The sequence below is a fragment of the Nymphaea colorata genome, chromosome 5 (assembly GCF_008831285.2).
Source record: "Nymphaea colorata isolate Beijing-Zhang1983 chromosome 5, ASM883128v2, whole genome shotgun sequence".
Classification (NCBI taxonomy): domain Eukaryota; kingdom Viridiplantae; phylum Streptophyta; class Magnoliopsida; order Nymphaeales; family Nymphaeaceae; genus Nymphaea; species Nymphaea colorata.
In genome coordinates, this window is record NC_045142.1 from 10,200,236 (window position 1) to 10,271,558 (window position 71,323).

Sequence of the window (71,323 nt, forward strand, 5' to 3'; positions counted from 1 at the left end):
AGAGGTTGCAGATCGAACAACGAGTTCAATAATTTTGTGAGACAACTGTGATCTAATTTTGGTGATGGCAAAGAGAAATCTTATTGCATGTGTAGTTATTTCATCCAAATAGAATAGATTATTAGATTCCTTTTGTTGATCTTTGCACTTTGTAATCGATGCGATTCTTTGGTACAGCTAGAGGAGAAAGAGAACTGATGCTAGGGAAGCACTGGAAGCAGGAGAGGGCGATTTCATTTCTGGTCTCGTGAAGGTCGAAATGAGTTCGGACTTCGGCCCGTATCCAACCTCAAATTGTATGTAAGTGTAGTTATGCTCAAGTCAATGTGATAAGGATGTCGACAAATAGGATAGGGATAAATTAATGCCTGATCGGGCCACATTAAATTAGTCGGATATGGAAAATAGTTTTGAAATGCAATAGAATGCCGAAATTCAAATACATTGGTTGCTTAGTTATGTAGTATCAAAACTCGGCATCAATTGTCTAGTTGCCAATCAATTTTCTTTTGTTGTCTATTTGTTGGGTACATTTCTTCTGGGAACCTAATTGAACAAATCATGCACCCATGTTGGTGATTTTGAGTTTAGATTTTGTGCATTTAGACTCACCAAACGAACGACGCTAGGCTCCTTACAATTTGCAAAACCTTCAAGAAGTCATGACTTTGAACACAACCCCCAAGCTCAAGCAACTTGACTCAGAAGCAGTTCAGCTGCGTCAAGATTGGTTCATGGCAAACACAACTCCAAGCTCAAACAACATAATTCTCAATCTACCGTTCAGGAAAATTCCTACACATTGTCCCCAACAGTCTACATGTTTCTACGATTGTCGGGATGTACATTCATTGTCTCCTCTCCGCTTAGGGGGCCCACCAGGAGTGGGGGGGACCCGAAAAGAAACCGCAGCTATTAATGGAAAAGGAGAATCCTGGCATGTGCTATATCTCTCTCTGTCTCGCGTGACAAAGCAGCTAAAAGCAACAGCATCGCACGAACGATACGAGAGGCCTACGCTAGGCGTTTCAGGGAGAAAGAGAGGTTATAGATCGATATACGAGTTAAATAAATTTGTCAAATAATTATGATCTAATTTTGGTGATGGCAAAGAGAAATCCTATTGCGTGTATAGTTATTTAATCGAAATAGACTTTGAACACAACCCCCGAACTCAAGTGACTTGACTCAGTTGCAGCTCAGCTGTGTCGAGATTGGTTCATAACCTTTATTGTCAACTTGATTCATAAATTTAAATTATTTATTTGAAGAAAAACTAATAATTGGAAAGCTTTTTTTTGTTGTGAACAAGTAGTTTTACAAGGAACATCTTCTCTCCTTAAGAATAGTCCTTTATCAAAAATTTTAAGGAAAGAGTAATCTTTGAAATGGTAGAAGGGAAACGCTACATCAACTTTCCGGACACGGCAAGAAGTGCGCTGCTCACTTAAATTTTACGACTGAGAAAAGTCCCCGGACCACTTCTGCAGAAATTGCAGCCTTGGAACAAGGGACTGCCGTGTTGTTCCGTCGCCCTCCCTGTCCAGGGACAGGCAAAGACTTGTGTGGAGCCTGAGTTTGTGATGGATCCTCCCGGCAATATTTGGCCGTTCTTTCCATTCAAACTGTCGTAGCTTCATCCTTGCACACCGACGGTCTCTGAGAGTGGGGTATGGTGGGAGCAAGGGAGAGAGATGGGTCTCAGGCGACCCCGACTTTTGCGTTTTCTTTACCCCAAATTGTTGTATAACAAAGGCTATCCGACTTAAGCACATCGAATGGTCATATGCTTCGTCGTACCGGGTACAATGAAGTTGTAGGGTAAGGAGAGAGATTTTCACACACACACACACACGCTCACATATATATATATATATATAGAGAGAGAGAGAGAGAGAGAGCTCTAAAACTGTAGCAGTCATCGATGCCCAAAAGGAATTCCGTCAATCATTCTTTCAGCTCTCTTCAGGAAACAGTTCAAAAATTCAATGGTAAAAGGCAACAATGATGAACAACGAATAGAAGGTAATCCAACTGATGAGACATACCGCCAACATTACCAAATAAACATAAGTTATCAAGACAAATGAAAACAATTTCTAAACATATTCAATGATACATTCTCTTTGTTTTTACATTTGGTTGTTAGAAGTACTTGTGCACCCAAGGGAGCTCTGAACAGTCCTTAAGCGCAAACGCAACATCATCGCTGATACAGAAAGGCAGAAGAATATTAGATAGGGTGGCATCAGTAAACCAGCTACATGACACAACTAAACATTTTTGCATGCTCAAGTGACTTTCATTCTATGGCTCCAAAAGACTCTAAAATTTGTTACCAAGATTCCAACAGTTTAAAATTATTGCTTGATGATTTTTAACCACTGACTGATTGAAGTTGCAGCACTTTTGATGATTTTTAACTACTAACTGATTGAAGTTAGAGCACCTGGAGATGTTGACGCAAGCAGAATTCCAACCGTGAATGCTTTACTTCAATACATGCAAGCTCAAACTACTTAAACCTTGTTTATCTGAGAGAGAACAATTATCTCACCTTGGAAAATTTAGCTGCAGTTTCTGTAAACTATGTCGATAACCCACTTCACAAAGTATTATGCGACATTCGCCAAGCTTGCAACTGTAAACAGTAATGCAGACTATAAGTTGAGGAGTACTTATTCTGCTTTATGAAGACCAAATTTAAAGTTTGTTACTATGGTCAAGCCAATGACCAGGACATGCATGCTTTAGAACTTGAGACCTATCGAAGCAACTGGATAAGCTACAAAACTTTAAGCACATGCCGCCAGTTCCAGCTTATACTTAATATGGCGCAACTGAAAATGTTGAGAACATTAATCAGCGTTTCTGCTTAAGCACAATGCAACTTAGTGAACATCAGTCAGCAATCCTGGTTGAGTGGAAAATATTGTTTGTGTAGAGTATAGAAGTTCTAAAAATCATTTCAAACTAGAAACCATCAAGTACAAGCGTCAAATTTGGATTTCATGTCCCCAAACATTTTGGAGCCTCACAAATTCAAGAGAAAATATGTGCCTAAATCAAAAAGCAGAGGTAGCAATACAAGATTTAAGTTTAAAAGTAAAAGTTGGCAAAAGCAGGACATTGATTGTTTTGATGTGTGCAGTCAAAAGCTAGCGTAGGTGTATGCATGACCTCCATGGGTGAGCTAGGGAGATTGGATAACTGCATTCCATATATCGACAGCCATAACAACTAGCTTATATAGGCCTTCACTAGTGTACTCGGTACAGTCGGACCAAATAGTCGGCACATAAAATGCATTCCTTTTCCGTTTCCTTTTCTTTCTTTGACCTCTCAAATTTCTTGTTCTCCCCAGCCTAGACCCCACCACTAGTTTCCCTTTTATTTCACCAATTGCCATCATTGACATCATCACCATCATCGTCTTCCCTTTTCTTTCTTCTCCACCACCCAACCAGCAATAACACCCTTTTCTTCTTGTTTTGCTGCAATCCCCTTTTTATTTTCTAATGTTGCTAAAATTGATCTCACATTTTCTGGTGGATGTTGCATTTTTTTAATGTAGTTTCCTCTGTCAGATTATGCATGTCTCATAATTTGCTAACATCAGTTGTTTATACTTATTTGCTTGATTTAGTGCATCAGCCTAATCTTTTGCATGATGAATTCTTTCTTGATAGGCTGTTATTGTTAATTAACTTGAAGGCCTGTTGTATAAAGCTCCTCTGCTCTATACAGCTGTTGCGTCAATTAGTTTTGTAGTTCTTCCCGAATAATGAGAAGAAGGGTTGGGTGCGGGTGTGGTGGGGGGAACGGGGGAGGAGTAAGATCAAGTGCCTAAATGTTTTAAATTCTGTTTTAATGCTGTTAATGTATGTGATAGAATTAACAAATTGTCTGATATGCATTTTTCTTTTTCTGTAACAGGTTCTCTATATACATATTAGTTTTCAATCTCCATTACTTTCTTTTTCAGATTAGTCCACTGAGTGTTAAGTTGTTGCATTACTTAGATTTGTTGAATTATTTTGTATGGTGTGCATGGAATAATAATATATAATACATTATTATGTTTTTAATTGAAAATTACATGTAACCATCATGTTCCTTTCACCTTTTTTTGGTAGATTGAGTAGTCCCAACTAGTCCTGCCTAGTTCCTATGAGTGTCACTCACTACAAGGTGCCTAACACTTTTGGCTGCATATGTTTGACTGACTATAGCAGCACTAGTGAGAGAGAAAGGGGAATCCTTATGTTCTGGTTTACATTTTAACAATAAGAATGCGGAACATCTGATGAAATAGTTTAATGCATATTTATCCCAGAATAATAAACCAAATCCTTTCCATTATTTGATGCAAAATATACAGAAACATGACATGCACCAAGATTCAGTAATAAATATGTTGGCATGACATACAACTCCAACCAAGGTCGCTACAAAACAAAACAAAAAAAATTAAGCTAATCCAGAATAAGAGAAAACGTACCTGATTCTGAGAAGAGTATCCCAACCAGGGAATGGCTCTCCATTGCTTACACAAAGAGTAGAAACAATTGAAGCAAGCTGCAATGAAAGAGATGGATAATCTTAAAGAAGAATCCACAAATGGGCAGTATGAAGAACATATAATGAGCATTGTAAGCTTAGGAATCACAACGTAAGAAGGACCAGGATCAATCATTCCAAGCCACCCAAAATGGCTCAATAGGAAATTTTGCTTGTGAGACTTGACCTAAGTGCAGCTAAAGTTCCCATCTCAATTTTCCATAGTGAGGACATGTTGCTTGGATTTGAACAGGTTAATCTGAGACTATTCCTTTTGGCATGAGCTTTTTTTTTTCCTTTTAAGGAAAAATTGGGCGATCCAAAATGTGGATTCAAATTAAGAGTTTTGTTATGATGGTCTGATCTAACCATCCATATATGTAATTCAACCTTTATAATTTGTTAAAATTAATAGGTCTAATTCTGCTCATATTAGTCAAAGACTATTTATGTCCTCATTTTAATATATTTTAACTTAATTTACAGTTTTACCCCTTGTATGTGAGGTTCAGTCTTTTATTAACTAAGGGTGGTCTTGTATTTTACTATCTTTGGTAGAGTATTCATTAGGGTTTTGTTCCCTATTGCTGTAACTTTCTCTTTTACACAAGAAGAGAATGACGTGAAGAGTGCAGTGCTGCTGATGTACTCTAGTGTAGATTGAAATGACAGTGAAAGTATTAGTTAGGGTTTTGTTCCCTATTGCTGTAACTTTCTCTTTTACACAAGAAGAGAATGACGTGAAGAGTGCAGCTGCTATGTTTGGGTTTGTTGGACTTAACATGTTTTAATAACCTTAGCATATTTTACTACATAGGTTAGAGTAAGATTTCGCTAGTACCTAGGATAGGTTGACCATCAAATTCTAAAATCATCTTTTATCTATTTTTTAAGGGCAAACTGTAGATATGGGTTAAAAGTTTCAAACTCAGGGTCTTGCCTATGATAGTCTGACCTAACAACCACTCATCTTCAACCATATGTTGTGTAACGAGGTAAGAGCTAACCACGTACATCGAACCTAAATCCACTCTGAGTTAATCAAATGAAACCAGAATTCACTAGAAAAGAAGCAAAATCAATGCATGTGTAGGAGAAAAAGGCATTACATGATCAGTGCTTAAATACAAGTTATTAACCGTATCCAATTTCTTTACATGCTGGATAAAATGAATTCAGTAGCAGCATATGGTAGTCACACGCACTCATGCAGTCATTTTGTCAGATGATCTATGGATGGAAAGCAGTACTTTATTCTAGAGATATGTTGACCATCTCTGCATTACACAGAGTTGTCAATATCAGTATTAGTTTAGTCGCATAGACTGATAAGATCTCATTGGCTGCAAGCTGAAAAGATGTTCTGGCAAACACAGGGCTTAAATATTAGGATTTTTCTTGTGCTAAATATTTAAAGTGTGTGGAACTTTTCTTTTCCTTAAACTTGAACAAAGAAGGGGATTTCTAATCCCAAGGAACCTGGGTATGAAAATTCCTTATGGAGAGTTTGGTCATATAGGAACCTATAAGCTGATTTTTTTTTATTGATATTGGGACAAATCATCACCATTATTACGATTAAGTATAGGGAATTTACAACCTGACATCTACATGAATAAGAGAACCATTGCAACTCTTTCTCCCTCTTCAATGAATGCTAAAAGGAGCATTGAAACAAGAGACTAGATAGAAAAATTTGTCTGAGTTTTTGCAGTCGTAAGGACCTAGCTTTCCATATTTAAATGCATATGAATATATGTACAAATTACAAAAGCAAAAAATGGAAGAAGCAATTCAAAAGAGTATGGTACAAGATAAAAGGTGACTTGGGATTATGTGTGCATCCAAGGCCAAAGAACAAACATTTATTACAAAGATATAAAAAGAGTAACAAACCAAAGATATAGAAACAGTAACAATCCTATTACTTGATAAGGCAATAGCTTGTGAGAGTATTCTCAAGATTAAGAAGACAGTTAATGTTAAGGAAATGAAAGATTTATTGAAACAGAAAATGCCTAAATGAAAGAAAGAATCAAGAGGAGATCTATAGATCAGAGTGTGGTAACTGAACCACGTCAAACCTCTTGACTTCTCTTGCCTGTACATAAGAGGTCAGTTCTGTAACCAAACTATGTTACTCCTCTCAGATCCATCTGTTTATATATTCAGTATGGTAAAAAAGCAGGCTGATCTCCACATTTCAACATAAGATATAGTAGACATAGAAAGCATGAACCCTAAATTTGTAGCAAAGGCACAAGTCAGATTGGATTATGCAAGGATGGGCAACAGGAACCCTTGCTAAAGAAGATCTAAATTTTGTCGACGGACTACAGACGACCAAAGAGATTGCTGATTTTTTCACCACATTGACTTGATCCACTCAAAAATCTATGCAGCAAATACGACATAGCAATGTTCCCTCCAGTTTGAGGGAGGATAAAAACAGTAAAAATCATTTTACTGATAAGGCTACTCATGAGAATATTCTCAAGATGAAGAAGGCAGTTATTATCAAGGATTATTATCAAGGAAATCAAGGATAAGGTTGAAAACTTGAAACTGATAATGCTGAAATGAAAGAACGAACCAAGAGGAGATCTGATATAGATCACACTGTGAATTTGAAATCTCTTGGCTTTAATTGTAGTGAAAAACATTTGTAACAGCTATTTGACATAAGGTCGTAAGGAACAATATTTATTATCAAGACCAATATATAATGAATCTCAAGCTCTCGACGCTATCCCACCCATTAATTTAGAGATGTGTCTTCCATATGATTGTAGGCTCATCTCACCAAGATACACTTCTTTCTAAAGTTGAAAAAGTTTTTTCCAAAAAGGAAGGAAGAAGAAGAAATGTTAAAGTTTTCATTTCCAAAAGGATGCTGTATTTCTTTTCTTTTTCTAAATAAACCTCAAACTTGAGCTTTCTGAGAGTGGTCCATGCTGGGACTTTAAGAATTAAGCACTCCTCTGGCAGGCATCCAATATATATATATATATATATATATATATATATATATATATATATATATATGTATAGAGAGAGAGAGAAAGAGAGAAAGTTCTTAGATTTTCATCCATTTTTATCTGTTCTCTAAGAGATGTTCTATTGGTTCAGCTACCTTCCAGTTGCATTTTCTGTTCCAGGATATAGTTTTTTTTTTCCATTGCATTTGTTATTAATACTGCAGCAGGCATATTATTTGATTTTGTCCAATAGTTGGTAGTTTTTTATACATTTATTTTGGAAAAAATAGCTTAGTGAAAATGTTAGGGAACAAATTTTAATAGGTTTTTGTGTGTCGATGACACATAAATGCATACATATACAAAATGGAACACATGCACATGTAGAACCACAAACACAAAGGATGGATTTCATGCATTTTCACATAGCACAGATGATGAAATCCTACTATATGCAAAAGCAATTTATGGAAGTTGATGCTTAGATGAGAAGCCACATCCAGGGATTGACCTTTCCAAAGGTGATCTCAGCCACTCCAGACTTGTAAAGCTCAAGAACCATGGCCACCAGCATGATTTTGCTAAGTTTTGAACATCTCTTTATCATCTGCCACAAGGGAAAAGAAGCATATAAAAAGCTTCATAAGGTTACCATCAGAAGTATAATGCTACTCAAAGTCCAAAGCTTTATGTTTTAAAATGAAAGTTGCCAGACAAAAGACAAGGCTTTGACCAGCAGATGGAAACACAAAACATAAAAAAAGATAAGCCTCATAAAAGTCCTAAGCTATGTCTTCTGCTTGGGTGTTGTGCACGTCAACACGGCTAGACACCGGTGTGCAGCATTTACAATGATATGACACAAAACAAGCCTGAGTGTTTGGTGGCAGATAACAAAACCATCTTCTTAATTGGCTTTATTTTGTACCCAAAAGGCTACAAACTAGGATAAATGATTGCAGCGCATCTGAGAAGCTATCAAGATTTCTGAAAACCACCAATGTGTCAAACCATTCTCACGTCCTTCCACACACATGAAGTTTTATAATTCACCTCCTTTGAGGAATAAATGTTCTTGCATGTTAAATCTCCATTTTGAGTGAACGCATGTGAGGAAGATGAAGCCCTACAAATTTGTCAAGCTCTTCCACACACTCGATCCACCCCTCTTAAGAAACAATGCCCCTATAGGATCCCAGTTGCAAGTGTTGGTGGGCGTTGATGCTAACATGGTTTGAATTTCTCCACTCGTATCAGAACTGCTCTAAGTCACAAGTGCCATAGTACTCAAGCGAATTTGCTGAGTCACAACTCACTCGATGAGTTTTTACATTTTATAGTAGCCTTGAATTTGCTGAAATCTGACTCAAAATAACACAGTCGGCGATGATTATTTATGATTAACCTGATTGAAAGAAAATTTAAATTTTCAAATTTTAAAATAAAGGCAAAAGAAGTAGACTTGGGGGCAGGGCAGCAGGGCTTTTGACTTCTGCATTCTGAATCTTCATTCTTCCCCATCGCCATTGACCAATTGTGTTGCAAAATGAAGGATACTGAGTGTTGTCTGCTGCCCTTGCTTAAAATTTTTGGTAGCTTCACAGTTCGCATGTGATTTACAATTCCTCAGGCTCATGACAATTGCATCCATGGCTTCACCATTTGCTGTGAACCGCTTCATGCAAGCTTGCAATGACCCTCGGGTTTGGCTCTCTCTCTCTCTCTGCCAAACCATGGCATCCATGGCTATTTCACATGGGTGCTCCTAAACAGCTTCTGTACCCATGTCGACACTAGTGCTGATGTTGGTGCTTCTCTGACATAGCACATCCAGTGCTGTCAGCTGAATCAGGCCAAAACTAACCATTATAAATGAGTATCTGATTAAAGTAGCTCTAATACAAAAATTTTATATGTAAGTATAGATAAATAGGGCTACTAAACAATTGAATAACTATACAATAAATGTTATATATATATATATATACACACACACACACACATATATGTATATATCATCACCACACCCATACCTAATTTTTTTTGAAAAAATCCTGCATCAGCATCTGCACCTGCACCCAACACCTATGTGACATAGATCCATGGTTTGGCAGATCTTATGAATTTTCATTTAAATGTTTGTTCAGATCATGAGATGCCAAGAAAAAGGGTTGCCATGCTTTTTATGATTTTGCAGTTTTTTTTTCATTATTTGCGTTGTTTTCAGCACCATTGTTGTTATAGAATACCTTATGTAATATTGCTTTTGTGGACTGTAAATGGTTGCCATATAGTGAGATCTGGGTCTCAAAATTAAAGATAGACTAGCAATATTCAGAAGTGAAAAAGTATACTTTTGACAATTCATTTATCTCCAGCTTTTAGTTTTTATGTTACAATGTTTAAATATATACCTCTATCACTTGCTTCTACTAGATTATAAAAAAATGAGTCATCCAAGTCACCAAGTTGACTTGCCACAAACCACAATTTGGTGTCTGGCCAGTGTAATACTCAGTCACAAAAAATCCAACCATGGATACCAATGGCAATGAACTGGTCCATTACTGACCTGAGTGCCTAATCTGGCAAACCCCAACCCACCTCGTAACCATGCATTACTTCACACTCCAAAAGTCTAGGAACCAAGACAACTGGTAATGCACATAGGTATATGAAACCCTTGAAGATTTTTCAAAGTTAGTCTTTCACACACATGGGATGTTAAAACTTAAAAATAAATCCACCTGCTTAAGGAACAAGCATCCTCATGTCTAGTTCCCTCAAGTATTGAACTTAATTTTAATACAAATAATAATATTTTGGCCCAAAACTGACCTTATGTCTGGTGTGGCAAATATAAACTCGCTATGCAGTTGCTTTCAATTCATACCCAAACAAAGGTTATGAACAGGACAACTACTAGCAAGGAATATGAGTAATAAGCCCCTCAAGATTTTTGAAAATCTTTAATATAAGATTATTCTCAAGTCCTTCCACATATATAGGGTGTTACAGAGTTCATCCCCTTTAAAGAGCAGACGTTTTTGCATGTTTAGCCTCAATTTCAAATGTTGGACTTGCCTCTGATATCAATTGTGATGGCCTGGTTCAAAATTGACATGTCTCTTCAATACAAAGAATCCTGAACCACCTTGTAGTAACTAGTAAGCTACAAATCATGCCCAAAAAAGTTATGAAGCAACACAGCTAGTAAGCGCACATGAGTATATGAAACCCTGAAGATTTCTCAGAATCTTTGGCATAGGACTGTTTTGAAGTGCTTCCACACACTTGAGGTGATGCACTCCAACTCCGTGTTGGACATCCAATTCAAATGCAGAGTTTGGTACTGACATCAATTATTTCCCTCAACTCAACTCTTGCACCCCAAAAAGGTTAAAGAAAACCAAAACAGTATGGCACATTGACACATAAACGGTAAACCATTTAGGATTTTTCGAGATATTTGATATAAAGCTATTTTCAAGTGATTCGACACACATGAGGTGTTACAGCCCTAGGCACAGTCAAGGAAGTGTCAGGTATTGCTATCTATATCTATGTCGGTCCAAGTTTGGGATTGGTCAAGTTTAGCCAAGTCAAATTTTGTAGAAAAATTCAAAACCTTTTTCTTTTGAGGTCATTTGCTATGCTTTTTTAGTTCACAAGTAGAGCTTTTGCATTAGTCATTAAATCTATATCAATACAAATCCATTATGGCCTTATGTGTTGTTTACCTTTATTCTTTTGTAAAAGTGTTTGGAGTTGTGAAATGTGAACAATGGGGTTTCTCATTCAATTTAATGAACTAAGTATGATATTTATTGAGCAATAATTAGTAAAGTCAAAATTAACAAATTTTCAACATTTTTGAGAATCTATTGACAATTATTATGTATATATATAGCCATGCCCTGTACCCAACTTTTGAAGTTACTTCATAACCGTATTTTCACCAACACATCTCCATGTGACATAGGTCCTGGAAAAGACCAAATGGTATACGTACTCATTCTGTTCCTTCTTTTTCCCTCAAATTTGTTTGTCCATTTTATAAAAGAAAAAAGAACATAAAAAAGATATGCCAATGAGCAATTCATACTTGATAATGTCAAAGAGTATTCCCTAATTATGAAGGAGAAGAAGGTAGCAAAATGAGATTGACCTTCTGAAATTAAGGGACATTAAGAAAATCAGATTTTTGTTATTACGGATGTATGTGTGTGTGCATTAATATGTACTGCAGGAAGAACTGGACATTGTACTTAAAGTGAACTTGACTTAGAAAGTTTAACAATTTTTGTGATAAATAAATTTACTTGTGGATGAAAGCCCCAGCAGTCAAGAAAAAGATTATGCTCAAATTACTTGATAATCTTCTTAATATGTTGATCTGGCACAGGCATCTTTACAACCTGGTCAAGGATCTCCAGCTTTTACAGGCCAAGGATAAACGAGTGTTTAATAATCCATTCCATCATTGATGATTTAGGAAATATTTCTGCTCCCTATAGAAAATACTGTAGTTCAGCATTTGAAAATACTAGAAATAAGTGGTACTAGAATTTCCCACACCTGAATATGTGGTGCCTGGAACATTTCATGTATAGCTGCTTCAACTTCAGACATGCCAATAAGCACTTTTCCTGCAGATTCAAGAAAATGACTGAGAAAACACCAAGGCCAATTCATTTAATATATTATTCATTCCTTTACCACATACAAATCTTGTATGGACAATATGAAATTTGAACTTCCAAACTACTGGAAACCAAGTATTGATCGACTAAAGGCATTTGAGTATGTTAATGTTGATATACCACTGACATTTTGCCAGTGCATAAATCGCATACTTTGCATAAACCCGAATTCATTTTAATTCCTATGCTTTAAAAATATATAATCATGGCTGCACAAGTTTTGCAATAGTTTGTGAGATAAATACTTTCCACCTTCCAGTCAAGAAGAAAAACCACCCTACACAGACAAAGTTACATGCCTGAATCTTGTTCTTTTCTGTTCCACAGAATTTATGGTAACTGACCATCATTGCATACTTTTTCCTCATAAACAATTGGGAAGATCAGGTATGTCATAAAGTTCCATTAAGAAATCATTGTGGTCAAAACAAAGTCATTGACCATTAAGAAGCAAGAAAAAAAAAATCATTTATTCATATTGAATATCAAGAGCCTTTTCTCTTCAATTATCTCTATAGTTAATTAAAACATCACATTCTTGGAAAATGGCAAACAATGGTAATTTATTGCTTGTGACACTGGTTAATGAAGCAACTTAAAATCTCTATTCCTTTATAATTTCACATCAGAATTTAGAAAAGTTTATCACTAAATGAGTCTTGGCTAGAACTCAAGTGCTAAGCTGCAACATGCAACTTAAGCAGGGATTATCATGTCTGGCACACCTAAAGTTCATAAACAATGGTACAATTAACTGAAATTGTTCTGGTTTGCCTCTGTTCAAATTAAACCTTTCTCACGCTATACCTGCAAGGGAACCTACAGACAAGCAGGTAGTCAAATCAAAAATCTTCATGCACTCTGTTGCCAAAAGGCCGTAAAGTTAAAGATTTTGCCATTAGAGTTAATTTAGAACAAACTCCTGCATTGATTATATAGGTTTTTCCCTTGCAAAGCTGGAATACAAAGAATCAGAGTGGGAAAATGTTAGATGTTGATGCATGTCGGCAGAACCTCTTCAGCAGTCCCTTGGCCAAGAAAGTAGAACCATTTTCTCAGGTGAAGAATGGTTACATAACTTCACATTAAAAAACGCAATTAGTTTCTTATGGTTTAACAGTTCATGCGATCACATGATTCTCATAGATTAGGCAGCAAACCCTACAATGGTTTTCTCCAGTCTTCACACCAACTCACATGACAACTTTCTTAGGTGGTACTCTATTTTTTTACTTGTATACATGCTCTGAGAATATGTTTTTCCCTAAAATAAGTCTAGAAGAATAATACCTGCTAGAGTTGTGGACCGTATCATATAATGCAGGAAATCATAAAAGTAACTTTTCTGGCTGCACAGTAGTTAATGGTCGCAAAAGTGATATTGATTCTGGACATGACATAAGCAATAAGCATGAAGAGAAGAGAGAACAGGTGTAGCTGGCATGTTAAAAACATAACCAATCCAAAATGTTAATATACCAAAAGGCAGCTATCTCATGATAAATACTTCAGTAGATGATTATAAAATTTAAGAGGGGAAGCAGTTGACTGTATGCATGGTGTGACATCAGTACAACATTGTTTCTAGTTTCTACACTTTCTTAATACTTGGGGTGTAATATAGTTATATTAGACCATATAATAGTGCTTATGCATCAATCTGGTATTATATACTTCTATTTGAGAATGTCATGTTAAGTACCTGCAGATGACTTATCACTGCATGATGATGCCTTAGATCCAATTTGTTTTGTATTATAATCTGCTAATTCAGCAGCACGTCTGCAAAGCTCCAAGGCACGTCTAGCATCACCAGAAATAGCAGCAACCTAACCAAAAAATAAACTTGTAGAGTGAAATGTGTAATTAGGATGCACAAACAGAAAGAGCCTGCTGTTTAAGCGTGATAGGTATGTCAGTAAATGATTTTTTCGTTTAAGTCAACCCACGCATAACCACAATGTTAAACTCTTTTAGATGCATGCCCAGGAGCATTTCTGTCAAACTTTTCCTACCACCCATTCCATCCATCTTCAACTGAAGCATGTACTAGAATTCCAGCCACGAAAAACCAAGTGCTAATTTGCACATGAAAAGATTAATATTCAAACCTTTCGTGCTGCGAACTCAATAGCTTGCTTTTCAAATGCGTTAATGCCATTAAGACGGCATGATATGATTTCTTGCAGCTGTTGGTGTGTATATGGCCCAAAACATAGCCTTTGCATACCCATACGGCTTGATATACGAGGAAGGAGTTTTTCTGGCAGATCCATGGTGTTTGCTATTCCTGTTCAAAATGGACATTTTTATATTACTTGCCACGTGTAAAATTTTTTTGGCATTATAGCTAGTCATGTAAATTAAAAAATTACCAATGACAATTAACTTTGAATCTGCTTTGGTTGGCCAATCAAGTATATTGTATAGTATCTGCCATCAGGAGACTATTCAAATCAACAAACTGAGTAATCCATTTTTTCTTTCATGAACATAAGAAATGTAATTTCCAGAAGACAAGTCTTAATGTTACTTCAATAAAAGGAAATGTAATAACAAAAATCTTCCTTGATTACCGATTGATTGCGTGTAACAAGAAGATCCAGTTCATCTATAAGCAGAATACAAGGCTGAGTTTCTTCGTTCTGTCTTTTGTGACCCTCTGAGAATCTGTCATTCAACAATTGAAGAGCTTTTTTCCATCCAACTCTATGCCCACTTAAAGCTTCATAAATGACCTATAAAGCAGTTCATTAGCATAAAACAGTAAAATATATGTTCCAGGAAGGATAAATTTGTTCATACGCTCAAAATAATACCCTATAGATGTTCTCAGGAGTTGCCAATTTTAGGCCATTAATCTCTACAAATCGGTAGGATGGAATTGTCCCTCTGTCAACTTCAGACTTCAGATTTCTCATCACTGCAAGTACACTCATGGTCTGCAGCCATTGTTTGAAACACAGTCTTACAACTTAAGACATGATAACTTTACATTCTCGAAATTCAAGAACTAAGACAACCAAATGAACATGAGCATCATATGGCGCAAAATGATTACTTAGTTTGACAAACAAATTCCTACCTTGCCTGTTCCAGGAACGCCATGTATGTATAGGCAACGACCAAGACACTTTCCTCCGCCTATTGCTCCTTTAACAAATGCAGTTATCTCCTCCATCTCTCTGGTATAGAGAAGCAAATAAGGCTTTAAATAAAATAAAGAGACATAATTCAAAAGGAGAAAATATTGCAGAAGGTACTTGAGTCTACAAGGCGGTGATGTCGGCAAACTTGCTAACAGGAGTGTTGCTTTTGCCTTTTCTATCTCAGTCTGCTTGTGGCTTCTCACATGATCTGGAATCCTTTTTGCCCCTATTCGCTGAAGCCCAAATATTCTTCCCTTCCTTGTGTTCTGTGAGGTCAATCACATATATAAGTGAACATACCAAGAGAAATAGCTCCAATTAGACGGATGTCTGGAAGAACGTGGATAAATACCGCTGCCATATGAGAAACTCGAGATTTGGAGTCCATATGTCCAGCAGTTGATGGCAGTGCATAACCTTTCCGTTTATCTTTTTCACATTCGTCATCAGATGCCAAATCATCAGAGGAATCCCATTCATCTTCACTGTTCTGATCTTTCTGTTTAAGAGAGTGAGACCAGGCCTCAAGTCCCATAATTTTGCTTTTAAAACAAAAATATTTCATGTAGTTTCAAGAATAAAAATTACTTTGCTTCCATGGTACAGACCTCCTCAGCAGTATCAGTCTCAGATATGCGCTTGAAGGCTTGCCACTGGACATCATACTCATATTCACAAAGGAAGACATCATCCCCTTCATTATTGGCCTTTGAGAATTCAATAGGGTCCAGGACATAGCAATGCCTAAGGACAGACTCCATCTGCATGGTATATAAGCAAGGAAGGGAGATAAGATTCAACAGTATAAAGTTTTGAAGGTGTTGCCATGCATAGAAAGTCATGTTTGAAACAAACAAAACCAACACGTATAACTTAACCAAGTCTTAACAATACCACACAAAATTTAAGTGGTAATCTTGAGCAAACCATCGCCACAAATATGTTGTCAATTTCAGATATTATTAACAAATGCTAATGCATTGTCTAGATAAACATACTACTAACCTGTAAAGACAGTGACTTGGTTCCTTAAGGAGTCATATTTGGATACCAAATGGCCCAGCATTTTCTTGAGCATTTTTGCAATACTTCACTTATTCAAATGTTCCCGAGAATGAGATTTGTCAAATGTGAAGCATTTTTCTCTAGTAAGATAAAAGAATGAAATCAACCATGTCGGAGATAGAAATTTTGCTTTTAGCTTTGCAGTCACCAACCTGCGTAGGTTTGTCAACATTGTTGTTCCTATTACCCATTTACTAGTCATGAAACACCCGGCTGCGCTTCTCTTACAGATAAAAAGGACATTTATTGGACAAGAGGACAAGGATTAGGGCGTAAAAGGCTTAGAGAAGTCAATAATGAGAATATGCAGATGTTTTTCTTGAAAAGTTTGGCAACGGATAATATTTGTTATGTTTGTTAATCAATCAAAATAGGATGAAAACATATTTATAATTGACAACGTAACTGGAAAAATACCAAATGAAATTCACGTGAGGGCATTGACCGCCTTGTCCAGCAAATAGCACTAGTCAGAATATACTCTTAGAACTTGGGTAGGCACCACCACAGCAAATAACAAAGAGTTCTTGCCATTAAGACGAATGTGGTTGAACAACTTTGAAAAATTAGTATGGTCGAAAAAGATTTCAAAATAGGCGGAGAATGATAGACGAAAATAAAGGCAAATATGAAAGATTCATGACAGTAAGCCGTTAATTGGACGGCGCCCGTTCTTCAGATTTTAATACGGATTATCATTTCTTCTACATGTCAGAATGCATCCCAGATATACGATACTAAGACAGCAGACAACATTTCTTGCTACCTGTATGTCATCAAAATCATTTGTTCTGAAAAGTTCGCGTCGAAGATTATGTGGTTGCCTCCCTATTGCTGTCTCCTCAGGGATTAGATACCATCGACCTTTAAACCAATAAGTACCATCTGGATCTCTCCATATGCTACAAAAACACAATAATTAGATGTGAGATAGAGAGGGCGGGGTGGCTACCATAAAAAAGCGAAAGTGGGAAAAAAAGAAAGCGAAGCATTATGTAGGTTAAGATCTGCACATAACATTGAAACCAGTGATTCAAGGATGCAAATGGTGGTCATAAGATTGACGAATAATTAAATGGTCTAGAAACTAGCATTACCCCTCGATGCGGGCCGCCCATAGATCGCTAGAGAGAAGCTTCTCTCTTGCACTTCTACTTCGCTTCCTCCCATCCGGTGGCCTCGGCAGCTCCACTGCTTCCCCTTTTTTCCTTGCATCGCAAACTCGGCAAATCCACTCGCCTTCTGGTACTTTCTTCATCCTCGGCCGAATGCATTTAATGTGAAACCCTCCCAGGCAATCATCACATTCAATCATCACTCCCTTCCCCGCCTGAAAGCAAATTCTGCATTCCTCTACCTCTGGATCTTCAGCATCCGAATCTGCGTCCTCCCTTCTTTTCACATATACATCGTCGCCCACAGTGAAGTCACCGCCGTCATACACAACCCGCCGGTAATACACCCTCCTGTGCGTCGCCTTCTCCTTACTGGGAGTTCCATCCACCAGTTCCACTTTCGCGCTTCGCTCCTTGCAAATTCCCCTGCCATGCCTTCCATCCAAGTCCACGTCTAACTTCCTTCTGGCTTGTTTCTTCTCAAAATCTTTCGCCGCCTTTCCTCTCGGTGAATACGTGGGCTTCTTCTTCGGGGGCGACTCCTCCCCTTTGCTCGATCTTTTCCTTTTTTTCTGCTCTGGTAGAGCGGGAGTGATGGGAGAGACAGGGTCGAAATCCGGAACTTCGGCCCGCTTCTCACCATCTTCCACAGATATTGGGAGCGCTTTTGCCTGAAGCTGAGGTGGAGAAGCCGGAAATTCGGGGAACGGGGTCTTGAGCCTTGGAGATCGGCGAAGATTGGACTTAATCGGGGTGTCGGAAGGACAGATGCTGGGGCTTTTGAACGGATCAAAGAGGGAAGGGTTGGCTTTGGATGGGGTCTTCGCCATGGCCCTCTTTCTCTCTGCGCGACCGGAGGGAGAAGTGCTGAAGACTGGCGCAAGTGCAGCCGCTTTATGGCTTCCTTTTGGTTTTGCAGAAATGGCGGGAAAAATTCTTCCTCACCTTCTCCTCGTTCCCCTTCTTCTTTCTTTCTTTTTTTCCCAACCGTTAATTATCCATTTTTTACGTGCCCTTTGCAGAAATGGCACCTGTTCTTTTGGGAATCGGGTCTAATTGGATCCGACAGTCATGTTAAAACTCGTGCTCCGGATCCAAGTTAATTTTATTATCACATTGAGCCGGATCAAGTGGCGTATGTAATACATCAAAGCGGACATACTACCATTTTGTAGTCTAAAATAGTTTTAGCATCCACAAAAATTAAATCGATTATGCACAACTAGATCAATTATGATATGCTTCTCGAAGTCTCAAATAGTTCAAAATTTAGTATCATATTGAAGATATTGAAAATTGTGAGAGATCTTCTATGATTTATAAAATGGGTTATTAAATAAATTGCTGTATTAGTTGTTGGTCCTTTTGAGTTGAAGTCGAAACTGTTAAGGGGTGGGTTGCAGGGGCCTGAGCGTACAAGTGGGTCGGGTTGTTACGCTGATATTAAAGTTGGTTCAACACTCGGACCTAAGATCCCATACCTTTGAAAGTGTGTGTCTTAAGTATCGTATTAAATATTGTAATGTATCTTCGATAGTTTAGAGAATGCCTACCCCAAATTTGGAATGGGAGGATGCTGAAAACATGAATAATCCCATCTCGAACGCTATGCAAGGGAATAATTATTTAAAGAGCAAAACGCTTAAAAGAGGGTATGCAGCTTTCATGATCAATCTAAAGTAGACTTTAGTGTGATACAAAATGAGACTAATGGGTGTGCAATTTAAAGAAGTACTTCAAGGAAATGAGGGCAAGCCTTGTAACCCGGGAGGAATTAGAAACGAGAGGTGGAGTGAAAGCATTGGCTCTCTGTCTGGCAATGGGTAACATGGGCCACCTCCATTCACTTGAAACTAATGTTGAGTTCAGGCAATGCTTGAACTGCCCATTGAACCGCAGTTGGGCACTCCCCACTGGCCATCGCCTCACATGTAAAGCTGCACAAGCTGAGCCAACTCAGGAAAAACTCGGCTCGAGCTCGACTCGTTTATAAATGAGCAGAGTTTGAGCTCACAAATATACTCAAAACTAGGCTTGGGTGTTGGGCCGGGCCACTTACGGGTACCTGGCCCGGTACGTCCAAGCCCTAAAAACATGGCCCGGGTCGGCCCGATAACTTTTAAATAATATTTTATTTTTTAAATAAATATATATTTTAAAAAATAACTTTTTATTGTAATCGGGTTAGGCTCGGGCCCCTGCTCGAGTTTCGGACGTCGGGTCGACATGGACCCAATTTTTACGGGGCCGGCCCGAGCTTACAAATATATTCGAAACGATAAACGAATTGAGGTCGAGTTTCAAGAACTCGACTCGTTTATACTCTAATCGACTTGCATCGGTCCTATATATAACATTGCCACAATTGATTCATCGAATCAATTGATTTTAATTTAACTTTGAGGATAAAAACAAATTTTCACAAGTCAAACACTTACACGAGTTAATGCTTAAACAAGTTAATGCCTAAATGAATTAAATGGGTCAAACGAGTCGAGTTTGAGCCCGATTTTGTGTAGTCGAGTCGAGCTCGAGCTTGCGAAAAGGAGCTGAACTCAAGTTTGAGCTATTTTTTTGAGCCGAGTCGAGCTGGAGCTCCACTCTGCTCGTCTGAGTCTACCTCCATCGTCAAGCAGCCACGTTAAGTTCAGAATTTACAGCTCATAATTGCATGGCATAAGAATCAAATGGATCTTCAACCCAACATGTGGATAATTATGGACACAAACCAAACGGCAATAATATTATTGGCAAGAGATCAGAATACGGTATCGGCATCAACGCAATAAAAAGCAATAAGTACAAGAACATCTATCCAAACAACAAGATTTCAACAGATTTGAAAATCAAACGTGAGCATTCAATTCAGGATTCACATCATATAACGGATATGAAAAATTATAAAGAAGGGTGAAATTGCTCAAAAGAAACTCACCATCCACTTTTGATGTGAGATCATGGAGCTAGGATTCTCAAATCACAGCCACTTTAAAAAACTTTATTGTATTTACATTTCTGATTTTATTTTCTACATTTTTGGAGAGATTCAATTTCAGATTTGATGTTGGTTGCTATTGGTGTCGTGCCCATTTGCTTGTACCACTCTATTTTTCTATTTTTTGCTGGTTTTAGATTTTCTGAAGCTTAAAGAAAATACTTAACATACTTTAAATTGATTTTTTAGAAGGAATAAAAATATATACAAACATAAGAAAAATAAAAAAAATAAGAAAATCATATATCAAATTTGATGGGAATGATCTGAGGCATCGACAGGAAACTATATAGTAAAGGTCAGGTTGAAAAAAAATGAAAAATTTCTAAAAGATTCAAACACCTCTAAATCGAAGAAACAAACGAGTTTATTTGTTTGAGATTTCTTACCTCCTTCGACCGATATTTTAATATTTTAAAAATACAATTAGGTTTTCCTATTTATCAACTTAATTCATATTTTTCTTTTCTCGAACACTGCAGTCAAACACGATCCGATCCGTTCCAGAAGACCGAGTCTTTTTTCGAACCGGGTATCGGTAAACCGGGAAAATTTGGCGCCGAAAAGGTGGTAACTTTTGGCGCCAATATTTCCCGCGAAGAGAAATTCCCTCCTTTATTGCGTATTTATCGCGGAGAAGCGAAGAGGAAGCAAATCATTTTTCCCGGCGCTCTCGTTTATCCAGGAGGGAGGAGGAGAAGTTGGAGAAGGGATGGCTGAGGAATACCCGTCGATCTCGCCGGCCAAGTTCTATGGCAGCAGCCTGCCGAGGCCGTACCTCTACACAGACGTGAAATTCAACGCGGAGAGAGTCGATCCGCCGGTTCCCGTCGGCGATCCCTTCCTCCTGTGGGCGCAGGACGCACACTGGAAAATGGGTGGCCTGAATGTCGAGCGGCGAAGGATGCAGGGCAAGGTCGAGGGGAGCATCAAGAAGCTTAGGGAGCAGAAGGAGAAGGATGAGAGGAGGAGGAACAGGCAGAGGAAGCGGACGGAGAACGCGGCCATCGGTTCCGATGATTCCGAAGATTCCGAAAAAGGGGAAGATTGCGAACCAGAAGAGGTGAAGAAGGTGGAAGAGGAAGAAGAAGAAGAGGTGATAGTGGGGAAGCGAGCGGTTGTGTGTCGCCGGAGTAAGCGATTGAGGAAACTGGAGGAGTACTCCGAAGAGGAATAAGACTTCTTTAGTGTTTTAAAGCATGGCAGGACAACCGTTTGGTAAATAACAATTTCCCTTTATTCTGACGTTTGTCAATGGTGATGTAAGGCACGGGACTGTAGTTCCCGAGCCATCTTTTTCCGTCCAGCGCTTTCTTCCTCCTTGGTGAATCTGATGTCTGCAAAATGTTTGACAAATCTTGTATCATATAAGGACGAAAGATTGATCTGATTGCTCGCTACTAGGCTTGGTAGTGGATTTTTTTTTGTTGCTGTTCTTTTAATTCGTCGCCATAGCGAATACCATCCCCAACCTTCCAAGTTCTATCGCTTGAAGTCTATATGAACGTTCTTTTGTATTTAAGACTTTCTCTTTCGATCTCTCTTTCTCTCGATAATGTTGGTTAATTTCCTTTTGGGTTCTCACATCTTGCAATTAAAGGAATACTGGTGGTGCTCTGCTCTGCCACTTCCGTCGGATTTCGTGCTGAGTTGTTCAAAGATCTTATCATCTCACTAGTTACGTTATGGACGTGGCCATCTGCGGTTTCGTGTATGTTCATGGCAACCTTTGCATTAGGGTCTATGCCGTATAAAAATGAGATGCTGGATGTGGTCTTTGACAGGAGGACCGTGCTAGTTAAGGTGGGTGTCCAATCTCGTGCTCTGTTCGCTCAAGTCAGAACAATTTTTTGATGATCAAACGACGAGTTCTCTGTCCCTGCTTTTCTGATCCATTCAAGTTAGCCCTCAAAATTTCCCTTGTTTAGATTCCTGCTGTCACAAAACATTTACTGCAAAAATTTTGTAGGTGACTTTGATATCACAACATCGTGTTCTTATCACCAATTTGTGTTTCAACTTGTTCTAAATACTTTGAATTCATTGCAGTATCCTGCATTACTAACTAACGGGATCTCTTTCATGATAATCTAGATGATCGGTAATTGATAAAAGCACCGTCCATGATACAAAATGTATGGTATTTTTCATCAATAGAGGAAACAAAACAGAAGAAACATTAGGGTTAACAACCAAAATAAAATTTTCTTTCTCTAGTTTTTCCTGATTTCATTGCCAGAACGTTGCCACATGACTTCTCACCTCAAAATCATGCACAGATTTTCCACAAGTCTAGTGATCTTGAAGCAGAAAATTTTGAATCCTGATGTTTGCTAAGTAATCGTGAATGTAATGTTCAATATATACAAATCAATTGATTTACAAAAAAATCAACCTCCAAAGCTGCACAATATGGGTGCTTAGCTTCTGGGATCATCTCAGAATTCCATGTTGAGCCATGAATTTCTTAGCTGAACTTCAGCAGTGTCGCCATAACACTGTGCCCTAATCAGGCAAAAGTGGGTGCACAACCCCAGAGCAGAGCAAATCCTGGTAGTCTTGAGGATATAACAAGCACCAATATCTATTCCTTTCCCCTGGATCAACAAGCCCCACAATTTGGAGCATTTACTTGTGCTGTCCTCTGCTTCCTTGTTGATTTCCTTGAGCTCCTCCACCAGAATGATTCCATCTGGCCCCTTCTCCCTCAGAGAACTCTTCATCTTCGACCAATTCCGTTCTTCTGCTCCCACCAACTCTCTCTCTAACCTCATTGCTGCACCTTTTGTGCTTGAGTACAGGCACACGAGAAAGGGGGCATCTTGAATATTCTGAACAATCTGCAGATAACACAATATCAGATCCCGAACTAGTGGAGAAAAAGAATCAAGTGATTGGATTGGGATTTTATTAAATCAAAACGAAAATATATAGAAAAAAGACTCGACCTAGTGCGGCATAAAAAATCAAACCTAAAGCTATAAAAATTCCTTAATTGGGTGATTCAATAAACCTTGAAAACAGACAATGCCCAAGATTCTGCGACATCTAATTAAACAAGAAAAATTCAGCAAAAGGTAGAGAATGCGAAAAATATTATGTATTCTGAAGCTTCCATTGGATAAAAAGTTCCAACTGAACTTGAATATTTGTTAATCAGTAGGAAACATAAATTCTGAACCGAATAGCCATTCAATCTGCGAAGGGCTAGAAAGTCAGAAACGTGTAACTGAAAAAGAAGAAGAAGAAGAACAAATATCCGGAAACGCCTAATAATCAAAACAGCAAAAATCCTGGTGATAAAAAGAAAAAAAAAAAAGGGAAAGAAAAACGGGATTCTTACATCAGTCACAGATTCTCGCACCCACCGGTCCAGGCTCTCGGCCGACGCTGTGCGCGTCGTCGCCTCACCGTCTGCGTTTTCCTTCTTAACCCCTACTCCATCTGCTCGCGTGGATACGGACAATAGACACCTGCCAATCTCCGCCATCCCATTGCCGCTCTTGATCGCTTCTTCCCTGGGGGCTGTCGGGGCGGCCGTGCAGCAAAGCACAGCGCGCCTGCAATCAACTGCCTCCTTCGCCGCCGCCGGCCAAGACACCAAAGAGAACAAAGACCCCGTGCTCTTCCTCGGCCTCACCCTATACATCCCTTCCGCCAGAAAGGGCGACCTCCGTTGGCCTATCACATGGCACGCCATGATCTGCCAAGCGACAGAAATCAGCGCGCAGAAACAATCGACGCCAGAGCCACAAAGGAGAGAGAAAGAGAAAAAGAGAGAGGGAGAGAGAGAGAGAAGGCGTGCTGCTCAACGAGACAACCTCCGACCTTCCTTCCCTCTTCTCTGCAAAATTTCTTGGCTTTCCTTCTCTGGAAAGGAAGGCAGGACGGAGGAAGGAGCGGAGGATGGGAAGATCAACGGCCGACATTTATAGGGACGACGACGTGGCGCGCTCGTGGCGAGCTCGAGGAATCATGTTGCAGCACGAGGCCGCCCGTTTCGTCCTTCTGTCTTGCGGTTTCCTCTGCCAAGTAGGATACCGGAGCCCGTCGTGCCCTCTTGACGCCACGTCATTCTCTTGCCACGTAGGATCCTGACGTGGAAGGCCACGTGTCCAAAGCTCTTAGTTGTCGCGTCCGGATCAGATGGATCCGGGTCGGAAATCTTCTTTGGTTTGGATAAGGCGTCCTAGTCTTCGACGGCTTTACCTACTTCTACTATTTAAAACCTTTTATTGGCATTTAAGTTAATTACGTTTAGTGGTGGATACCGGATCGGCCCTAAATAGGACCGACAGCTCCGAGCCCTAACCGACTTGATAAGTCTCCAACGCCTCCCCGTGCATTCGGAGGGGCATCAAATGAATCGGGTTTGATTGAGATCCGACCATATGTAACCCGTTTCTACAAAGTGGGAAGTAGGGTGCTGGGGAGGGGTTGAAGATTTTTTTTTTCTTTTTTTTTAGTTAAAAGTCCATACAATATAAAAAAAATAACACCTATAAAAATCAAACTAAACGCCGATCACCACCCAGCTTCGCCTCTCACAACAACAAAGTGAGAAGTTGCGTATGATTATTTGACGCCATTTCAAGTTTTTTCAATAGGTGCATGTGTCATATTACTAGGGCGGAGCTAAAAATTTTTTGTGGCAAGTACCAAACTATACTTTTAAAATTTTAACAGGGGTTAAAATAAAAGTTTTCAAATTTTTTATGCATATTAAACTATTTCTTTTAGATTTATATATAAATTTTTAAAATTTGTTAGTTAGCTTAATTCATACTTTCTTTTTTAGGGTTCAAGTATACCCAGTTGTCGAGGTTGGACATGCCATACACGTCGTTCAGTTTTGAACCGTGTTTGTTACGTCAACCAAGAAAGAAATGTTTTTGAGAGTGACATCTGATTTTTTACATGAGAAAAATGACGACCAAGTCTTTTTTCCATTTCCCGTGGGCGCTATGTTCCTGTGTCTTAAGGCGGTAGGGCGCGGCATCTAAGCTGAATGGTGCACCGTTGCTATCGCTGACACCGACGCAGCTCAGGACCCCGGAGGCAGGGGGAATGGGGGGGCCTTCGGGCCTTTTTCGGGCGATGGGATTAATACCCCTTGCTCACCCGGAAGTCTTTTTTCCATTATATAAATCTTTTTCCATTATATAAACTATGAGAAATGAAAAAAAAAAGTATGAAAATTTTACTTACCAAGTCAGCATCATGAGGGCAGTATTTTTTTTAGAAGGAACGTTTAGATGACACCTTATTTGTAAAAAAAAAAAAAAAGTCAAGTTAAAGGCAAAATCAGTTTTTCTCCAAAGACACTTGTCACCTAAGCGCCTGGTTTGGTAGTTGGCCAATATTTGGTTAGATGGATAAGGTGATGAAAATAATAAGAAGATGGTGGTCTAGGATAGTTTGGTGGAAGTTTAATTAAGGTTCAAATTAACCGGTTATTAACGGATGCTTTGCGGTCAACGCGGTCGGTGAGGTCGCCGGTCAGGAGGAGACAGCGCGTTTCTTCGTTACACGTTCAACGTGGGCCGCGTACAGTTAAATAAACTAAGAAAAGCCAGTCCGATATTAACGGGAGAAAAAGAACTTGAAGTTCTCCGGACGTTGACTCCGAGCAGCCGACGAAGAATCTGGTGAAATAATAATTTAAAGTCAAGGTTGGCCCAAGAAGGCTCTAACACAGGGTCCGCGTGGCTTGTCCGAACCCTAACTAGGTCACACTTGATAAGCGATTCGATCTTCTTTCCTTTTATTTTGAAATTTAAAAGTATTTATTTATTTTTCTTTTCTTTTATTTTGAAATTTAAAATTATTTATTTAAAATTATTTGAAGACTTAGATGAGAAGTGGGACACCCATATACTTGAATTGGTTATTTAATCTGGTTTGTGAATTGAATTGACGATGTTACCGCTTGATTCACCATTCAGTTGTGAAGTGAAAAAAATTACAAGAATTTATTTCCCTAAAAAATAAATTATTTCCCTGCTTAAAACTAAAAGATGTCTCGTTCAGGCAAACTATTGAGGGAAAGGAAGAGAATGGAAAGGAAAGAGAATGATAATCAATTCTTTTCCCTTCTAATCTCTCCATTTTCGAAGGAATTGGATTTACGTAAAAAACTTATTTCCTTCCTCTCATTTTCCTTTCCTTTCCCTTGCACAGTTATTAGTTCTTTCTTCCTTTCCCTCCATATTAATTAAGCATTCAAACACAAGAAAGAGCCTTCTTTCCATTCCTTTCCCTCCCTCTCCCTCCATCCAAACAGGCTGTTAAGGCGCATGCCATGTTTCACTATAAGAAGAATAAGAAGTCAAAGCTTTATTCATGGCCAATGAGAGACAAGCCTTTGTGAAAAGTGGGTAAAATCTAATGTAGAAAACTTTTCCATGTTTGATACTCTTAGTATGAGTTTTATAGTTTATATATGTCCAAGTGAAAAGATTTTCGGGCCGTCGAAGGTCCAAATGCGAGTAGTGTTTATATGTGAAAATCTCTGAATTATTTTTAACTAGATTGTTGCGTTTGTGTTTTGGTAGATCCTTAGTTTAAAACTAACTGAGGATCTCAATAATGTGGATTTTAAATCCACTTTATATGTTAAAATCATGAATTTAAGGTTAGGTGGGAGTGTGTTCTGACCTTAAATTCATGGATATGTGATTTCAGATCGTTGTGGATCTCAAATGGCGAAACAAACAAGTTTTTAGATTGAATTTTTCTACTAATCAGTAATTAAGCACAAATTCTTCTTTAAGTATTTTTCTTGTCCCCCATTTCAAGAAGGTGTTTGATGGCATAGATACTGACTTGAGAGTGAACCTTTATTGCTGTTTCAAACATGAACTTGTATCTTTAAAAGGAGGTGACAATTTCTCCCTCCATGGGAACCTTTTCACCCTCTCTCTCTCTCTCCCATTCAAGCTTCAATTCTTTTAGGAGCACTCAAGCATATAAACAATCAAATATTTCACAATAATAATATTAAAAAATAAACATCTTTTGTGATTCTGGTGTAGGCAACTGCCCACATCAGCCCTCATGTGGCCCTGCGCCTGCTCTATGGTTGCACATTATGCCGCCAGCTCTTGTGCATCTTCTCTGCCTTCAAAGGGTTCTTGCAATAGCATCCGACTTCGATATCTACTCATATTGGAAATCTTTAATATTTTATATTTTAATATCTTAGAAACCTTTGTAAAGGAACCATTCGTTCTAAGTGAGCCTACTACCCAACAGGTACCTGGCCCGTTACCCACCCTTATTAAAAGGTCACTCTCTTTATAACTTCAATTGCTCGTTTAAGATTTCATTTTTAAATTACAAAAGGAATCACACAATTGCATGACATTACCCGGCTTAATCCCTCAATAGATGAGTCTCGCACACACAAAAGTAAGGATGTCAATATGTCCGATTTGGATAAGATATTCAATCAAACTGTTCAAAAAAAATTTGATATATATAAAAAAAATGTCTGATTTAAAAAATAGATGAAATTCAGATTTAAGAAATGACATTCGATCGGATTCATATATATATAAATATTTGCTCCGATTTAGATATGAATTCAGATCAGATTTATTTTTAAACAAATATCCTATATCTGATGCTGTTACATTATGAAAATCAGCCAACTTAGATTCAAAAATTTGAACTCGGATTCGTATATGAATGTCAAAATCTGATTCATATCGAATTTAGATTGTGAAATTAGATTTCAAATTTGGATTCAGATATGACTTTTCTTTATTAGTATTTAAATATAAATCCAAACATGAATATGGGGATATCGAAAAAGGCAGCTATAGTTAACGATGCATCCCATTTTGAATATGATCCATTAACATCCCCACACAAAAGAGCTATGCTAAACGGAAGATTGCAAATTGCCAATTGGAGACAAAAGACAATAGAAATAATTGATAAGTATTGAAAAGATACAATTTTTCATAAAAACCCCAAACATTGTAACATTCCAAAATGAAGAGTCGCAACTTTTAAACAAGATACCTTTTAAGAATATACCATTTCATTAAAAGATATAGAAAATAATTTATTTATTTTAATTTAAAAATATTTATTTAGAAACCTTATTGACGATTACAAGGTGCATTACCTTTAGAAAGAATGATGTTTAGGGTTCTGCTTTGTGGGCAGAAGCCCATACACATGCAATTGGAAGAAGGAAACGTCTTTGAATGACAGTTACTATGATAAAAAAAAAATGGTAGTTTGGAAGCAATTCTTGATATAAGATTGAAGTGACCAATGCAAAAGGAAGCAGTAAGGAACAAGTTGGACTGGAAATTAATATATTTGATTGTGATGATCCTTCTTGCCTACCCAGTTCCAAAATTAATGTATTTGATTGTAATGATCAAATAGGGATGTTAATTTATCATATTTAGATCTGATATCCGACCAAACTATTTTAAAAAAGTTGGATATGAAAAAAAACTCTTAATTGGATTGGATTTGGATTTAAGAAATGAAATCTAATTAAATTTGAGTTTAGGTTCAGATATACATACATAACTGATCAAACTAAAATCATATTTAGTTTTAAAGAAATATCATATATGCAATGTTTTTCATTTTGAAAATGGGTTAGATTCAGTTTAAAATTCCGATTCCGATTTTGATGCGAATGTAAACATCATATATAGCTTTTCTTTGTTCATACTTACATTTAAATTTGTGAATATTTTAATATAATAAACAGATATAGATAAGAGTATATTTAATTGACATCCAATGGTGATGAGACTCCATGAATTACAATCCCGAGAGAGGCCCTAACCAGAGTTAGTCTAACTTGTGATTTTTTATTAGTTTCTCTGTGTAATTTGCCTATTTTCTCTCTTTTGAACCAAGTAGTGGGTATATGACAGGATGGCAAAATTTTCGAAGTGGAGAGTTGTGCAGAAGGTCGGTGAATTTATTGGTCTCCATTTTGCTTTTTTCTGTTCTACATGTTTTAGTGAAACAGGATCTATGGGTAGAAAAAGTTTTACGTCACCTGAATACTTTTTTCGACTTGAACCTGCCAATATGCTCTATTCCTGAAAGTGTGAACCCTGCGTGCGCGTTATCTGTGGAATTTTTTGAAAGATGTGTGTTTCATAAAAAATATTCGGGAGGGTGGCAATTCAGGAAGTAAGCTTGGATCTTTCCAGCAGAGTGGTTGGAAGATCAAGAGAGGGAGAGGGATCCTGCTGCCTTTTGTTCTTCCTTTTTCTTCTTCGTCTTACTTTTGGTGGGTTGATTATCACGAATAAGCGGAGAAGGGAATCAGATTCTCACTGATAGGAATGGACCAGGACAATCAGAACGACAAGACGAAGACGATGCCGGCAACCTCATCGTCTTCAACGCCGACGTCGGCAGCTGGGGAAGGTGGGCGTTGGGGGACGTGGGTGATGGGCGTGCCGACCGAGCCGAAGGCGCACCCCGTGAACCAGCGAGCTGCCACATGGGTTGCCGACGACGCCATGGATCCGGCCAAGGCTGGGGCCGGCACCACCAACTACAACAATTACTACTCGGGACCACCCGTTTCCGGCGGTGTACCGCCGTCTCAGAGCTACACCGGCAACCCCTATGTCCAGACATTCCCTGTACCCAACTCCTCCGGCAAGAGTTAGTCTCTCTCTCTCTCTCTCTCTCTCTCTCTCTCACTTGATCTGATTAAGGTTCCATTTTGCCCGGGTTGTTTAACCTGTGCTTTTGGTTAAAGATGACGAAAATTTGGTGTTTTTTCAGGCCCGATGGATATGATCATGAGCGTACTGAATAAGTTGGGGAAGACGATTGACAAGACCGCCAGACAAGCCGAAGCATACGCCGGGAACGTCTGGCAACATTGTGAGTATTAGATGAATTCTTCCAAGGTTCGAGTATTACATGTAAATTGTTGGATGATCGAGTCAATATTGGAACACCAATCTGGATTCGAGAGGCTGAGACTAACTTAAGACTAATGGGATGTAGGTTTTTCTAGGCGGGGCAAATAGTTAATTGGAAGATTTGACTATATAGTACAATGGTTCCAGTATTGAGACGAGGATACAGTGAATCTGAATTGACGGAAGCCCGTTTCTGGATAATAGAAATCCTAAGTTCCTACTTTGTCCGGCATCTCAAAATTGAAATCATTTTGCATCTTGATTTCATCCAGAAGTTTGAGTTGAAACTGCATGATCTTACACACTCCAATACTTTCCAGTAACCTAATATTTGAAACAATCTCTGACCTTTCAATACATAGTGTTCGCCATCTACAAGGATTTGTGACATTGTACCGGGAGACATTGTAGTCAGGTTTCTACAAAAAAGCTGCATTACGGTGTCATGATGATTGGTAGTGGCTGACTATAAAGCATAAGCACACAACAATGTTGTTTTTGTGTTCGTGCTGCTTAGTTTCCCATTTCTTTTAGAAGCCACATAAATGTTATGGGAACTCATAACTTTAGACTTGAGACTTTAATCCATCAGTTCTTATTTCTTAATAATTTGTGTCAGTATCTTAACCTACTCTAGCAACTATGTCGAGGAAGCAAGCTGTAAGTTTTATGGATCTCAGGTTTGAAACAACAAAGCAGTATTAATATGCAATACTGGACTCTTTACTTGCACCCAAAAATGGGCCTAGACCCAAGGCAAATCACCCATACATATATATTCTTTCACTAAAGAAAAAGGGGCGAAGTGTTTGTCTTGAAGCTCCACCCACAGCGTTTATATTAGATGATAGAACAGCCAAAACAATTTAAATTGTTATAATTAAAACTAAAACAATAATTTTTTTTTGGGCCACCTTGGTGCCTCACCCTAAAAATGTGAGATGCTACTCAGCCCCTAGGCAAGCTTAGGCACTCCTTTGACTACTAAGTTTGTGCCTATACAGGACACTTAATGCTCTTTTTACCAGGATTTAGAAGAACAAGCTCTAATAAGTAGCATCAACGATTACCTGTCATAGCACATCATAAATTATGATATGTAATGTAACTTTTGGCAGAGTCGACATGTTAGACCCCTCGAGTTATAGGAGTGTAATGGCCAATATTACACTATATCTTATGGTACACATGCCATATCATCCGATAAATTGATACAACATGTGTCACATGATGTATGGGAGACGGAGAAAAGGGGACCCAAGACGGATTCTTGGTTTTGCCTTTTAAAAGTCCCCTCACAGCGGAGTCTGAAGACACTTTTAGTCTTAGGAGTTGTGGGTGAGGGAGATCTCACAATTTGAAAAATATTGATTTGAAGTTAGATTTGCTTGTGAGAGATGTATTTGAGGTTGAACAGAGGTTTGTAGTTTCTACTATGAAGGATTGAAGGGTATGAAGTCTCCTACTTTTACTGTAGATTTCTATTGTTTTTTGAGGATATGTTTTCAAATGATCCAGCATGGTAATGGTGCACATAGATGAGGGAAAATGACCGGCTAAAAGTAACTGTGACTGATAGAAAGACTTATCAACATGAGTCTCTTCACTAAGATTTCATTTAGCTGGGATGCATGAAAATGTGGCCCTATGCACTGGTAAATCAATGTATGAACACAATTAATGCTCCAAAAGCAAAAAAATTGACAAAAGATTTGGAAGAAGCACCAATGGTATATAATGAGCCCTGGGAAGTGGAGTATGAGGCAACTAAGGATGATAATGGGATTCTTACTTCCAATCCTGCTGATGCTTGTGTGAGATCTCCCATGGCTAGTTTGAGGCAAAAGGGAAAGGTGAAATGTATATAGGAGGCAGTTCTAGCAGAAAGGAAAGAGGTGGATCAAGTGAAAGGCCTTATGGTAGAGCACATAGTGGAGGTTGAGTGCTTCTGCCTCAGTTAAAAGTTTTTTCTTTTTTATACTGCTCCCAATTCTCAACTTGAGTTTCGAACAGTTATGACTCTTAAGATATGGTAAAATAGGCAAATAATGTAGTTGGGAGTTTTTTTTTTTTGGATGCATGTGGTCCATTTAATGCACAAACTAAGTATGTCTTCGGGTTATGGCATACAAAATTACTTCTGTAGGCCTTGGGTATTGTTGACGGGTTTTGTTGTTCGGGTCCGGATCCGTACCCGATCCGGTTTGTCCTAATTAGGACTACTTATACTTCTGTAAACCCTAATCTTTGTGTTAATGAAGTGTTGAAGAGAGAGAGTGTCTGGAGGCTAGTGGGCACCAGACCTCCTCACCCGTGGTTTTTCTTCCCTCGAGTCGAGGGTTTTCCACGTTACATCTGTGTGCTTTCTTCTACTCTCGTGCACATTTTGTTTCTACATGGTATCAGAGCCGTCGGACTTGGAGAAAACAAAATCTGTTTTTTGTTCTATGGTTGTGAAGTTCCAACCCTGACTGCCGCCGCCGCTACCACCGTCGCCGTCGCTACCACCACCGCCACCGCTGCCCTTGCTGCGCCGCCGCTGCCCTGGCCGTGACCGTGACCACCGTCGCTGCCCCGCCGTGGCTGTGACCGCTGCTGCGTCGCTGGTGTCGTGACTGCCGACGCCAACGTCTCTGCTGACGCCTCTGCCGACGTCCGACCACCGACGCCGACGTCCGACGCCGTCGCCTCTTCTCGGCGCGCGCTGCCAAGCGCGGCCCTCTGCTTCCGCCGCGTCCTGCTGCTTCCGCAGCTCCCGCCGCTTCCGCCGTTGATCCCCGACTGCGTCATCTCACCTCTTCTCTCGGTTACTGCTGCTGTGTGTGTTCTTTGGCAGCCACTTCTACCTCGTGATCATGGCTGACTCGTCTTCTTCTTCAGTCAACACTACTCTGCCTGATGTTGTGTCTGCGCGGACTGATCATGTACCGGTTCAGGTTACCACCATTCAACTTACCAAGGAGAACTATTCCCGATGGTCTGCTGCGATTACCATGGGGATTGCTGGGCGAGGACGCATTGCCTATGTGAATGGGAGAAAGGTTGAACCTGCTGCAGATAGTCTGGCTTGGGATACATGGTTTCTTGAAGACAACCAGGTCAAAACCTGGATTGTCAATTCAGTGTCCCCGGATATCCAACCCCTCATTCTTCGTAAGAAGACTGCAAGGGATATGTGGATTATTTTGGAGCAGATGTATGGCCAAAAGAAAAGGAAAGTTCGTGTGTATCAACTTATGAAGGATGTGTATTCCCTGCGACAAGGTGCTCTCTCGGTTGCAAACTTTTATGCAGCATTAAAATCTAAGTGGGAGGACCTTGACTATCACTCTGATATTCCATGGAGGTGTCCTCACGACCAGATGCAGTACATGACTGATAAATGGGAAAACAGGGTATTCCTTTTCTTATCCGGACTGAATGATGACTTTGAAAATATAAGGAGTCAGATTCTTAACTCTGACGAATCATTTAGTATTGAAGATGTCTATTCCCGTGTTGAAGCTGAAGAACAGAGAAGGCTGCTCTCTAGTGGACGAAAGGGGGAAGAACAGTCTGCCTATGTTAGCCGTGCCCCTGTGGGAACTCCTCGTTCTTCCCGAAAATGTACTCATTGCAAAAAACTTGGTCATACTAGGGATTTTTGTTGGGACCTGTATCCAGAGAAGAAGGATAGTAGGGGGAGGTCTTCGAGTGGGAAGAAGCCTGTATCGTCTGCAACAAGTCTGAGTGATGGGAAAGGTTCTATTTCTGCAGAGCAGATTCGTGAGCTACGAGCATATTTGAGCAAGATTGATGTTGGTCAGGCAGATACACCAGATGAGGTGAAGATCAATCAGGCATTGGCTGTTTCAGGGGGAGAAGGTACTTCTTCTATGGGTGAATGGATTGTTGACAGCGGTGCCACTCATCACATGACTGGCAACCCCAAGCTTTTCCATGACTACAAGCTATCCTCGGGAAAGGAACGTGTGTCCCTTGCCGATGGTTCCTTTACTTCAGTGGCAGGGAAAGGGAGTCTTTCCTTGTTAAATAATTTTTTAGTTCATGATGCCTTACATGTTCCTCATCTTCCCTTAAATTTGTTATCTGTTAGTAAGATTACCAAGGAATTGAAGTGTGAGCTTATATTTTCTGAAAAACGTTGTGTTTTGCAGGACTTGGTGACAGGGAAGAGGATTGGGATTGGTTTGGTGTCTGATGGGCTGTATCGGCTTCCTATACGTGTTGTCACAGCTCTTATGTCAGCAGTCAGCAGAACAGAGAAGAAGGAGGAAGAGTGTCGTCAGTTATTTTTGTTTTGGCATGAACGCCTTGGTCATCTCCCATTTGGGATTTTGAAACATTTGTTCCCTGAACTATGTTCTAGTTTAAACATTTCCATGTTATCATGTGATGTGTGTCAGTTTGCGAAGCATGTTAGAGCTTCTTATCCAATTTCAAATAGTCGTTCTAATAAAGCTTTCTCCTTGGTTCATTCTGATGTGTGGGGGCCTTCGGGCATTCATTCTCGTGGTGGTTTTCAATACTTTATAACCTTTATAGATGATTATTCAAGATGTACCTTTGTGTATTTGTTGAAAGATCGTAGTGAGGTGCCTCACATTATTGAAACTTTCATCCTCCTAGTGGAAAACCAATATGGAAATTCTGTCAAGACTTTTCGGTCTGATAATGCTCGTGAATATCTGTGTCTCACTGTTGAAGAATTCTTTCGAAAGAGGGGGATTGTTCATGAGACATCCTGTAGTTATACCCCCCTCAAAATGGGGTTGCTGAGAGGAAAAATCGTCAGTTGCTCAATGTCACCCGAGCCATACTGTTCCAAAGACATCTCCCAAAATACTATTGGGGTGATGCAATCCTTACTAGTGTCTACTTGATTAATCGCATGCCCAGTCGTGTGCTAAAGGGTCGTACTCCATACTCTATGCTTCCAGGGAGTAGTCAACCTTTTCATCTTCCTCCTCGAGTCTTTGGATGTGTGTGTTTCATACATAACCACAGCCCCAATGTGAAAAAACTTGATCCCAAATCTATTAAGGGCATCTTTCTTGGGTATTCTTCCACTAAAAAAGGTTATAAATGTCTAGATCCTACCACTGGTCGTCTTCACATTACCAAAGATGTCACATTCTTGGAACATGTCTCCTATTTTGGTGAGAATTCTCTTCAGGGGGAGAAATTAATGTCTAAGGAAGAGTATTCTCCCACACAGGAAATTCAGTTTACAGACTTTATGGATTACAGGCGTGAAGAGAATCCTGTTGCCAAGGTGCTTGGCAAAGATGAAGATGGCAAAGATGAAGAGGGGACGACTACTGATGTACATGAACAGGAGAAGGAGGGAGAGCATCCTTTGGTGACAGAACAAGAGGGTAATCGTATGTTTGGACAGGTGTATTCCAGGAGAAGAGCTTGTACTGACAAGGTGATTGATGATGAGGAGGTTACACCGAATCCCAATCCTACTTCTTCCTTGGATGATCCAAGTCGTGTTCAGAAGCAAGATGTTGGAAAAGAAAAGGAGGATCTTCCTATTGCCTTGAGAAAGGGGGTCAGGTCATGTACCCAGCACCCTATTGGTAACTTCGTATCTTACTCTAGATTGAGCACTGACTATAAATGTTTTGTATCCTCCTTGGCTGTGGTTGTGATTCCCAGGAATGCTACAGAGGCTCAGGGTGACACTAAGTGGTCTCATGCAATGAAAGAAGAGATGGAAGCTTTAGACAGAAATCAGACATGGGAGGTGGTTGATATTCCTGAAGCAGCCCACTTGGTTGGGTCGAAGTGGGTCTACACTGTTAAGTACAAACCAGATGGTAGCATTGAAAGGTACAAAGCACGATTGGTGGCCAAGGGGTTCAGTCAGAAATATGGGATCGACTACTTAGAGACGTTTGCTCCTGTTGCAAAGATGAAGACTGTTAGAGTTATTATTTCATTGGCGGTGCTGAAGGGTTGGGAGATGTGCCAACTTGATGTAAAAAATGCCTTTCTCAATGGAGATCTCGAAGAGGAAGTGTACATGTGCATGCCACCAGGTTTTGAGAAGCCTGGAAAATGCTGTAAATTGAAGAAAGCTTTGTATGGGCTGAAACAGTCTCCCCGAGCATGGTTTGAACGGCTCAGACTTGTTATGAAGAAACATGGCTACAAACAAGGAAATGGAGATCATACCCTGTTTGTAAAGAGAAGAGAGAGTAAAGTTACTCTACTATTGGTTTATGTTGATGATATGATTGTTACAGGTGATGATAAGGAAGAGATAGCAAGATTAAAGGGTTTACTATCTACTGAATTCGATCTAAAAGATCTTGGTAAGCTGAAGTATTTTCTGGGTATTGAAATTGCTAGATCAGGTACAACTCTTGTACTTAGTCAAAGGAAGTATACCCTGGATCTACTAAAGGAGACAGGAAAACTGGGATGCAGACCAGCCTCTACTCCTATAGATGCTGGGCATAAACTTGGTAGCAAAGATGGAGAACTGTTGGGTGAAGAAGCTAAAGGGAGATATCAACGTCTAGTTGGCAAACTGATTTATCTCACTCTGACTAGACCTGATATCACATTTGCTGTAAATGTGATGAGCCAGTTCATGCATGCACCTACAGATATGCACTTGAAGGCTGTAGATAGAATTTTGTGCTACTTGAAGAAGAATCCCGGAAAGGGACTTCTATATGTGCAACAAAGATCTATTGAAGTTGAAGGGTATTCTGATGCAGACTGGGCAGGCTGTGTTGACACCAGAAGATCTACTTCAGGATACTGCGTCTACTTGGGGGGAAATTTGGTTGTTTGGAGAAGCAAGAGACAAGATGTGTGTTCCCGCTCGAGTGCAGAGGCTGAATATAGGGCTGTGGCTACTGGGGTATCAGAATTGTTATGGCTGAAGATCTTACTGACAGATATTGGAATAGAGATTGAAGGGCCTATGAGGATGTATTGTGATAATAAGTCTGCAATTAACTTGGCTAACAACCCGGTTCTTCATGATCGAACAAAGCATGTGGAGATCGACCGTCACTTCATCAGAGAAAGAATTGATGCTAAGGAATTAACGCTACCTTACATGAAGTCTGAAGACCAAACTGCTGATGTCCTAACCAAGGCCTTAAGTGTAACTCCATTTGAGAGAAATGTATCCAAGTTGGGCATGTTTGATATGTATGCCCAACTTGAGGGGGAGTGTTGACGGGTTTTGTTGTTCGGGTCCGGATCCGTACCCGATCCGGTTTGTCCTAATTAGGACTACTTATACTTCTGTAAACCCTAATCTTTGTGTTAATGAAGTGTTGAAGAGAGAGAGTGTCTGGAGGCTAGTGGGCACCAGACCTCCTCACCCGTGGTTTTTCTTCCCTCGAGTCGAGGGTTTTCCACGTTACATCTGTGTGCTTTCTTCTACTCTCGTGCACATTTTGTTTCTACAGGTATAAAATGCTCTGGTATCATGAATTGACTCTTAATGCAAATGTTGAAGAAGTAATGACATACTATGATGAATTGAAATAGATTTGGAGAGATACATGGTGTAGTGTTTTGGTAGATGGATAGACTGATATGAGGGCAAAAATGTGAAAAGTGACTATAACAGTCACAAAGAATACATATAATACCAAAAAGGCACTAAGGCCAAGTGAAGAAGAGTAATACTCATTCAATAAACAATATAAAGGCTGTAAAATACAGCTTATCCTTTACAAAGACTGTTACAAGGATATTTATAAGAGAGAATAAGAAGAGATGAGCTAAACTAGCCGTTGGGCTAGTTCCAACAGCTCTTAATAGAGCTGTTAGAACTGCCAACGGCTAGTTTGGCAGAAATAATAAAAAATAAAAAATAAAAAATAAAGAGAAAAGAAAGAAATAAACTAAATCCTAAACTAATTCCTAACTAATCCTAAACTAGCTCTTAACTAAGATAATACCTAATTAAGAGATAACAACAATAAGAAATCATATTTCTTAACACCCCCCCTTAAACTTACGGTGCTATCACCGAAAGTTTATCTAAAAGAAAGTTGAATCTGGGAGAACATAGAGGCTTTGTGAAGAAATCAGCCAGCTGGAACTCGGAGGAGACATATGGAAGTTTGATAGTCTTCTTCAAAAATTCTTCACGAACATAGTGACAGTCCATTTCTATATGCTTTGTTCGTTCATGGAATGTTTGATTCTTGGCAATGTAGATAGAACTCTTGTTGTCGCAGCATAAATCAGTGGGTTCTTCTATCTTTATTCCCATATCAAGGAGCATTTGGCGAAGCCAGACAATTTCCATAGTTGTAGAAGCCATGGCTCGATATTCAGCTTCAGTAGAGGATAGTGAGACTTTCTGTTGCTTTTTGCATTTCCATGAGATGAGTGATTCTCCTGGAAAAACACAAAATCCAGTAGTTGAGTGTCTATCATTAGGATCTCCTCCCCAATCAGCATCAGTATAAGCAATCAAGTTCAAGGAGGAAGAGGAAGACATAAATACTCCCTTGTTTATTGTTCCCTTAATATATCTGATGATACGAAGAACAACTCCCATATGAACGGTTGATGGAGCATGTTGAAATTGACTCACAGTATGAACTGCATGAGCAATGTCAGGCCGAGTGATGCTAAGGTACATCAAGGATCCCACAAGTTGTCGGTAAAGAGTGGGATTGGCAAGTGGAACTCCATCATCAATCTTCATCTTGCTTCCTACTGCTTCAGGAGTTTCTGTGACCTTATCATCTGTTATGCCTGATTTAGCAATGATCTCTGCAGCAAACTTAGTTTGTGACAAAAAATATCCTCTAGTAGAATATGCAACCTCAATACCCAAGAAGTACGTTAGAAAACCTAAATCTTTCATTTCAAAAGTTTCTTGTAGTAATTTCTTACATTCTCTAATACCTTCCTTATCACTACCTGTAATGATCATATCATCAACATACAGTAGAAGAATTATGATACCTGCAGTAGTATACTTAACAAACAAGGCAGTGTCAGTTAAGCAAGAATGAAACCCATAATCAGAAATAACAGAATTAAAACGGTCAAACCAAGCTTTAGGAGCTTGTTTGAGGCCATAAAGAGCCTTCTTAAGTCTAAGAACTTTCCTTTGAGGAACAGACAACCCTGGTGGTACTTCCATATAAACCTCTTCCATAAGATCCCCATTTAAAAAGGCATTTTTAACATCCATTTGATAAATATTCCAGTTTTTAACAGATGCTAAAGCAATAAAGGTCCTAACAGTAGTCATTCTAGCTACAGGGGCAAATGTTTCCTCATAGTCAATACCATATTCTTGAGTGTAACCTTTGGCAACAAGCCTTGCTTTATACCTTTCTAGGGATCCATCACTTTTAGTTTTCACCTTGTATACCCACTTGCATCCAATAGTCTTTTTCCCTATAGGTAAATCTTGTATTTCCCAAGTTTGAGCTTTTCTCAAGGCATCCAATTCTTCTAACATGGCATTCTTCCACTCAATATATTTGGATGCTTCATTAAAAGTAGAAGGTTCAAAGTGAGAGTGAATGACATTAATTCTAGCTCTATGAGATGGAGTAAAAGTTTCATAAGACACAAACCTATTGGGTTGTCTTACATTTCTAGTGGATCTCCTAAGGTTTTCTCCACTTTGAGTTGGTTGGAGATCAATGGTCTCATGATGTTCTTCTTCACCAACTTCTTGTTGCCGGTTTCTTCTATGATAAGTGATTATATCCTTGGCCATTCTACTATCATTACCACCAGTGTTGCTATCATCACCATCATGCATTTCATCATCACATTGAGAAAGAAACTTAAATAAAAAGGAATAATCATTATTGTGTTGTGACTCCCCACAATTTTTAAAACCACTTTCATCTTCACAAAACCTTACATTCCTTGAGACAATGATCTTGTCTTTAATTGAGTCATAACATTTGTAGCCTTTTTGGGTTTCAGAATAACCAATAAAAGCACATTCAATAACTTTTGAACTTAGCTTATCAGCCTTGTCATTAAGAACAAAACATTTGCATCCAAAAATACGAAGTCTATTGAAATCGGGTTCATACTTGAATAATTTTTCAAACGGAGTGGTATTATGTAAAACTTTTGAAGGCATTCTGTTTATAAGATAAACAGAGGCAAGTGCGGTTTCAGCCCAAAAGTTTTTAGGCACATTTTTGGAAATAAGAAGGGTTCTTGTTGTTTCAATTATGTGCCTATGTTTTCTTTCTGAAAGTCCATTTTGTTGAGGTGTTCTTGGACAAGATTTTTGGTGGACTATCCCATAGTTTTTCAAATATCTTTCGAACTCATTTGAAATGTATTCACCTCCGGAATCAGTCCTTAAAATTTTTAATTTAGCATTGAATTGTGTTTGTACTAACATGTGAAAATTTTTGAATATCTCAAAAACTTCGGATTTATATTTTAGGAAATATATCCAACAATACCTAGTGAAGTCATCAACAAAGATCACATAATATGATAGCCCTCCTTTTGACATGATAGGAGAGGGTCCCCATACATCGGAATGAACAAGCTCAGAAGGCAAAGAAGAGAAGAAGTTCCTTTCTCCAAAAGATAAAGATTTCATTTTTCCATGTATACAATCATTACATTTAAAATTTTCAATACAAATATTCTTGGTAGGGTTCATCATAGACAATTTTCTAACATTTGGATGACCTAATCTTTGGTGCCAAACATTGATGTCCACATTTTCAACATAGTGACAAAACTTTTCTTTGCGGATGCATAAATTGTCCATGTAGTAAAGGTCCCCTTTTCTAAAACCTTCCCCAATCAATCTCCCGGTTTGGTGATCCTGCACCAAACATTTATTTGATGAGAAAACAACATCAAATCCAAGATCTGAGATTTGTGACATAGAAAGTAAGTTAAGATTAAGTTTAGGAACATAACTAACTTTTGGAACAAAAAATTTTTGTTTTCCAAATTCTTTTTCAAAATTCCCAATCCCTTTAACACTTAAAGAAGTTCCATCGGCGGTAACAACATTTGATTCTTTTCTTGTTCTTTCAAATTTGGTCAAAGATGATATATTTGGTGTCATATGAAAAGATGCACCAGAATTTAAAAGCCAAGAAAACATACCAGGAGTGTTGGAGATGGATGCCGTTGTTGTTAGTGCTCCGGAATTTGACTCCTTGATCATGGGTTGAAGGGCTGTCATGATTTGATTCAACGTTGTGGATATAGATGATAGATCACATCCTTCATTTGTGAAATTTGCGGCCTTTCTTTGATCAAATTGTCTAATGTTGTAATGTCCACCTTGAGGATATGAAATTCCCCGGTTGTGTTGCCCTCCTTGTGGATATGAAGTTCCTCCTTTGAGAAAATTTCCTCCAAGATTCCGCGATTGTCCTTCATTGTTGTTCAACTTTGGGCAACTAGGTCTTATGTGACCCGGTTCATGACAAAAGTGGCAAATAACTTTATATTCTCCTCTAATTTGATTCTTAAAGTGAGGAGGTCTAAAAGACTTGATGTTGTTTCCAGGTCTAGAGGCGGCTAAGGTTCTTTCTTCTTCTTGTTTTGAGACAAGAACACTATCTTTATCCATTTCTTTGGATAGTTTCATTCTAGTTTCCTCTCCACTTAGCTTTGTAAGAAGTTCATGAATGAGTGGAGGAGAGGATGAAGAAAGAAGGGCTGACCTTATTTGTTCAAATTCGGGCCGTAGCCCTTGAAGGAATTGAAAAAACCGAAATTCATCTATTTCATTTCTTCTAATCTCATGGCATTTGCAGTCCAACCCTAGTTCGGGACTTAGTTGATCTAACTCATTCCATACACTAGAGATTTCCATGAAAAATTCTCTAACATTTTTCTCTCCTTGCTTGATACTTTGGGCCTTTTGAATCAAAAGATACTTTCGGGCCATATCTTTTTGGGTGAACATTCCCTTAAGATATTCCCAAACTTCACTAGCCTTTTCATAATACATAAGATTTTGGGCAATTCTAGGTTCAATACTTCCATAAATCCATTCTTTAATCCTAGAATTTTTAGCTTCCCAATCGTCTAATTTTTTGTAATATTCATTCATAGCATTTTGTCTTTCCACTCCATCTAGTTGTTTTTCAATCCCATTTTCTATTTTGGTCAACTTGAGAGTGGGAGGGATAGACGTATCTCTTATGAAGCCCCATAAATATTTTCCTTTGATATGCATTTCCAAACATTTTGCCCATAGTGTATAATTGGTTCCGTCAAGCTTGTATGGAGCATAATAGCTTCCTCATTCAATTGAAACTTTGGAGTCTTCCATGAGAGCAATACTTGAAACAATAATCTCCAAGGAAGTCAAGAAAAAACTCTTCTAGAAATTTCACCAAACAGTTGGTGAGCAACCGCAGCAAAAAGGCCTTCAAAAAATTATATCCTCCAGCAAAGAATCTCTTCAATCAAACCAGCAACATAAAATCTCAGCAGCAGCCTTTAACAAGCTTTGAGAATCAGCCCACTGGCTCTGGTACCATGTGAAAAGTGACTATAACAGTCACAAAGAATACATATAATACCAAAAAGGCACTAAGGCCAAGTGAAGAAGAGTAATACTCATTCAATAAACAATATAAAGGCTGTAAAACACAACTTATCCTTTACAAAGACTGTTACAAGGATATTTATAAGAGAGAATAAGAAGAGATGAGCTAAACTAGCCGTTGGGCTAGCCATGTGAAGAAGAGTAATACTCATTCAATAAACAATATAAAGGCTGTAAAACACAGCTTATCCTTTACAAAGACTGTTACAAGGATATTTATAAGAGAGAATAAGAAGAGATGAGCTAAACTAGCCGTTAGGCTAGTTCCAACAGCTCTTAATAGAGCTGTTGGAACTGCCAACGGCTAGTTTGGCAGAAATAATAAAAAAATAAAAAATAAAAAATAAAGAGAAAAGAAAGAAATAAACTAAATCCTAACTAATCCTAAACTAGCACTTAACTAAGATAATACCTAATTAAGAGATAACAACAATAAGAAATCATATTTCTTAACAAAAAACACTAATAAATTTTCTTGTATATTGTCCTAGAGGTATTATGTTTTTGAAATCTATTGATTTGTCAGATACTTCAAAGACTACTAGCGTTTTACTATTACTGTTTTTTGTTTGTTTTTGTGAAAGATATTGAACTTGAGAATATTGTACAGTTCACTATAATAATGCAACAAATTAGAAAGCTGCATGTAGATTGTTGGCTTCAGAGCATGTGTCATTCTTTGGAACTCCATGTGCTGCTCATTGCATCAATCTCATGCTTGAAGATGGTGAGATAGATGAGATGAAACTAGGCTGTTGAACAATTTCAAGAGATCACAATATACATTCGTAGTCATGTTTATGTACTATTTTGATGAAAAAATATATACAGAGAGGTGAACGTATTTGTCCTGCCCAAATTAGACTTATGACATATGTTCTGACAGTGCAAAGTAATGTGAAATGAAGAAATGCCTTGAGGTAGACGTTTTCAGGTGATGAATGGGCCGTGTATCCACATGCTAATAGGAGAAAGTCAAGGGGACTCTTTGATATTATATTCACCAACCAATTTTGGGAATCATCTCAAATTATTAATATTTGATATACATTTGGAGAAAGTCATAAACTTGGTTGACAATGATGTGCACAAAGCAAAAGAAGCTATTTGGAGAGAACCTCAAGGGAAAAGGAAGTTGTATATTCCTTTATGGAGGACTATAAATAAGAGGAGGATGGGGCTACTTCACATGCCCTTCATGCAGCATTATGATATTCTGAAACATTTGAAATAGATAAAGAATGAATTGCATTGAAACATTAGTTATTAGCCTTAACGTACATGACACCATTCATCATGAGGTGGAAATATATGATATTTGTCAAGATGATGCAGGAAGAAATATAACAATTCAAAGTAAAATAACAATGTGTTCCAAGTATTACAAACAAAGTTTAGTTTGTCTTTCATAATTGTAATTTAGTAAAACTTTTTGGGGGTTTCTTATAGTGTTGTATTTGCATTTGGATATGTGGCAGAGTAGGTCTGGGTGTGACTATCAAACCTTAAAAATTTGCAATTAAAGTACATGCAGCTTAAGTGAATGTGAAAGAAAATTGGAGGTTTTCCAATAAGTGCACACTAAGAACAGAGATCGACTAGAACATAAAAGCTTGAATGACCTTGTTTATGTTTGATATAACATGTGACTGAAATAAAATAAGCTAATATAAAGTTATAAACTTATTTAAATAAGTTGTATATAGTTGTTTTAATGTAACAAATTAAAAAGAACTTGAACAAGAATGCATAGAGTGCAAGTTGACCCTAAGAATGGAGTAGGAGGAGGAAGGGGACGAAGAAGCATGTGCCTTGGCAATGTCAAGAGGCTTTAGCAGCAGGTGAGGTGATGCGGGCAGGCAGCACAGGCTTCAGCTTCAATTGCAATGAATTAGGGTGATGAGACAAAGATGCAGAAATGCTAGGCAGTTCAAATAAGTCAGACATCTTGTTTCATCCACTTTCTACAAAGAAACACTTATAGTCGTCCTTTGTGAAACAGATACTTTTTCTGGAGGAGATTATCTTAAGCTAAGAAATAGGGAAATGTGAAGTTCGTTACTTTGCTTTACAATGAATATTTGTAATCAAGCTGGTAAAATATGTGGTGTACATATACATGAACACTTACTGCACATAAGTTTTCTGCAGACAACTTACCACATGCTTGATTCAGCAGCTTATCAATTTTCCTATATTGTCTGCGGAAGCTAATATGTTCGATGCATCAAATATGCCTATAGATTTCATTGTACTTTTTGATGAGCTGGAAGATGTGGAAGCTGGAAGATGTGGAAGGAAATACACTGCTTTGGCCTTTAGGGGCTACAGTCTGCTGTTTTTGTATGCTATATATCTGCAGTTGCAGATTAGTGTTACTGTGGTTAAATGTCTAGGTTACCTACTCATCCTGGAACTTGGCTATGGAGGAAATGGTGAAAATACTTGGAATGTGTACAGAGTTATCTCCGTCACTGTTCCTTTCATAAATTAATTAATTTTGTTATGTTCATAAAAAAAGATATTTTCCGTGGAAACTAAGTCTTCAATTGCAGTACAAATGGCAACAGCTGTTGTAATTTTTGTAACATCATAGGCGTCCTTTGCGAAACAGATACCTCTTATGGAGTATATTATCTTAAGCTAAGAAATAGGGAAAAATGAAGTTCGGTAGTTTGCTTTACAATGAATGTTCGTAGTAAAGCTGGTAAAAATATGCGTATATGCATGTGGTGTAGATACACATGAGCCATAAGTTAGACGCAGCGTATGATTTGTAAAACAGATGAATAGCATAATTGACAGGGTTCCAGGTCAAATTGCTTTAATGGGCTGGATTGCCCTGTTCAGCAACTCAATTTTCCAGTGTTACAGCAATGGCAACATTTTTGTTGAAAACAAAAACGTTCGTGGTGCATGCTTGTCTTGTGAAATTGTGCTAGAGTTTTATCTGCAGTAATATATGGGTGTATGATTGCAGATGATCCATGTGAATCCAACTTGTGAGAGCGTCCTGCAAAAAAGGAAAAAAATAGAGGAGAAAAACTGGTTGATGTTGCAGTAAATAGTATACCAGTCTAGTGCCTCACATCATTTTGTGTTATGGTCTCTCTTTATGTTTGTTTCCATTTTCAGGTCATGTATTGTACTTTGTATCTAAAAATCTTTCTTTTTTAACCAGTGAGAACTAGCCCTCATCCTGCCGATGCAGCCATGGGAAGAATTGCTCAGGGGACCAAGGCTCTAATTGAAGGGGGCCAGGACAAGGTTTTCCATCAGACGTTTCAGACCTTGCCAGGAGAGCAGCTCCGCAAAGCATTTGCTTGTTACTTATCAACCTCATCTGGGCCTGTTATAGGAACATTGTATTTGTCAACAGCCAGGCTTGCCTTTTGTAGTGATAGTCCGCTGTGTTATAGCCCACACCCAGGGCAGCAGGAGTGGATTTATTACAAGGTACTTCCTGATCAACTTGTTCACTCTCTTCTGCTTCCCCATCAAAATCATGAAAGTCATCTTAGTTCTTATGTTTAAGTGTAAATATCACCCATTGCTTAATCAAATGCAACCAATGTCTGAAGCTAGTAGATGCATTTTTTCATGGTGTGTGGATCTTAGAAGTTGTTCTCTTTGTTGCATCATCCTGGGCTTATTCCATTCAGAAATAAATGCATGACAATGAAGACCAAGTTCAATGTTGTGACAGCTGTTTTTCATGCAATACCGGGGGATGGATGTAGTATCTGCCGAGAGGAATATTTTTCCAAATATTACCTGGATGTCTTCCTCTTCTGCCTCATCTTCTCATCAGATCTTCTCATGGGTCAATGGTAATGATTGATTTGTCAAGAGGCGGTTGCTTTGGCCTCTATCAAGATACAAACAACTAAAAAATTTATAAGCTTTGGAAATTTTGTCTCCTCGAGGAGAGTGGAGAAATCTTAGGATATGGATGAAAACAATCTGACCATAGCCTATCTTGGTGTTAGAAAATGGACATATGTTTTCAAACTTATGAAGAACCTTTTCTGGAAAACAGTCTACTCAATCTTGCTCTGGAGAAATGTTGTGCTTGGCGGCTTACCTGATTCCTTTTTGCTCATCAGGACTGAAGAAGGCTGTCCTTATAGTTCTTGTTCTTCTCAAAGCCATGAAATTAGATAATTGTGTCCTCAAGCTTATAGGAGCTCTGTTTTTCTTTTTCTTTTAGTTGATTGTCATTTATTACTTTGTGTTCTATGCAGGTGATTGTGCTTCTTGAGCAGTTGGTTGCAGTGACACCTTCTTCAAATAGGTTGAATCCTACTGAAAAATATATTCAGATAGTGACCCGTGACGGCCATGAATTCTGGTTCATGGGATTTGTATCTTATGATAAGGCACTGCAGAGCCTCACTGAAGCTGTGCGCAGTTCAGGAGCTTTTCGCAATTGAACTTTGGAGAAGCTGGTTCATCCGTACATAGATATATAGAACCTACATACATATATATGTATATGTTAGATAACGCTTGTAATAAATCAATCTCCGTCTGTAGGCAAGGCTTGTACATGTCAGGATTTGCTTATCGTGACTTCTTAGAAATTGCTATATTTTTCTTCAATCTTTGTTGTTTGTCAATATGAAATGGCTGATGGAAGAGGGGTACACCTACCATGGTGTGCACATTCTTGCCCCAGCCTTCTTCCTGTTTTCTTCTTTCTGCAACTTCACGTAGCTTTCAAGTGTGGTATGAAATATAATCACCTCTTCGTTGCTATGGTACCTTATCGTTTATTATGTTCTGTGAGAAGTATGAGGTTTCGTCTCATTGTCAACGACTTGAGCTTTTGAACAACGCCAGAGAGCCATGGATACATGGGTCGGGCGAGATTTGCAACAGGTCTTCCTTGCTAAATCTGAGTTTAGAGGCTGTTAGGTCCTTGGTGCGTACCAAATTTGGACTTTCAAAGTTTGGTGCCATGTGTATGTCGCTTTGTTATGGTCATGAAATAGATGGAATAAATCATAAAACGGTTTTTTATTCAAGAAGGTTCTTCTCAGAATTGCCCATATCTGGTTTAATTGTGTTCTAATGAGCAGGAGCTTTGGAGGATAAATCGAAGGACCCAACCTCTTAGGTTCTTAGATGTTTGCAAATAAAAAAAAGGCAACTTAAACACTTCCCCCATGCATTCATCACATTTGTCTCAGTACAAAAATGTAGGCCTCAAAGTTCACAGATAAGAGAGAGAGAGAGAGAGAGAGAGAGAGAGAGGGGGGGGAGGGGAGGAGGGAGATATTACAACTTTCTCAGTGGTGTTTATATATATCTTAGGACGTGGAAATTCTGCCAAACGGTAGCATCATTTTACTACAGGGGCATAGGTTACTGGTGACCTACATCATCTCTCGAAGATGCGACATGTAAATTCCGTCAAGGACTCCTTACAGTTGATGCCTTGCGTATCAACTCTATCAATATAATATTATAGAAATAATTACATGACAAAATTTGAAGCTAAGAAAACCCGCTAACTACTCAACAGCCAAAATTGATGATTGCAGATGATTTCAGGTGCTGCTGCTTGGTTCTATCTGTTCATGAACATGTAACTCCCACTGCTACTTAATTGGCTTTGATCCTTGGATTCAATGTGAGCTGCCAACTTGTCCAATTTTCCTTTCACACTTAGATCGATGGTATGAGATCCTTCCTTCTCATAACTAATAACGAAACCAGCAATTACCGACGGATCAATCGTGTTCTTGATACTCACTCGAGCTGTACCAGTTATTCTCTGCATCTTTTTTGCAATTTGATCCAATTGATGACGTTGGAGCTTCATAGCAGAGGAGACGCTTACTGTAAGGGTATCGGTGGCCGACTGTGTGCCAAAGATGTCAAGGCCTGCCACTTTGTCCTTGATAACGCTCATTTGCTTGTTCTCCATCAGTGGCCATATGAAGCCTAAACTGATTCTTTCGAAGACTGCTTCATCTGGAACCATTTTGAATGCCTTGGCAGGGTTGACTTGTGCAATTTGATCAGGAACGAAGTTGCAGATCTCTCCTTCGGGAAGTAGATGAGATAGTTTGGAGGCGTCACTGTTGCCGAACCGAAGAACGTCATTGAGTCTTTTGTGCTCTGAACCGAGCTGTGAGCTCCGGTAGCCTGACTCAGTCGAAGAATGGCCACCTGCAACTACTTTCATTGGTCTTCTAAACTGTGAGCTGGATTGAGACCCCACAATGGGGTGCGAGCCATGGGGAGTGATAGACTTGTTCAAGATGCTACTCATCTGCTTCAAAACAGCAAAACCAATTGGTACCCAACAGATAAAAAGATCTCAGGAATGAAGTTCCTAAGAAATTGCACCAAATAAGAAAAAACAAAAAAAAGAAAAGATCTACAACAATTCCTAAAACAGGCAAAAGAACCACAGTCAATCTGTGAGCTCCAGTTGGACCAACGGAAATGAATTGCAATTACAACAATCGAATCTCACTTTTCTACATAGAGAAAATCAAACCAACATATCTGTAAACACAAATTTAGAAAACATCATCATGAATATAGAGCTCTTCAGAACCCTGGTCCAGCTGAGTTTCCAAGGAAAGTAACACTGGAAATCTTCAAAAATCAACTCAAGGCACTTGCTAATGTGATGAAGAAGACCCATAACTTCTTCAAATATGAAAGCAAATCTACAAGAGCAGAGGAGAGCAAAAACAGAAGAAATTAAGGTAAAACTAACCTGGAATTTAGCGTGTTTGATGTCTCAGACAAGATCTGAAAAGTCTCTTCCTTCTTAGAGAAACAATTTAAGCATCAGTCTACAGAGAGAGAGAGAGAGAGTGAGGGAGAATAAATGTACGGGATTACTAAGTAGACCGATATATATATGTATATGTGGATAGAATCAGATAACGCAGGAACACCATGTAAACCTCTTAAAAGAGCCTCCCTTATCCTAATAATTGCTCTCCAAAAAAAGTTAAAAAAGGAAAGAAAAAGAAATCCCAAAATCCAATTCATTATCTGGTCATCCTGCGTTTGGCTGAGGGATGTGAGGACGAGATATAAGAAAATCTCCAGGTAATCAGGAATCACGAACGTGGCACCTGCAGCGCCTCTCTATCTCTCTGTGGGACAAAAAGAGAGGAGTCGACGCCGTCGGGTCTTCCACGGACCACATAGGAGCATATTCCGAACCCAATAAAAGACAGGATCTCCTTCTTGAAATGTCGACAACGTCATTTGGTTAAGCCATTTAGAACTGTTGGAGTCGCTTTAAGGGTGATGGTATAATTGGTTGGGCTAAAGGTACATGAAATGATGAAATGACATGTCTCTAGTTCCATTCACTACGTATGCTTTTGTATATCTAAAGGTTTTTGTATATCTAAAGGTGGTAAAGTGTACTGGGAACCTGATTTTTTGAACCGAATTCGGATCAGATTAGTATTAAAATCTTTGACATAAGCATGTAACCGGGTTGGAACTTCTTGTCAGATCTTTGTTGGATCTTCAACTTGAATTTGGATTATGTTGTGGAACTTTCAGAATCTAAGGGCAACTAGCCATCAGATCCTAGCTGTGTTTGGGTTGGTAACTATCTGAAGAACAATCCTGACCATGTTTGAGGAACAAGCCTCAACCCTGTTGGGGGCCGTAGTAAAGCCTTCAAATACTGACCTTACATAGGGATTGACAGACTGTTCAGTTAGACTCGTTAAAGAGATATGGATATGGATTCTGATCGGGCTTGAACTCAGTATATGGCTTAAATGTTCTCTGAATTTGAGATCTCTCACTCTTCCTCTCCTCCGTTTCAATTCATCCATCGACGATCTATTTAGCTCTGTCGAATTGGTATTAGAGTTCGGTTTTCTTCTCTTTTCTCCATGATGGCATACGCATAAGAGGAAAGACTCGCCGGCAAAAGACAAAATAGCAAAATTTACCGGCCAGAACGAAGAGGCTACAAACATTAAATTTCCTGCAACGTGCTCAAGGGAATCCGATCAAGTGGCTGCTAAATCATGCCGGGCTCTGCATTCTCTCCTGGATCAGGAACGAACCTCAGCGATTGCCAGAGAAGGACATTCGGCAGAGCCGTCCATGAACAGGCGGAATGCATACTCGGCAACTGCCGCTTGGAGCAATTCCCCTACTGCCCAACTGGCCTGCCGGCTCGCCGGTGGTGTCCCCGGATTTTCCCAGGATCGTGTCTTTTCCGACCATGGCTAGCAAACCCATCCTAAATCTGTTGGGTTTGCTTACCTGCTACCCCAGCAGCTGTCCATCTCCAATGTGGGGATGACCGAAGGGAAATCTGTTGGGTTTGCTCAACACTCCACAGCTATCCAGCAGTCGGCCATTTCCATACTGGCGATGCGGCGAAGGGAAAACGGCCATCGGAACGCTGCGGCTGGCGGCATGGCTGCCACCAAACCCATCGGAGAACACCGTGAGGCAGCTAGAGAAGCTGCCCACCAGTCAGGTGGTTCCGGTGGTTCATCCACCTGCCGAACGGGTCCCGCCGGCTCCCAAGCTGTCGCCGAGCGGTGGGTGGGTGGGGGCTGTTGCGGGTGTGGGTTCCGGCGACTCAGTGATGGACCAAACGCATGATAAGTGATAACAGTGTGGAAGTCATATTTTACTTCAAAATCAAATTCTTTTAGGCCACATCTCACAATGTGAATGATCTACAATGAAAATTATAATATGAAATTAAGGAGCTGAAATGATCAACACAAAAACATAATGAACCTAAGTTAACAAAAAAAAAAAAGTAGCATAGGAAATATTCGATGCCTATGCTCTTCTTTCTTTGGTGAAATGGAGAACCAAGTAGAATTTGCAAAAGCTAGATCTTCTAAACGGCTGTTAGTAAGCTTATTCTTTTTTGTATTATGTGCTTGAGAATACGTACTCCAATTTCTTTCATAAGACGAAGATCTAGCAAGCTGAGACCGTAATCTCATCATAGCTTTGTGGAGCGTAGGTATTTCTTGTCCATAAGATATGCATTAAATAAAAAATTTTGATCCTAATTTTCTATTTCCAATACTGCATTTAAAGATTTAAAATTTCTTTATACAAGAAATTTCATATTCAAAAGTAACTTTACTTTCCTCACAATGATCTAAACAAAGCTTCTCCGTGCATGTATTGCAGGGAAATTTTGCTCTTATCCCATCTTCCTGCAAATACTGAATATATACGATATAAAAAACTAAGAATTATCGAGTGAAATAATTTTTCCTCGGGTTTATTAATTGTGGATTGGATTTGTTTAGTTATGTTACCCAAATTTCATAATCTTAAAGATGAACTTCCCTAAACACGTCCCCAAATTATGCCAGTCTATACCACCAGAAATAATCTATAGTAGCATTTTTAATTGCTTTTTGTTGATCTCACCTTTAGCACAACAAAAATTCCAATATTCAACGACCACCTTAGGAAACAGCCTACTCATTAAATTCTCTTAATTATGCCAATTTTAAAAGTAAACTATCTCTCAACCACTGTTAACAATTTTAAATTAGAAAAATTACTAAAAGACAATGCAAATGTTGGCTATATTCACAACAAAATTTTCAATGATCTTCACGTATCATCCTAAATCATAATTTCTCTAGAGGGATTACATATGTTCTTGAGTGCTAGATTTTAAGTATGTGGTGCATATTGAGTCTATAAAACATAACTACAAACACTTATCATACTTAACGCTGCACGCTTATGTACAAGATATCGTTTGTGATGATCCATACTGGCCTATCAAGACCAACTTCCTTGATGACTTGTACAAGCAACTGTCTCAAATATTCGACATCCTTATATTCTTGGAGATATGAATTGTTCTAAAAAACAGCTTATGTATGAAATGATAATAAAATGAATTAGTGAACAATCGAGAACCTTTGTGCGTCAATGAAAAACAAATTGCCTGTTCAATTCAATGTGATTTTTTTCAAAGTTAAACAATTTTGAACATCACCTTTCTATCTTTAAAAATTGATATTTCTAGCATTTTCAAAGTAATGTTCAACTTGCAAGTGAGGCTAGGAAATCTTTGCAACAAGGATTTCTTGCACAACTGAAAGTAATTTAGTTGAAAACCAAAAGAACCTTCCTATCTTTCTATCCACTTCTATTTTTCCACAAATATTGTAACATATCTATATAGTATTTTGTCTAATGAACCCAGTCTCAAATTTCTTGTAAAGATTAACATTCATTAAAGACATGAGAACATTCATGACACATCCTGTTGGTTCAACCTTTTTCTTGAAAGTAAATTCCCATATCCATGAAGCATCATGAATTCTGTAAGCTTTTTTGCACAAATTTCATTATATGCTCAAATTTCATGGTACGGCAATTTTAATGAATGTTCCTTCACTTTTGTATAAGATCCAACAAAATAACAGAACAAAATTGCAAAGGCAGCACTCATTGCTTTTCTAAATGGTTGTTCTTCATATAAGTAAATTAAACAAGAAACAAACATATAGCTTTAGCCCCGAAAAGGAAAAAATACACATAAATATTTAATATTTGCAAATAACTTCTATCAATTATAGATTTATGAGATTCAGACTAATCACATAGCTTGCGTGGGATACTAATGGACAGTAAAGGATTGCTTTCTCACTTTGAAGCATGTTTGAATTGGAGACTCGATGATGGCTTGGGTGGTGTTATATGGAGCACTACCCAACCAGAAGCTCCCTTCTTTGTTGCAGAGTTTATCCTCCTAGTAAATCCTATCCCCAACAAATGGGTGAATTTCAATCTTTTTCAAGTTTGGTAAGCATGGTTGAGAAAATCAATGTTTGCAAAATAGATATTATAGGACATTTGGAAAAGATAATTGTAGAACAGCTTGAAATTCATCCACCTTTAATTAAGAAGTGCCATAGAAGCCATAGCTGGTATTTTTTTAGCTCTTCTTGTTGTTGTTGTGTTTTTTTCTAATAATTACTTAGGGAAACAACTTGATGCAGATTCAGTAGCAAATATCCAGATCTAATTTTTTGCATCTGGATCTAGATAATTTAAAATACTTGTAAATGGGTTCGGAACTAAAATCCATTCCTTCCTTTATATAAAGGGGTATGGGTTTCATTTTGAGAAGTTAGTTGAAAAATAAATCAAATTCAAGTTGTTTGTTGGTTTTTCCTCTGCTTTCCTTCAAGTTTAGTTAGTTTATTTGGTTTTTGGTTAGCTTTAGTATCATCCTAGCTTAAAACCCTTTGGATTATGATTCATTTAATCATAATCTGTCTTGCATTACAACCTTTAGCATCAATTCCTCAAGGCCAAATCCTTAAGCCTTCAAGGCTCTAGTTTGTTTTGAGGTTTGGGTGAATCTACAATACCTCCTTTAACTCAGGTGTCGCATTTGTCACTGTTTGCAGCCCAAAAGAGTACACACTGGAATGCAACAATGGCCACGAGATTCGAACCTCAAATTCCTTGAGTGTAACAGGTTTGAAAACAACTCGCCATTGTATTTTTTTTCACCATGATGCTCACCCTTGGGGAGGAGTTTCCGCCATGCATGCTATGGCTAAGGTTCATAGCTAAAAAAGAAAGCCTGAATACCTGTGGTCAATGCTCCTTTGCCTGATGTGATATGTTTAAACTCACACCAAGGAAATATTTTCCAACACCGGCGGCACCTTGATAAGCATAAATCGTTTCAAGTTCCAATATTTGATTCTTATCGATGCCATAATTAAACATAGGGCGTTTCACATTTGCGTGTTAAATATCTTTCCTTTTTCCCAATTCAAGGGAAAGATTCATTCAACATGCAGTCTAAAGTATCGTTCCTATAAAGAAAATGAGACTCAAATGACCACCGGACCGGATTTGAACTGAAAAAAATCAAAATTCCATACGCATTAAAATAGTTTATAATGACACCAATAAATATGAAAGCGTGTCGCTTTCATGTAATTTTCACCAGAGCAGGGCACTTCTTCCAAATCCTGTCGATCATTGGGTACAAGAAGCCATTTCCCCTGCTCACAAATGCCCATCGGAATGGCAAGAGCTAGTATACATTATCAGCAGGTGAAGAAGGTATGAGAACATCAAAATCACTGAGAGTCCACTCTGCTGTCTCCTCTTTGTCAGTGATGAATATTTCGGTTCCCACGTCCAGGGATGTCCATATTCTTCTGGCTGGCGGGGTTCCGGGGTCCTGAGCAAGAGATTATGAAAGGGATGTGAGTTTCACATGGCTTTCTTCTTCAGCAGTTACAGTTACATCAAGTGGTGAAATTAAATAACTAAATTTGTGAAAGGCCTGTAACTGCTGAATGCACCACTGGCGTCTAGACCACCACCATGAACGGCATACATGAATATGCACGATTCATCATACTTGAAGACAGTTGTATAGTTTAGTCTCAAGACTGCACCTTTAATGAGTCGTTTGGTTACAATAGTAACACATTGTTATTGTCCTACGAACATGCCCTAGAAAACAAAACAAATTTATGAAACAGTGTGTTATTATGGTGTTTCAACTTTAATGGAGATTCATAAGCCAGGAACAACTTGTTATGGTTTCCAAACGACCCTTAAGTTACATGGGCATGTGGAAAAGTCTGAGGTGCCAATGTTGTTAAGTGGGTACAAGAATATGCAAAGCCAGGGTTTTTTTCCAGGAGTGGGCCAGAGATTTTTGGATTCGAGTAAGGCCAAATTGAACCCGAACCCAAACAATACATGGCCCAACTAAAAATTTACAATTTTTTCAATGTATTTTTTTTTTCCAATTTGCTGAGGTAGGGCCATGGCCTAGGCGGCCCCCCTTTCTCCGCCCCTGAGAGTATGGGTACCTCTCGACCTTTGGGTAAGGCTTGGATCAGGTCCACATCATACCAATGCATAAAACATGAGTTCTAAAGAGATTAGGAAGGTTATCACTTATTATCGAGTTCATGAAACACAGCAGACTCTAATTTCTTGTTCGGATGCTTATGCTAAACACTTTAAGAGGGCGTTTGGCAACTTCGGTTTGAAATCCGTGGAACTGACGTGATATGTTTTTGTTGATGTAATAAAAGATCTATGGTAAAAATCCATGGTTCATGGAACCAAAGATCTTAAGCCAGACATTTAAGATCCTTATTTTACATCTTTGTATTGAGAAAAGGTCCGATCTCAAATAAGAGGGGGATGATATGATTTTAAATCTACAGTTCTCAAATCCGGAAGATCTCAAAATCTGAGACTGTCAAACACCCGACAAGGATATAATTTCTTAATGAATTGTAGGTTCATCCTCATTGATCAAAGCATATCGACTAACTTTACACAGTAAACAATTTAGGATGTGTTTGATTCTCCATGGATCCCAAATCCGAGGGAATCTTAAATTTGTGATAACTGTGGATTTTAGCTTCTACCCTCAACGTGGATTTCAAACCCACACTTTAATGTAAAAAATGTGGATTTGTGAATTTCAAATCCGCATTGATGTGAGATTATCTGCGGCAATCAAACTCAGCATACCCATCTCCCCAATTGAAACTCACAGAAGAAGGAGAAAAGCAGAAAAGAGCAGAGAAAGAGAGAAAGGCTCGCCTGATAAAAGTAGAGCCTGCTGGAGAGGCCACCAACATCCAGCTCCCATGTCCTTGGGTCCCCGATCCAGCCTTCCCCTTGCTTTGAAGGATAGCCATATTCAGCCCACACGGGATGAGGCAGCAGCTGCATCAGTTCCTGTGCTTGAGGATTGCTGTAAGGATCACAGGTGCTGAAAGGCTTCTCCATGTACTTGGCGTTCCCAGGGCCACAGTAATAGTGATAAGCAGAGTAAGGGAAATGCTTGGTGTTGTTTCTGTGAATCTTGGTGTTGTTTGGAGTGATGTGGAAGGGCGGACAGGCGGCCAGATTTGAAGGGCGGCAGAATGCTGGTGTTTGGGGGTTGATGATCATCTCACTGTATCTGGTTACGTCGGTGACGACATCTCCGTCGCATGGGCTGCCATCGTTCTTCCAGCAACTCCCTATGTCCATGAGGTAAAATTGGCTCTTGGGTCCTCCTCCCGATTTCACGTCAAGTGTGAGACGAGCCTTGAAGTTGGGTGATTCTGGAAGCTGACAGAAAACAGGGATGACGGTCCGGATGAGTTTCAGACTTGCAGCAGTTAGACAATCGAAGGTTGAACAGGAAAAGGACGAGTTCTTGGCCTTTCCTTCTTCTGTTCACTTGATTTGATTGATGACCGCCATTAATATTGAGTACCCTTAGCATTGGTTACAGGCAAACTGCACTGCACTGGTGTCATGGTCAATTGGTCATAGACTCATAGCCAATGCTGTTGTGTGTCCGGTAGTTGCGGGAATAATTAAAATTTAAAACTTGTCTTAAAAGGATCATAAATCATCGCTAAATTAAGCTACCATAAACTGCAGGGCAACATAAATTATGACCAATATCAATCTAGGGACAGTTTTTTTTGTGACAATAGTTTTTTTTTTTTTTTAAATTTTAGCTATCCAATAACATCCGACACACAACAACATTGAGTGAGTTATATTGACACAGACATTGCTCAACCAATCAATGGACAGTTTTTTACGAGAGGTTTTTAAATTTTAGCTGAGTTATATTGTCATAGATACTGTTCTTGAGTTTTTAACAACCAGATTTTTTTGGGGCATTTTTCAGTAAAGTTGTTTTTCTCATAAATCTCGCAAACAAAACTCGGAAAACTTTAAAAATAAAAATTTTCAAAAAAATAGAATAGATTAGAAACTAATAGAAAACATAAATAAAACTATATAAAAGGAATATTTTAATGATAATAACAATGATGACAAATAATTTAGTTTGAATTCAAATTTGAATGCATGATGATATTAACAAAGAGAAATATAAAAAGAATAAAAAAGTAAAAAGTACGATAAATATATTTTATTGTTTTGTTATTTTTTGTTCCTAATGATATTTTCAAAAATATCGTCATATCTTTGACATTATATAAAAAAAATCAAATGATTTCTTTTTCTTTTTCTTCTATTTGCAACTATCTTTTCTATCCCGAAATTTGTGGACACTAAAAAGAGGGACTAAAAAGAGAGGGACATGAAACATCAGTGCAAAAATGATGCACTGGCCCCATTTCCTGTGCTCTTGTGCTAATAATAGCTAATTTGGCCCTCTTGCTTTATGCTCCTTTTATCGGCGCCGAATTGCTTTTGAGCTGTACAACACTGATTTCTGTCCTTCGCTTTTGGGTTCCAACTTTCGGTTGGAACTTAATAATGCTATTAAAACCATTTGTCTCCTTGTTTTTTTGGTTGCCTTTTAGTTTTGTTCCTGAGACACTCAACTTTTGTGTTAGTGAATTTCCATTTCGTCGCTCTCTCCCTCTTTCACAGAAATTTCAATCATGGCATCCGAAAAAAACATGGTTATAAAGTTGAAGAATTTTCACTATCAAGTTCCACAAAAATTTCAATCATGACATCCAAAAAAACATGGCTATAAAGTTAAGAATTTCTACTACCAATTTACCACTCGCATGAAAGAGGTGTCGCTTTACAATCATTTTGCTACATAATGAGGATCATTTTGCTACATAATGGGAAAGGTGGTCATGTGCTTGCCCTTAAAGTGGGTTAAGGGTTTTGGAGATTTACTTAAATAATAGACAAATGATGCCCGATGACATAAAAAAAACATAGTTATAAAGTTGAAGAATTTTCACTACGCAATTTGCCATTCGATTGGAAGTCTTTACAACCATTTTGTTATTACATGGTCATATGCACATATCTGTATACAATACTTACCCTTAAAGTGGGTCAAAGGCCCTGGAGATTTTCCTAAATAATAGGCAAATGGTACCCAATAGCATAAAAAAAAACATGGTTATAAAGTTGAAGAATTTCTACTACCAAGTTGCAATTTGCCACTCGACTGAAAGAGGTCTTGCTTTACAGCCATTTTGCTACCTAATGGAGAAGGTGGTCATATGCACACGTCTGTACACAATACTTGTCCTTAAAGTGGGTCAAGGACCCTAGAGATTACCCTAAATAATAGACAAATGATGCCCAATGACATAACAAAAAACCTGGTTATAAAGTTGAAGAATTTTCACAACCAAGTTGCAATTTGTCACTCGGCTGAAAGAGGTCTCGCTTTACAACCATTTTACTACGTAATGGAGAAGGTGGTCATATGCACACGTCTGTACACAATACTTGTCCTTAAAGTGGGTCAAGAACCTTAGAGATTACCCTAAATAATAGACAAATGGTGCCCAATGACATAACAAAAAACCTGGTTATAAAGTTGAAGAATTTTCACAACCAAGTTGCAATTTGCCACTCGACTGGAAGATGTGTCGCTTTACAACCATTTTGCTATGTAATGAGAAAGGTGGTCATATGCATATGTCCGAACACGATACTTGCCCTTAAAGTGGGTCAAGGGCCTTGAAGATTTTCCTAAATAATAGACAAATGGTGCCCAATGACATAAAAAAAAACATGTTATAAAGTTCACTACCAAGTTGCAATTTGTCACTGGACTAAAAGAGGTGTTGCTTTACAACCATTTTGGTACCTAATGACAAAGGTGGCCATATGCACAGGTCTGTACATGACATTTGCCCCTAAAGTGGGTCAAGGGCCCCGAAGATTTCTCTAAATAATAGACAAATGGCGCTCGAATAACAAATAAATGGTACCCAAAGAGGTCGGCGCACCATCTCAATAGGTGGGTCAGTTATGGATTTTGCATTAGGCACCGACAGAGCTCTGGACCAAAAAAAAGGGTCAATTGGCACTTTACTTTTTCTTTTTTCTGGTTGCATGAATGATTCCATCCAAGTTGTAAGACATGCACTCCCAAAAAAAGTCGATACCAAGGACAAAAGACGATACAGTTTTACAAATACACAATGACCAAAATACCCTTGAAAAGATAAAAATTACTATAGATAAAAAAAAAGTGAAAAAGGAACCTCAGCTTGAGTGGCTGCTCTAAATGCTGTGCCAAGATATCAGTAGCAAAGGTTCTTATAATCAAGAGTGTCACACAATCTGTAATCTTTAAACATCAGCTTTCAACCCAACACTTCTTCTCACAACTCATCAGTTAAGAATTCTCACAAAAACCGGGGTCTACTGGACGACATAGATTAGGGTAAATGAAACTTTTCACACCGACGCCAATCCAAACAGGAAGCCCGCCGCTTTTGATAGTTTCTATATCTCTGTTGGCTCTACCTTTCGTTAAAGGTATGCATGTGCATAGTTTAAGTCTTCGCCAGATTCACCAAGGAATCTTTTGGTTGCTTTTTTGGCGGATCGATTACCACTAGGTTGGATAAAGAAAACTCCATTTTGGTCAGTTTGGTAACAAACAATTTGTAACTATTTCGTATATATGCTTTAAAGACTGAAGCAAATTCATGAAAATCTTTTAACCAAAACAGTTACAAGTTGTTCTGCCCAATCTTTTAAACATTCATGAATCATGAAACAGTTATCAGAAAATCCCAAAAAATTAAGATAAATCCTAGTAAAGACGCAAAAAGAACTAAGCGGCTGCTTCAAGAAAACTTATGTCCTCGATCCTACAGTAAAATGCTAGAGATCAACGAAATGGGGAAAGTGAAGAAGACGAAACGAGGAGAAGCAGCTGAGGAACTGAATCACTTTTCAGGAGCAATTTATAAGAAAAGGGTTGCCGGTCTACTTACAGTCTTTAACATGCCTCTGGTCTCATAATGGTAGCCGCCGGAAAAGCCTGTGGTGGCATCAGCTCGGAGATACAACATCAGCCATGGATACCTTTTGGAGGTCTTCAACCTGTGGCTGAAGACCCAACTCCCGGCCCCCGCTTTCTTCTCCCAAACCACCTCATAGAAAGAGCTGCCTCCAACTCCATCCTTCCCGAGATCTGCGCCCAAATCGTAGCTGCCATTGAAGCTCCCTCTCAAGTTCATCGTGCCATCAACGAATTGGGTCTGCTCGTGATAGAAAGTCGGCTGGTTCATGCAGCCTTTGCCGAAGCAAGGAAACCTGGGAGTCTGCTTGAAAGGGCCGACCGGTTTCCCATTCTCAGGGCACAATCCGGCGGAGGTATCCAAGTTGCCGTTCTTGAGCATCACCATCCAAAACTGCCATGGTTTTGGGGAGTCCTTAACTTCGCATTTTGATCCCAGAAACAATTCTTTATCGACGGCATACAGATCTGAATCATTAAGAGCTTCAGGACTGATCCCCGGAAATGGTGCCCCAACCCCGAGTCTGTTCTCTTCTTCCGTGACTTTATGAGCTACAATGCCCTGTTCTGCAACAACAAAAACAGTACAGAATTGAGGAAAAGGAGTTCGATCGGCATCAATGCGTGTACTGCAACAAAAGGAAATCCATGAAACTTTACTTTCTGCGGCCTTACTTGTGATATCGAAGCAATCAGCGGCTCTGGGACTGCCCATATTTGGGGCCTCTTCCCCCACCTCGTTGCAGAAGTTCCAGGCTTCGAAGGCAACTCTGAGTCCATCTCTTCGCATTCCAGGGTCACCAACTGCTGATACATATTGCTTTTGCTTCTCCGCAGCATCTGAAGATGATGGGCAGAAACATAACGGGAGCAATAGAAGGAAGACGACGATGCGATTTTCCATGAGAGTGGGCAGAACTGGTGTACTGGCTATCGGCATTTATTCATTTTCAAGCATGCAGGGCGGCTCGCTTTAGGTAGATTAAGATTAAGAGGGCACAACATGGGATCCGGTATCCGTATTTATTTATCCATTTGACCGGCAACAACTCAGTAGGTTGCAATGCATGGGATTAGATTTCCAAATTTATTTATTCAATTTGCCCCCACAACCATAGGAGGTTGTATTGTTTTCTCCATAAAAGATTGGGTCAATGTTGGTAAACCCGTGACTCAAACTCAGATTCATCAGCAGACATCTGAGTAATCGGATCAGTACTTGGATCGGCAGACAACCGAGTAATTGACTCAGTTAGTTGACTCGATGATTCAGCTAAGTCAGTGATGGCTTTTTAAATATGTTTTTTTTTTTCTTAAAGAAGAAGTTGAACCTGTTTATAAAATAACAAGATTGTAATATGAACAATGAAATAAATGATTAATTAAATTAGACTACAATTTAACGATGTTGTTAATCAAAATAATTGTTCTAATCATCTTCCATAAAAGCTTTTCATCACAACACGTCTGGTAAGATGGTGGTTGTTTAGAACGCATCAATTGAATAGTATAGGGAGAGAGACAGACAACGTGGGCCTGAGAGGGCTTTGAGTGCAAAACACTAACACAGCATTTCTCTATACCCCATCCTTAAGGGGGCGTTTGATGGTTTGGAATTTTGATTCAAGAATGAAAATTTCATAATCATAGTTCTTCTTTAAACTATAATGGAATCAAAATTTCAAGTTTTAGTTTTCTGATTCCGAAAACAAAATACCTTGTTTGTTTTAATAATTCCAAATTCTTAAACAAATAAGTTTTTTGATTCTAAAATTTTATGATTTTGAATATATCCAAGGCTCCCTAGTGATGGATCCAAATCCAAATCTAAATCTATTGGGCTCAGCCCATTAATTTGTTGGGTTGGGCTCGGCCGGACAGATTCATATTCATTTCTCGGCCTGATATTCAGTTTTAGCTTTGATGGCATCTAAAAACCAAGCTTTGACGGATTTTAAAGGTATCATCCAAGGTTTTGTGCTTTTCCAATTAATTTTTTAACAGATAAGTTCTTTTAATACTTTTAGCTGGTTCACAACCGATTCAAATGAATCAGTAAGTCAACAGATCTCACAGGATTGCAGCTCTGCTGATTGTGTTTGAAAACTGATTTCTATTCATTAATATAAAATTTACTTTAATATAAACTACCCATCTCTCTCTCTCTCTCTTTAATATAAAATATCAATAAGGTTTTGCCTGATTGAGGTTGGCAGAACAGGGATGATGACATTGCGTGATATTTCTCATGAAAAAGCAATTTGAGTTGCCACTATTTCATGCCGGCCATCATATGGTCAAAGAGCAAGAATTGTATTATTGAAATAGGTAAGGCTGATCTTTAGTTTTTCGTGTTGGTACTATTGGAGACGCCATCATCTTTCACTTTTTTTAAATATAAAAGTGTTTGAAGGCTAAGATATTAGAGCAGTAAGTTGCCAATAGTGATTTTTTAAGAAGTCAGTTGACAATAGTAATTTATTGTTACTGTTTCGTGAATGTGATTCAAAAAATAGAAGAAATGCATGAAACATGAAACACTTGTTATGGTGTTTTATAAATCTCTCCTATTTTTCTGGGCAGGTTCATAAACAGTAACGTAATATTGCTCTTGCCAAACATTCTCTAAAATATTGATTTTGAAATAAAAAATATAAGACTAAAATACAGCAAGGAAACTAACAATTTTTTTTTTAAAAAGAAAGTAAGTAAACTAAACCTTGCATTGAATCATGACTTGAAAGGGCTTCAGCGGAAACTGGAAAACGCCAAAAAAAGAAAGAGCCGACACCATGAACGGACAAGAACAGGTCTGTTTCATGGCAGACACAGGCCTACTTGAGGATCTTGTTCACACCACCAACTTTTTTTTTGTTCTTAGAACCTAATCTCACCTAAACAAGAGAAACATACCAAAAAAATACACGAGATGACCGGAAAATTGGCGTTGGGTTCTTCTTGAAACCGGAAAACACGCCAGCTTCGAGCTGAGGAGTCTGGCAGCTTCTAGCAGAATCAAGCTGTATTTCAGCAAGTTCTCTTGTAAATTTGGGCAACCAATCGGAGAAGGGTAGGCAATTCAAGGTTGGGCATTGGGTCAAGTCAGGGGTTCAGGTTGGGCTGCAGCCCCAAACCATAGCCCCAGCCGGACCGGACTGCAACCTGGATCCTAGCTTGGTCTGGTCCAATTAGAATAAAAAATATTTTTTGAATTACTTAAATATATAATATAATTAATTATAATAAATATATATAATCATACATATATTTTAAAAAAGAGTACTAAAAAATAAGTTATCAAATGAAATTGGAGCATCTAAAGCCACAAAGCAGCCAAGAAGATCCAACGCATTTTAGAAATTAAGCAGACCGCTGCATCGTATTGTTTTTGCCAAAAAGGAGTTGGTCACTAGCTAAAAGAAAGAATTGATTTTATAAATCAATCTAAACGCCTCCTAGTCAATCAGTAATGATCTCACGACGTCGAAAAGAATTCCTTTTTTTAATAATAACCAAATACTTAAATATCGAAGATAGAAGTCCCCCCGTTTCGGTTCATGCAAAACTGATGAAGATAGTGACCGATCTGTCCCAATTCGGAACTATGCCGGCGGTGCTCCGGCTTTGTCAGCATTCACTAGGCTCTTATATGAGACACGGGCTGTTTGATTAATGAAACAGTAACATGAATCATGTTTCAGATTCACACGGAACACTACAACTTATTGTTTTATAAACCTGTCTTATGAAAACATTACAAAGTTGGGACAAGTTCATAGAACACTAGAACTGTTGTTCCATGAATTACCTAAATAATACGCTATTGTTCTGTTAGTGCAGTTGGAATATTCTGTGAGTGGTCTACTAATCTACCTCATAGATTTAAGAAGTTTTATGAAACATTAGAACTAAGTGTTTATGAATCTAATATTTAAAACACTTACAAACTGCTCCAATTGCCAAACTACCTCTAAGCATTACAAAAACACCCCAAAAAATACTTATGAAACCAAACCGATCGAAGATTTGAAAACAAATTAACCTCGACTGCACTTGATTACGTAAAGAATAACAAGGAAAAACAAATTTGTAACACCTTAAATCAATGTTAGCATGGTTTAAAATAACATAAGTCCTAGATACATGCTAGACATGAAGCACAAGTGGAAACCACCAACAAAAGAAAAAGAATGAAGATTTTTTTTTTAAAAAAAACCGCAGTTAGAAAAGCTACGATGTATTGGGTTTTGCACTGGTGGTTCTGTGATGGACGGCAGCTCAATTCTCTAAGCTGCCGACGATCTTGATTTTGAGAACCCTCTTTTCGAAGGACGACTTTAACACCAAAATCTGCTCCATATCAAATGTTAATTGATCATGAACGTGATGCATGCAATGTGCTGTTAAAAAAAAAAGAGTTCGAAAATCAATGAGTTTGCACATGGGATTCTAAACTATATGCATGTGCAGGTGCAAAGTCAGAAAATTTTAATTAACGAGCACTGTGCATAAATTAAAAGTTTTTAAGGTGTATTAATATGCAAGTGAGAAAAATTGCTTTTAAATATCAATATAAAAACAAAAAGATTCCTGGAGTTCATGTGGGCATTTGCCCATACATAGCACACACCTGCCCCATTGCCAGTAGTGCATGAAATCCAGTATGAACTATGATGGGGCATTTCCACCACAGTTGCAGACGAAGGAAAAGTGATTTTCACCTGTATTCAGCACACTGATGTGATATCAATTGAACTGACCGTGAATAAGGAATTAAGGCATTAATAAACTATTTTAATCAACATAAGCATAACAAAATTTTCGCTTTGATATGATCAGGATGAGACCTTTAAACTACTCAAGGTCGACATGCATGGCCCCAAATAATTAGAATTTATTACTGAATTAGGTTTGGAAGCTCAAATTGGATTTATATGGCATTGGGCATCTTTGAAATCTAAAGTGAGGCATTTCAAATTGCCCACAAGAGAGCCAAAGGTGCCACCCAACCTTTTGTCCCCCTATATGTCTTATTTGGTGATTCAGGTTGCCACTCTCGCCTTGCTTCAACTTGAACATTAGCGGTCACCTTTGGCAGCATAGAGAGTTGATGCTTCAAAGGTTCAAAGCAAGAACTGGTTGCTTACCAACTCCTCCCTCGGCCATTGCACCAATCCCCTAGAGGACAGAAGTGAGCCTCTTTCAAGATTGAATTCTTTGTAAGTTGTACGATAAAAAATACTGATTCAATGCTTGCATGTGATGCAAGTGGAAAAGTTTTATAAGATAGAATACATGAGTGCACAATAAGTTGGTTCAGAATTAAAGTGAAGAATTGCGACTATTTCTTGATAGTGTAAGTATCTAAAGATATTAAAAGTTAGCCTTCTTAATATTGTGTGCCCTTAGTAACTCTTTTTACAACTATGTCTCGAGGTGAGGAGAGCTCTATTACTTTAGTATGTTTCTTAAAGTCATCTGTAAGTATACCATAAGAAAAAACCAGGAAAAGACAATCTTGAGTTGCCGTGAGGAATTAAATATGTGAGGTCTTAAATGAATTTCATATACGTCCCATACTAAAGACAAAGTACCCGACCCCACAGCAGTACTAGACATATTACTGGACAAACAATAAACTCACCACAATTGAAAACGGATGATATATGCCCCGACACACCACGTGCCTAGCCAGTGGCAGTTATCAACGGTTTGGATGATTTCCACCGCCTGAGCTAAGGCCGAAGCTTTTCCCTTCTCTCTATCCATTGCTGTTTTTCGTACTTCTGGATGACAATCTCGCTATATTTTAAGTTTGATATCAGTGCCCGTCTTTTACAGTACAGAATATTAACACTATGAGAGTTTGAAGAAAGTTCCGACTGCCTACCACCCTGACCGTAGTGTTTGTTATTGTTGCCCTTGTGATAAAAAAAAATACCATTGAATCCGACTTGAGTCGTGGACATATGCAACTACCAGTCATGGTTTACCAGGCTACCGAACTAACCAATTTTCGTTTCACCAAATTGAAGAGGTAAATTGACTATGATTCAATTCAAATTGATTATACAAAGTAATTTGGTTTGTGTGTGAAAGAATTAAGCTGTAAAAACGTGCGGTCTGCTCTTTGACGCTAAAGGAGAGTAAAAAATGTTTCAAATGAAAGTCTCTTTGGCTTTTCATATAGTTTAATCAAACAAAAAAACAGTTTTCCACATAAAATACATGCATATGAGTAGCCCTGCACAAGGAGTCGAGCTAGAACACGACTTGAACTCGCTTCTTAAAACTTGACTTGTTTATAGATGGCTCAAGCTAGTGTTCAAAATGTATGTTGGAAATGTTAAATGAATCAATTTCGAGTTGTAAGAACTCGACTCGTTTAAACTTACTCTTCTAAAAATGACTTGGCGCTCAACCACAAAATGAGTATATATTATAATAATGAGCAAGTGCATAAATAGGTAGCAACTAAATGAGTTAATAAAGTTCAATAAGTTAAAAGAAATGGGACATGCTTAAGATAAACAAGTTGACCGAGTTGAGTTCGAGCTCTACATTGTATCATTTGATCGAGTTCGAGTTTTCTAAATCGAGTCAAACTCCAGCTGACCCAACTCAAGCTCGACTCTGCGCTTGTGCAACTCTACACATAAGTTCATATAACTCTTATGGCTACATTTTTTACACCACGATATGTACATCTAACTTCCTCGAGCAAATTCTTTCACAAACATAGCCAAATGAAAATAATATGACTGCATTTTTTATATCATATCAGTTGCTGTAGAGTCTGCGGATTCTGCTATTCAAAAGGAACAGCATCGTCAGCTGGTCGATGGGATTCGCACGCAAAATAGAATGATCATAGTATCGGCATTCAAAGATAGTTGTATGCTTTAACAAAATGATTCTGTTCTTCTTAAAAGTTGCTTCAGGATTCTTGCAGACTGAAAGGGCTTGAGAAACAAGCGAAGATTTTCACGTGAACTTCTAACTAAACTGGCAGACAGTGGGGAATCTTCTGCAAAAAGGTAAATCGGCCAAAAGCCAAGAGATTCTGATGCGCTTGCTATTATCTGAACAGTCAAACGATCGAGGGGCCAAAGGAAAAGCACATGCCACTACGAAGGATCCACACAGTGAAGAAAGAAGAAGAAAATGCAAATACTCAAAAGCGTTGCTTCTTTCCATTGCAGGAATATTTGGCGTCTTAACATATTAACAGCCCACATTAAAAAGATACACAAAGGCGTTTAATTTCATTTAGTGGTTTTAACAATTATCGAAAGAACTTATTACTGTTAAATTGTTGCAGAAAATGTAAGATTTAAAGAAAAACTGGGGGCCCGGAAAATACCGTTGCTATTTATGCATGCATCTACCTTTCGCTGACATTGGCATTTTACTAAATTAAGTAGGATATATATATAAAGATCAGCCGGTTACTTATGGGCAAAAGGTGTATTTGCGACAGCCATTTGCTTGGCCATGGTTGTTAGTCGTATAATGCACTTTTTGTGACTGTTTTTACCGGGCACACAAAAAAAACCATCCATCTTGGTAGCGGGTTGATTTTACCATATATATATATATATATATATATATATATATATATATATATATATATATATATATATATATATATATATATATATATATATATATATATATATATATATATATATATATATATATATATATATATATACTACAAAGTTAGGTAATGAACTTTTTGACCTTTTCCTCATTTTCTTTCTCTCTCTTGCCATCCCTCTTATTTCGTTTTATTGTACTGCTGTCTTTTATATTTCGTTCTTTCTTTTTGTTTTTACAGTTTGTTCTTTTATTTAAAGAACTTTTTGTTTCCAAATTTTGTTATGCATTTGTATTTTATCAGCATTTTTTTTCTTTTTCTTTGTCTATATATATATATATATATATATATGTCCACTTGGAACTAGATCGTTTATGAGTGTTGTCTCTTCCAAAAGATGCGCATTTGCACCGCTACTTTATTCAAATGGGGTATCATTTATTCAAATGCGGTCACAAAGTCAAAGATGCCATACATTTCCAAAAACAAGACGTGATATATATGGATTCTGTTGCTCAAAATGAGCTCCTTGCCAAATACCAGTTGGTGCTCGGACATCTTGGTAAGTTTTCAAGTCTAAAAAGATTCGACGTGATGCACAGAATGTTCATGAAATGCGAATAAACACACTCTAGTACATAATGTGGAGCGGCGGTGGTGATGTATATGAAGTGTGGATGTCATGCATTATGAGTAGCGGAACTGATTCATGCATGCACTACACAAATTTGACTACGTACGTACCATTCTGAATTTCAAAGGTCGAAGTACAGATTTTCTCAATATTCCCAATCAGCGAGGTGACTATTTCATTGAAACAAAGGTACTAGGTTATACTACGAGTTGCGAAGCTAAACTCGTTTGTAAATAAATCTAGCTCGAACTTAACTAAAAGTTCAAGCTAATAGATGAGTCGAGTTTGAGTTACATGAACTTGACCCAACTCAAGTAAGATGATCACCCACTTTGAGTTACATTTTTATTTAAATTTAGGTTATCTTTTTTTTTTTTGCTGTTAGCAATTTTCCAAATTTAAAACCAAGTAAAATGATCAAGTCAAATGGGAATGTGGTAAACAAGGTTAGACAAGTTGAACTCGAACCAGGATCCTGTCTATCAAGTCAAGCTCGAGCTGACCTTATACAGCTCAACTAGATTTCCAGCCGAGCTCAAGCGGCCAACTAAATACAAGTCAAGTCGATTGTGGCTTTATGTAAGTCGAGTTTAATTTCACAACATCAAATTTACATTCCCTCTTCACAAAAAAAGTAAAAGGGAGAAAAAAAAAAGCATAATCAACCAAATTACTGCCCATTCAACCAACTGGTTATGTGCACACCCTTGTGCACAAAAAATTATTAGGCATAGGGGTACTCCTTACAAAATAGGAAAATAGTGGTTTTTAGAAAAACAAGAAGAAATTATGAAAAAATTAAAGGTTTCAAATATACATTTCTTTATAAAAGAAATTCTAAAAATACACCAACCACTTTTTTTTTTTTTTTTTTCAAGTGATACTTGTTGCGTGCACACTCGATCTCATTCAACCTCATTCAAGCAGCTTAGTAGCTCTTAGAGGTCTCTCCTTGGGCATGGTGGATGTTCAACCCCTCTTGTGGAAGGGTATCTATTCCAGTCTATTTCACAAAACTTTTCTCCCCTTCACTATTGTTACCCTTACAGGCAGTATGGGGTGGGCCACTGCCCATACCAGCCCATCAAAAACCACATTACAATGTCTCAATGTCTCATTATATGATTCTAAAATTATATGTAGTGCCCATACCAAATTTGTATTACCAACCCAAGTGCCCCATGGCTAAAAAAAATCTTAGCTCTGCCACTTTTCATTTCCAAATAAGAGGGCATTTTAGTTCACTCGTGCATGGGGCCCCAAGGCGTACCTTCTCCAAGTCTCTCCATCCATGCCGTGTACGCATGCAGAGTCCTCTGATGCATGCAGGCAAATGCATGACTCATTCTCCCTGTAGAGAAGGAATTGAACATTCTAAACTAGTGGCCGAGCAAAAAAATTTTAGCTAAGGGGCACTGATGCATTTTATTATTACAATTGGTTGGATGCATGCACAGCTACAAAGCATTGACATGGGTTAGGTATGAGCATCCCATATGGCTAGACCCAAGTCCAACACATGATAAATAAATTTTTTACAAAAGATTACACAGGCTGGGGTGGGCAGTTGCCCACACCAGCCCCATGGTAGCTCAACTATTGTTCTCCGCAGTTTATTTATGGAAACATCTTTTCTTTTTTGTCCGTGCCTTTCTTTTGATAAATCAGAGGTTTTCTGCTCATTTTGCACCCGCGCATGTAACCTCTGTGCTTTCCGGTAATGAGATACAAATGGGAGTAAGCTATTTATTATGACATTCTACATGCAACGGTGAAATGTTCAATTACCTGCTACTTTATTACTTTTCAAACTTTCAACTTTAATATAAGCATTCGCTTTCTAGGAAGTTGGTGTGAAGCAGTTGGCTAACTGTTCGATTTTGACATTCACGCCTTAAGCGTGTTTACCTGATCATGTCATGGGAGCAGGGAGGAATAAGGAATTGTTCAAAATTTCAATAGGAGCCAAAATAATAAATTTTAAATATACTTTTTCAAAATTTCTTTCTAGATTAAACAAAAATTTTTAAAAGCTATATGTAAAATATTGTTTTGCCAGCCCTCCCCTTGGCTCCGCCCTTGCTTCAAAGGGCTCATGACCGTTAGAAGAAAATTGTAAAACATTATAGATCAGGTCAGGGCAGGAGCTAGGATTTTTTTTTAAGGGCGGGCCAAACAGTCCAACCTTGGATTCAGGTAGGGCTAAACTGAATGCGAATCTAAAAAATACATTGCACAACTAAATTTTTTAATTTTTTAAATATATATATATTTTTTGAAT

The 71,323-nt window shown here is 38.4% G+C and overlaps 5 protein-coding genes and 1 non-coding gene across 7 annotated transcripts; 1 reads left to right on the forward strand and 5 right to left on the reverse strand.

Moving 5' to 3' along the window:
- Positions 1-1,925: 1,925 nt before the first annotated feature.
- On the reverse strand, positions 1,926-18,537 carry LOC116254033 (origin of replication complex subunit 1B-like). Its single transcript, XM_031629058.2, has 16 exons — positions 17,553-18,537; positions 17,222-17,357; positions 15,999-16,151; positions 15,743-15,889; positions 15,505-15,656; positions 15,327-15,426; positions 15,061-15,183; positions 14,818-14,979; positions 14,617-14,674; positions 14,353-14,531; positions 13,944-14,070; positions 12,117-12,187; positions 8,050-8,145; positions 4,502-4,578; positions 2,558-2,641; positions 1,926-2,209 (listed from the first exon to the last, which is right to left on the reverse strand). Exons 1-16 carry the CDS (start codon positions 18,398-18,400, stop codon positions 2,146-2,148), a joined length of 2,577 nt encoding a protein of 858 aa, XP_031484918.1. The 5' UTR covers positions 18,401-18,537; the 3' UTR covers positions 1,926-2,145.
- On the reverse strand, positions 16,014-16,091 carry LOC116255336 (small nucleolar RNA snoR28). The gene has a single exon (XR_004172840.1). It is a non-coding gene; the product is annotated as a small nucleolar RNA snoR28 (small nucleolar RNA).
- A 2,672-nt stretch (positions 18,538-21,209) lies between the features above and the next one.
- Positions 21,210-22,007, forward strand: LOC116254856 (M phase phosphoprotein 10-like). The gene has a single exon (XM_031630469.2). The coding sequence runs from the start codon at positions 21,278-21,280 to the stop codon at positions 21,740-21,742; it is 465 nt and encodes a 154-aa protein (XP_031486329.1). The 5' UTR covers positions 21,210-21,277; the 3' UTR covers positions 21,743-22,007.
- Positions 22,008-22,750: 743 nt separating this feature from the next.
- Positions 22,751-24,465, reverse strand: LOC116254027 (uncharacterized). Its single transcript, XM_031629047.2, has 2 exons — positions 23,909-24,465; positions 22,751-23,405 (listed from the first exon to the last, which is right to left on the reverse strand). Exons 1-2 carry the CDS (start codon positions 24,263-24,265, stop codon positions 23,004-23,006), a joined length of 759 nt encoding a protein of 252 aa, XP_031484907.1. The 5' UTR covers positions 24,266-24,465; the 3' UTR covers positions 22,751-23,003.
- A 23,863-nt stretch (positions 24,466-48,328) lies between these two features.
- On the reverse strand, positions 48,329-50,170 carry LOC116254337 (ATP synthase delta chain, chloroplastic-like). 2 transcript variants are annotated; one of them, XM_031629700.2, is made up of 2 exons: positions 49,787-50,170; positions 48,329-49,333 (listed from the first exon to the last, which is right to left on the reverse strand). In XM_031629700.2, the coding sequence occupies exon 2, from the start codon at positions 49,328-49,330 to the stop codon at positions 48,623-48,625; it is 708 nt and encodes a 235-aa protein (XP_031485560.1). In that variant the 5' UTR covers positions 49,331-49,333; positions 49,787-50,170; the 3' UTR covers positions 48,329-48,622. The 2 variants fall into 2 exon arrangements, with proteins under 2 accessions (XP_031485560.1, XP_031485559.1); XM_031629699.2 differs by having other exon boundaries at positions 48,329-49,330; positions 49,787-50,065.
- A 4,757-nt stretch (positions 50,171-54,927) lies between these two features.
- On the reverse strand, positions 54,928-61,787 carry LOC116254986 (uncharacterized). Its single transcript, XM_031630673.2, has 4 exons — positions 61,484-61,787; positions 60,783-61,375; positions 56,647-57,162; positions 54,928-55,255 (listed from the first exon to the last, which is right to left on the reverse strand). The coding sequence occupies exons 1-4, from the start codon at positions 61,746-61,748 to the stop codon at positions 55,106-55,108; spliced, it is 1,524 nt and encodes a 507-aa protein (XP_031486533.1). The 5' UTR covers positions 61,749-61,787; the 3' UTR covers positions 54,928-55,105.
- Positions 61,788-71,323: the final 9,536 nt, after the last annotated feature.

Excerpts from the sequence above, each read along its gene's own strand:
- LOC116254033 (XM_031629058.2), bottom strand. The coding sequence starts at position 18,400 with ATGGCGAAGACCCCATCCAAAGCCAACCCTTCCCTCTTTGATCCGTTC. Across the intron at positions 17,358-17,552 it reads TGGGCGGCCCGCATCGAGGG|CATATGGAGAGATCCAGATG; the intron begins GTAATGCTAGTT and ends GTGTTTTTGTAG. Across the intron at positions 12,188-13,943 it reads CAGTGATAAGTCATCTGCAG|GAAAAGTGCTTATTGGCATG; the intron begins GTACTTAACATG and ends TTGAATCTGCAG.
- LOC116254856 (XM_031630469.2), top strand. The coding sequence starts at position 21,278 with ATGGCTGAGGAATACCCGTCGATCTCGCCGGCCAAGTTCTATGGCAGC.
- LOC116254337 (XM_031629700.2), bottom strand. The coding sequence starts at position 49,330 with ATGAGTAGCATCTTGAACAAGTCTATCACTCCCCATGGCTCGCACCCC.
- LOC116254986 (XM_031630673.2), bottom strand. The coding sequence starts at position 61,748 with ATGCCGATAGCCAGTACACCAGTTCTGCCCACTCTCATGGAAAATCGC. Across the intron at positions 61,376-61,483 it reads TGATTGCTTCGATATCACAA|AACAGGGCATTGTAGCTCAT; the intron begins GTAAGGCCGCAG and ends TTGTTGTTGCAG. Across the intron at positions 55,256-56,646 it reads GCAGGCTCTACTTTTATCAG|GACCCCGGAACCCCGCCAGC; the intron begins GCGAGCCTTTCT and ends TCTCTTGCTCAG.
- LOC116254027 (XM_031629047.2), bottom strand. The coding sequence starts at position 24,265 with ATGGCGTGCCATGTGATAGGCCAACGGAGGTCGCCCTTTCTGGCGGAA. Across the intron at positions 23,406-23,908 it reads TGCGAGAATCTGTGACTGAT|ATTGTTCAGAATATTCAAGA; the intron begins GTAAGAATCCCG and ends TGTTATCTGCAG.